Source organism: Oncorhynchus gorbuscha, linkage group LG11 (assembly GCF_021184085.1).
Source record: "Oncorhynchus gorbuscha isolate QuinsamMale2020 ecotype Even-year linkage group LG11, OgorEven_v1.0, whole genome shotgun sequence".
In the NCBI taxonomy this organism is placed as follows: Eukaryota; Metazoa; Chordata; class Actinopteri; order Salmoniformes; family Salmonidae; genus Oncorhynchus; species Oncorhynchus gorbuscha.
Window position 1 is genome coordinate 49,852,933 of NC_060183.1, and position 72,089 is coordinate 49,925,021.

Consider the following 72,089-nt stretch of genomic DNA (forward strand, 5'->3'; position numbering starts at 1 on the left):
ACGGCGTTTCAGATTATGTGGATTTATAAGACTTGTTTTACTCTGGATATAGATACTTTTGTACCTGTTTCATCCTGCATCTTCACAAGGTTCTTTGCTGTTGTTCTGGGATTGATTTGCACTTTTCGCACCAAGGTACATTCATCTATAGGAGACAGAACGCTTCTCCTTTCTGAGCGGTATGATGGCTGTACAGATGAACCTGGTACCTTCAGATGTTTGGAAATTGCTTCCAAGGATGAACCAGACTTGTGGAGGTCTATAATTTTTTTGGCTGATATCTTTAGATTTTTTCTCCATGATGTCAAGCTGAGGCATGGAGTTTGAAGGTAGGCCTTGAAATACATCCACAGGTTCACCTCTAACTGACTCAAAAACTTCTGAAGCCATGACATTTTCTGGAATTTTCCAAGCTGTTTAAATTGCACAATCAACTTAGTGTATGTAAACTTCTGACCCACTGGAATTGTAATACAGTGAAATAATCTGTCTGTAAACAATTGTTGGAAAAATGACTTGTGTCATGCACACAGTAGATGTCCTAATCGACTTGCGAAAACTAGTTTGTTAACAAGAAATGTGTGGCGTGGTTGTAAAAACGAGTTTTAATGCCTCCAACCTAAGTGTATGTAAACTTCCAACTTCAACTGTATATTAGCTACAATGTAGCTTAAAGTGTTTTAAAGTATAGTCTGTAGTTTTTAGCTTCAGTGCCTATAGCGTGAATAAATGTGATTCAGACACCTGAATGACGGAGACTATTGACTGTAGTAGTCTCTATCACATTTCAGCATTAGGACCCTAATCCAATTACCATTACATTCTATTATGTCTGGTAAGGTGGTGTAACCAGCTGTTTCTATCTCCCAGGTTTATGAAGGAAGGGCCTATAAGGACAGTTGCACAGTGCCAATCGAGACATGACACTTTGCAAGAGCAACAATTCACAAATTGGAATAATTCTAACTCAGTTGTTTTAGTTGCTCGGCTACAGTCCTGGCATCAACATACATCACTATACTTTTACAACCGCCTCCTATTCATGTTTAAATCTAATTTGTATATGTCACATGCGCCGACTATAACAGGTGTAGGTAGACCTTACAGTGAAATGCTTACTTACAAGCCCTTAACCAACAACGCAGTTAAGAAATGTTCCTTTAAAAAAAAACTTTTGTTAATTTAGTAAATATCAACACAATACAGTAACATAGGGATGCACAAATATGTTTCTATTTTAAATCCTATCTAACCATGAAGGACCGTTTTAACCTGGTTTAGAAAGAAGGAGGGTAAATGTTATCTCAGAGAATGACACACTCCAGGGTCAGTCATATATAGGTCGTTGATTATTTTTGGAGGGGTGTAAACCCATAGGGTTCTATCTCTTTGTGTAAACCCCTGCACTACTAGAATATTCTATCGTAGCTATTTGAAAAGAGAAGAAAGACCAACCTGCCAAGGTTGGGAGTTTCCCTATAGTGAAGCATTGCACTTAAAGTCTTATGCTGTACAGCCTCCGGTTACATGATTGAATCATGTTCGACTAAATAGGTTTGACAGCACCACGTCAGTTCTAAACTCACTTTTCCTCCTATACTGTCTGCTCACTCTGTTATTGAGTTTTGATGGTCCTCTGATGGGGACTGCGTTGAACTGAATAGAAAAAAGAAAATTCCCCATATTCTCTGAAAAAACAAAGATTTTTTGGGTTAATATTTCAATCATGACTCACAATGATCTGGAACAATCTCCTTGCGGCAGCACATTTGGCCTCTAAACATTCCGGACACTGTTTGGCAGTGTGAGCTGATTTGATGAAGAGTACACTGTGAAAGAACCCTGATAGGTATCGTTGTCTCAGCTGTCTTGGACAAAATACAGATACAATATAACTGCACTTGGAAGGAGAGGCTGTGGGCATATCAGTAATTGTAATGCAACAGTCCAGCTTGAACAAAAAAGGGAATTAAAGAAGATCAATCTGGAGACACTGAAATATTTTTATAACCTTTGAAAATCTCCAATTTAAAACAACTTGGATAATAGCCAGCTCTCTTTTGTGCTCTCTAAATCTTAATTTATTTGCATGGTATACAACAGATGAAAGCCTTGAATTGCCCTTTGATGAATTAATGTTTTGGGGTTGTTTGATAAAACAGATCATTGAATTACATTTTTATTTTATTAATCATCTTTTGAACAGAGCGAGAGTGTGGATGTGCTTTTCATTATGTTGGTTTGAATCCTGAGCAGTCAACCTTTCAGGAAATTCCATCTACAGTGTGACAGTGACAAGGTCACAAGGATCACAGATGGCAAGGACACTGAAGAATGAAAGGCATTGTAAAGGATCATACTTGAGTTGATGCTCTGTATAAGAAAAGGACAATGGAAGCAAGCATATCACTCACTCACAACAATCTTGGCTCAACCATAAGGCAATGCAACAATGCAACAAGGGGATAGGAGACTGTGACACCCTGTCTCTGGTATGGTGCTGGGGCATTTGTTCATTAGGGTGCATGAAAAGCAGCCAAGGCTATTCTCCTAAATCCAGCCAAATGAATGCTAATGGAAAATGCTATTGCATTGTGGATGAACTGCTAATGATTTGTTCCATTGCACCATCCCAGCCGATCAGTGTAAAGGAAACTAGTCACTTAAAGGGTATTAATGTCAAAAGCTGTTAGTATTTGGTCCCATATTCCTTGCCCGCAATGACCACATCATGCTTGTGACTCTACAAACTCATTGGATGCATTTGCAGTTTGTTTTGTGTTATGTTTTGCCCAATAGTAAGTGAATAAGTAATTTATTTTTAAGTGATTAGATAAGATGTTTATGAACAATGTATAAATGAATCCTGATAATGCCATGATTTAAAATGAATCATGAATAATGATGACAAAGGTTAGAGGCTACACCAAAACATGCTAACTAACCTCTTTCCAATAACAGGGGGAGCTTAGCATTTGTATGATCTTTGTGCCTCTGTAAATTCACTCATCATTATTCATGATTATGCATAATCATGGTAGCATCCACACAAATGTAGGAGTGTTCAGAATCATCCTCTATTCTTACTTATGACAAAAGTGACTCCAAAATACGACAATATTTTTCAACATTCAGTTCCTTTTGGGCTAAAGATAATCCAAAACAAACCTCAAATGCATCCAACAAAATGCATCTCAAATCTAAAATGATGGAATATAGAGCCAGATTAAAAAATGTTGCTTCACTGTCCAAACACTCCCCTCCATATGTAGAAAGGGCAATCTTAGTGAAGTGATGTGCTCAGAAACGGAGGGCTTTTAAAGCTGAGTGTTCAGGCACAAGGACGACAATTTATGATATTCATTTGAATTCCTTCTCTGTTCAAATGTGCAGTACTGCAATTGAATGTGTCTAAATATAATTTCCAATCAATTTGGAAGATGCCTGAACTTCAATTTGAACTATTTGGTATTTATTAGGATCCCCCATTAGCAGCTTCAAAAGCAGCAGCTACTCTTCCTGAGGTCCACATGAATCATGATATAATCCACAGTACAGAACATATTAGTCAAGGACTGAAATACATACATTTTAAAACATCACACAGCCTACATGTCAGCATATACACACAATATCTAGGTCTAATAAATTGTGTATATATATTTATATATATATGGCTGTGTCTCTCCAGGCCCCTTTGTGCAGTAAAGTGTTATTTTATCTATTTAAAAAAAACTGGTTTTATTGCTAGCTTGAGTTACCAGGGGTGGCAGAGAGTTCCATGTAGAGTTTCCCAGCCTCTGTTCTGGACCTGGGGACTGTGAAGAGTCCTTTGGTTGCATGTCTTGTGCTGTACTGATGAGTATCCCGAACTGTGTGTCAACAGATAGTTCTATAGGCTTCCATTAAATCTCCAGATTGTATCATGTTGTTTTGAGTTGATGATATTGATCCATGAGAGCAGTGAGTGAGGGCTGTGAAAGCCTCCACATCCCATTTACATGACGTTCTCAACCTTTCTGGGAGGTTATTGGCTATAAGTGTATCCTGGCGGAAACTTTTTTTTTAGAACTGGTCCCGGCCAATCAAGAAGGTAGATTTAGTAGCCTAAGTTATCTAGCTCCTCGATGCTTTCGATTGACTAGCAAGGCGTGTTAGTGTGGGTGTGATTAGTGCATAGCACTTGCTCCATGGTTATTTATTCTGGCTGTAACTGTGCTGTGCGTACGGCTGCATTTTCAAGGGCGCGTTCCTCTTGGCGGAGCTGCACTGTCGCTCTCCACACGTGCAAGTGTCAAGAAAAATATTTCAGCACTGGAGCTGTCCACTTCAGCGTTTTGACGGACTCTTGTCACTCTTATCACGGATAGGTAATTCGTGTCACATTTGCAGTATATATTTGTGAAATCCAGGCTATTTTGAGTAGGCTAAACGCGTACTTTTCATTCAATCGAAGCCTTGCAATGCTGGGTAGCTGTTCGTGAGACACAAGGAAAAAAAGTCCCAAATCGCGGTGGAGAGTTGTCCGATTTTATCTCAGGTAAATTCCATTTATTTTCAATATGACATACAGACCAAAAGCAAAATTGTTGCATAACACATTTCAGAGTTGCATTTAATTTAATGCATGACGAAAAGGCTTCTCGGTGATTTGCAGGAGCTAGGCTATAGCATTTTCTTCATCTGCCAATGATTGATGGCCGTGTTTTTAAACTAAACATTCATAGGCTGGATATAGTGACCTGGTGTCAGCAAGGCCTTCGCAACGCTATGTGTGTGCTATAGGGGTGAAACCACAGATGTCCTATTCAATTACTAGAGTGGCTATGGCCCCAATTTAAAAAATGATATGAAAATGGCAGCCATTGTGGTCAGGGAGAAATCCAAACCAGTCTAATTTGAATTAATGGTAGTTGTGGCATAGGTGATGCAATTCTTGCTTTTTCTTATGCAGGAACTTGAAAGTAAGGCATCTGATGTATATCAGAGATTGTGTAATATACTGTCAACCTAAAATATTGTCATATGGTTATAAATACATTAAACTGGTTTTATACCAATATAAATAGCCTCTAAAATATATGTAAACAGACCATAAATGTTTGTTTTCTAGGAAAACTGAGTGTTATGATAAAATATCAGTACTTGTTGCATTAAGTCCTATCATCAACTGATTTCAGCTACTGTATGGCTGTTGATTGACTGCATTGTTTGTATGGAAAGTTGGCATACTGACAGTTAATTTGAAAAATATTTGGAATCATTCCACTTATACTAGCTGGAATACAGCACGTTTCGCAGCCGATTTAGGTCGGCACTCAGCTGGGGGGTAGATCCTAGCCACGTTTGATCATTTTGTGCATCATAACCTCTCTTTGGGCAGTGTAGGATGGCTCACTTCAATTAATGGTGGCAGGAAAAGGAGTTAGTCGTGTGGGAGGGGGGAAATAACATCCTGCTATTCCTCAAGACCAAAGGCTGAATCATGTCCCACTATGTAGGCTACCTGCAACAGAGCAGAACAGAGCAAAAGAGTTCAATACTACCCCAGGTAGTATGTCCCATCCTGTGGTAATCCTGGGGTCAACACAGGTCCTGTACCTAGGGAGTTCTGGATCCCTGGACTGAGTCATGCTCAACAGCCTGCGACAGATCCCTGCAGCTTGTGCATGTTCCTCTGCCGTTCTCACAGTGACCATTGTCCTCTTCTCTCAGCCTCAGTGTATTGACTGGCACAGCCGTTCTGCTTGCCTGGCAGCCTGTCAATGCCAACTTAGGAGCTGCTCTCTAAGGATGCATTTAGATTTAAATTCCTCTACTTCCAGGCGCCTCTGTCTGTGCACCATGGACAGCACACAAACAGAATTCGTTTTTGGGACCAACCAAACAGTTGTCAGCCCGCTGGGTGTCTTTGTTGGGTTCTAGGACAGAGAAGAGAAGAGGTGTTCTCGGTGTACCAGAGATGAGGAGTCCCAGCAGGGCAAGGAGATTTGGTCTCAGTCATTCTCTACATGCACAGAGAACTATGGCAGTGTGCCTCACACAGATGTGATTATACAGCTTCTGCGTGATGGTCTGTGTTTCCAAAAAAAAATGTTGTCTCTGCCATTTTTGTGTATGCTTACCAGTGTGTGTGGTTGTTTGTGTACGTTTTGTAAACCATTCTGCTCATTGGCGAACTTGTTAGTGTAATTAGTTCCAGGTCTTTGCTCTGTGGGTCCGTGGATGAGATCTTTGGCTAAATAGGATTCATTCCCATGAACGCTTTGTGCCTCCCCCCCTCCCCCCCAATGATCCCAGCATGAAAAGGAGGACTGGTTGGGATTCTAATCAGCACATTCCCAGAATGGACCTGTGAAGAGAAACATGTCACAACTCTAGTCAGACCTAGAACCTCAAGCCTTACTGTGAAAATGGATTCATTGAACTAATCTTTTAAATCCACCAGTTTGTATAATGCAGGAAGGGGAAAAAAATCATGTAGGCGCTAAACTTGGATGACATTCCACAGTAGCTAGGTTTCCATCCAATTTGCGACAGATTTTCATGCAAATATTATATAAAATCTGCATGGGGGGGAAAAGATCTCATTTTTCCCAGCAGAGGTTTGTTTCCATCGACCTGACTTGTTGCAAATAAAAGGCTGTGTGTGACGACAGTGCACATAAAAACCACTCTTGATAAGTTCTCATGTACCAAAAAAAAAACAAATTCAATGTTTCCATTGGAAAATGCAATCTATTGATGGTTTTGTCACAAACTATTGCAATAAAGGGCAAACTTACCCAATCAGGTTTTTGCGCATGCTCTCAAGGCATAAGTTCACTCCCATCTCCAATTACTCAAGCTAATAGCAAAATGACCTTTATTAAATAACGGATTAAACAACATCTCATGGAATGGCAGGGACTGTGAGGACACACACACACAGAGACACATGATGTCATTGCATACAAATTATGACCCTAGATATTTATTTGTGAAGGAGCATCAAGCTCATCACCATACACTTTCACCACCCTGTGAAGTTCATTCTAACTTTCATCTGTAGCCTAATAAACTGCATGCTTTTTCAAATTGTAGTGGGCACACACTGGTTGAGTCAACTTTGTTTCCACACCATTTTAATGAAATTATGTTGAATTGATGTCTGTGCCTAGTGGGATGACCGCAACTTTGCCTTTACATGGTAGTTATTCTATCAAAAAATTGAGCAAGAAATCGTTTCCACTTCAATTTGTCGCATAAATAATTTTACTGGCACAAAAAGATCCCACTGTGTCAAACGAATAAATTGTCTTTCGACAATTATAAAACTGTACCGACCCTTCCTGTTTCCATCACAGATGTCATGATTTATTTTTGTCATACGGTATGACTTTAGGCACATAAAACGTGTTTAGAGACCTGTGCAGAAGAGGTGTCAGACTGAATACTAATGGAGAACCAAGGTGTCCTGATCTGCCCCTGATATACGGCTCACAGGATTCAACCCATTCTAATTCCAATCCACGATTCATTTCCTGTTTGGCATATGCTCTGTCTTTGCCAAAAATGTCTCTGCGGGACAAAACTAGATTCTATATAACACCCAAGAACTCCCATCAGAGCTACCTGGCAGTGCCAGACATGGTCTCGTTCTGATAGATCATGTCTGACCAGTGGAGTGTAGACAGCCTACATATAGGATTACTGGGAGTGAGCGCTAGATCAGAGGGATTTAAAGAGCACCATGGTGCTCTTATCTTCCTCCAAAATTATCAATATTTAACTACACCAAGACGGTGCAGTGAGCGTCATCCATCTTGTTCACCACCATTGGGTGCCTTGCTTCTACAGAGCGCAAACACAGTTTGAGGTCTTAGTTCAAATTAACAAGCTAATCAAACGGATTCAGAAGTTTCTGTAGAAAACAATCCACACTTGGATCCACACATTGAGTAAGTAGTAGTGTAAGACATCTAACAGTGTGTGTTGACCACTCATTCACAAAATTACATTCAGAGATGGTCACTGCATGTGAAAGTGCTCCTCTTTTAGCTTAAGCAAATTCACTATGCTGTTGCTCTGCCAAAAACACTGCACAATCGTTTTTCTTGCTTTATTACAGTAATACCCAGTTCTTCATAGGTATTACGGGTCTTGTTAAACAGAAAAATATGAAAGATACAAGTGCCAATAAAAGGGCCTAGAATGAAACCCATATCTCAAGACCTAGTGGAAGAATATTCCGGCTGTCGCAGTGCAGCTCATTCAGACTGGGATTCTCTCTCTGCCGTGCATGTATGTCAGGTCCGGCCCCAAGGAGTGGCCATGTTTTCCGCTCCATCCACCCCCACCCCCAAAAAGTATCCAGGGGCATTTAAATCATTCAGAGTGGTCTGACCCAGCTGCTCCTGTAGGAAACGAGTGAGAAGCCAGCCTGACAGAACCACAGCACTCATCCCCTACATATTTCTCTGGATTTAGCCTGAGTTGTAGTATGTGGGCCAAAAGATAAAGGTTGTTGCCATCTTAGACATATTGAGTCTTTATCCCCTTTTGTAAATAAATGTCGCTTTCACTGGAGTAAATTCTGGATCATAGGCTACACATTCTGAGTGTCTCATGAGGTAAGATTCGTGTAAAACATTCTTACTAAAACAGCAGCCAAGTGTGAGGGGAAGTATATTATTTTGTGACAGTTACTTGGCAAAAGCTTTGGTTTAGCAGACCTGCTAGACAACCAGTGGAATATTTCTCAATTCCCTTTATGGTACAAAGCACTGACCAACTTGTCAGCTTCAACTTGCCTCCACAAGAAAAATAAATAAGTTAAAACCCCCATTCAGTCTTTGTTATTTATTTAAGTAATCACTATGTCTAAACCACTGTTTAATAATTTATTTCCCTGAGCCTGTTTTGGCCCTTGAAATGCTCAGTGGTCGTGCAGGCATTAGGAAACAAATGGGATGATATTTACAGACATTGTCACGTCTACTCCAGCTCGCCCACTCTGGTGCTCATTGTTGCCAGTTTACTTATTATTACGCACACCTGCCACCATCGTTATGCACACCTGCGCCTCATCAGACTCACATGGACTCAATCACCTGCTTGATTACCTTCTCTATGTCACTCCCTTTGGTTCTTTCCTTAGGCATTATTGTTTCATGTCTGTATGCTACCCGTGTGTCTTGGTTTGGTCGATGTATTTATTAAATGATTCACCCCCTATACTTGCTTCCCGACTCCCAGTGAACATGTTACAGTATAACGCCTCACCAAAGGAGAGCATCGGGGAGTGTTTTGCGTTATTATTATTTTTGTTAGTGTAGGTAATGTCGGGTCCAGGTACCAGAGAAATCGGGGATGCCTCAGCTGGCTCATCAGGCTTCCATGCCTCAGCTGGCTCATCAGGTTTACAAGACCCGGTTTCGCCATCAAGCGTCCGTTCCCATGTCTACCGAGGATGCCTTCAGCTAGCTCAGGCTCCCATACCTCAGCTTGCGCGACAGGTTCTCCATGCCTCATCCGGTTTGTCAGGCCTCAGCAGAATCTATCGACTCGCTCCTGGTCTCCGGGATCGTACCCCGCGTTGACGGCTGGAGCTGTGCGTCAGGGACAGGGTACTGTCACGTATACTCCCTCTCTGGCGCTCAAGGTCGTCAGGCTGCTCATTATTATGTACACCTGTCACCATCGTTACGCGCCTCATCACTCACCTGGACTCAATCACCTGCCTGATTACCTTCCCTGTATCTGCTCCCTTTGGTTCTTTTCCTAGGCGTTATTGACTCTGTGTTTATGTCTGTACGCTGCGCATGTTTCTTATTTTGTCCATATTCGTCTATTTATTATTAAATTCACTCCCTGTACTTGCTTCCCGACTCCCAGTGTACACGTTACACACAGCCTTGATTGGCTGATAGGATGTTCTAGAGCCCAAGCCCTTACCCAGATGAACAGTCATTGGTCTATTATGATCAGATCACATTGTGACATCATGTGGGCCAAACATTCCATCCTTCCTGAAAAGGCTGAAATTCTGTTTTCTTTTTCTTCTCCAAACGGCTCACACAAAGGGCAATTTATGTAATCTTCACAATTTCAGTGTTATTTGGAAATATAATAAAAAAAACAACGGAAAATCATGTTTACAATTGCACTGCCCCTTTAACCTCAAAACGGTGAGGACTGCTACACTGCTCAGTCTCTCTATGAGCAGTTCCAGCTCCAGGGGAAGATGTTTAGTAATGAGAGGCGGATTATTTATTAGATCTATCAGGGAGTGCCAGGCCCTGTAGTCAGGATGGTAGTGTGTGTGTGCCAGGTCTGGTCAGCCAGCGATAGCCTCCCTGTGGTTTCCCTCAGATGCCCTGTGAGCTCTATAGACTCTTCCCACAACCGGGTGCCATGAGTCTTGCAGCAATATGTGAGCTCCAATTCCCAGATACAGTCAGACTTCCCATCATAGAAGATATCTGACATGAGCAAAGGAGATTATTATTATTTTGAACCTGCTCATGTTTTTATATGATCCTCTGCATGGTCTTTCCTCTCCTTATTCACAGTGCAAGCTCTTCACTTTCATATAACTTAGTTCTAGTGTCTGGAAACACCTTTTACACTAGCTAACATTTGAAATGATTTCCTCTTTCCATTGATATTTAATACTGCATTGTTGGGAAAGAGCTTGCAAGTAAGCATTTTCGCTGTACTGTTTTACACCTGTTATATCCTGTGCACGTGACAAATCATATGTTTCCTCAGTACATTTTGAGTAGATTCAACAAAGATGACCACCCTGGACCTTGCCATTACTCCTGATTTCAATACCATCTAATATGAGACAGCACACAGACAGACCACTCCGCAGACACATCCTGGCTCCTAAGTCTCATCACTGCGTCTCTGTATCACCCGTCCCCCATCACCTCAACACTCTGAGCTAAGGGAGGAAGGACACATCACTGGGTGAGGTTAATTACACCAGCATAATTATCGCCTCCTGTCACTTAGAGGACTTTGATGAGCTTGTGTTCACAATCTGTCTCTGTCTGTCTGAGCTGCTAGTTAGTGGAGGTCCACAGAAGGAGGCTGTATCAGTAAAGGGCTATGGGTGTGAGGAGAGAGTGTCCTCCAAATCCTGTCATTGAGCAGGAGGGAATAGTACACCAAAAGCCCTAAGAACTGAAGCCTAAAGCCCTTCAACTGGAGAATGACAGGAGAGGACAGAGTCACAGAAGGACAGAGTCACGGAAGGACTCCTGTTGTACTCTGGATGAATGGGATTGGATTTCAGATCACAACATGTGTCCTCTAAGTACCGTGTAATCAACTTGAATCCAACTGCCCCATTTTCAATAATGGACTTCATGGTCACTTATAAACCGAGCGGAATGAGCACAAGTAGTTAGTTACATGTGTTGTGTTTGTTGTCTGGAGATTACTGGGTTTTGTTCTACGATTCCCATCCATTTCATTTGTTGGTTTATGTTTACTGCTCCATTTCATCCCCCTGTGCACTTACTGGTTGAATCAACGTTGTTTCTACGTGTTTCTATTTCAATGAAATTATGTTTGAACCAAGTGGAATAGATGTTGAATTGACATCTGTGCCCAGTGGGATGTGATTGAGCTCAACCGCTTCTGCTCATCAATCTGGTGATGGATCATATGTCACTAGGCCTGAGAATGGAACTATTAAGAGCAAGGCATGTAATGCAAGCACACAAACACCACACAAAGTTGTTCAGTATATCAGTTTTATAGTAACTCTTGATAAAATGGCAAGTCTAATTAACCATATCGCTCAACCGATATTTATGCCATGCACCCAGTAATGAACACCTCTCTCATCCCCCCCCCCCTCTCTATCTATAGTAATGGGAGTGCTCATGTCTAAGAAGCAGCAGGTGCAGAAATGCACCTCGGTCGTCTCTGCCTTTCAGCAGGGCATGAAGGAACGCCCTCCAACCACAACAAACCAGGGGGAAAGATCTGGAGAGGGGATGGCTGAATCCTTGCCACTACCAAATCCAAAGGAGGAGGGGGAGCACGGGGAGGCAGACGGCAAAGTGGGACCCTCGGGGACCTCCCAGCAAGCTGCTGCTCCAGGTCCGGCTCCCACCAGGGACGAGTGTAAGGTCAACCAGGAGGCCTGGAATAGGTTACGGGATGGGAAGGGGGTGGAACCTGAGGATCTGGACAAGACCGGCCATCAGCTCATCCCACCTGCATTTGTACGTCCCAAGAGAGATGCCAATGATGACCAGCCTGTTGAAATAGCACTGGGACAGAGAGAGCAGGTAGGGTATTCTACAATAAAGGGTTTACTTTGACTAAATCCACACTTTGTTCTTTAAATCCCCGGATCTTGGAATTTTAAAGATGAGTGTGAGATTTTAAAGGAATTACCATGGCAACCGTATTATCTCCCATGCATTCCAGTTGAGTTGATGTTCTGACTGAAAAGAGACCTAAACAACTGTTAAGTATGGTGAGTCTTATCATTTTCTACCATAGGTGAAATAAGCATTTATAGATGAGGAAGGAAGCATTTTGTTGGACGGTGTATACCATGTCTATCCCGTGCATATGACTATGATTAAACACACCAGCTATTTCCACGCCATTATATAATTTTTGTCTAAGTGCTCTTCATAGAGCGCGCGTGCTGTGGTGTGGGCGGGTACTCGGGCTGTCTCAGAGAGGAGTCCTTGGCCCTGCCTCACCATAACTAACTAATTGGGATCCTGATGTGGTCAGGGATGGGGGCGGGGTTCAGGAGTGTACCAGATGACCAATCAGCCGGTTGGGGCTATTGGGAAGAGCACATTGTTATAATAGGAGTCTTAGAGAGGATTGTTATGCTTTCTATCACTAATGGTGCTCATCAGATATACCAAATTGAATAGAGAGTGGACTACTTGCAGCAATTAACAATGATATGCTACAATAATACGAGCTCCAGGGTCAGACTGGAGAGGAAAAGATAAAACATTAACATCTGACTGAAACGGATGGCCATAGCAGCAACAAAATGAATGGCATATATTACTATAGCACTTACAGATCAGACCTAAATTACACTGTTTATATTTGGAGCTGTAGGATACTTGGCATAAGAGTAAAAAAAAAATGAGTCATCAATGAATTACAAAACAAATCTGCTATAATTGTGATATTGGAAAGCAGTTTCAGCCTCCTTCCTGGTTGGGTAGAACCAATAGTCATTTCTCCTTTCCGATCAGCCTCTTCAGAATAATAAGAATCCTCCCACATAATGAGAAGACAAGCTAGTTGGAAACTACTGTTGAGTTGCATCTGTTTCATAATGTGATGAGTGTAGACCACACTGTCTGTGGGATATAATTAATAGGTTTGAGTATTGAGCACGGAGGAGGTATGGTTCCTTCTGGCTATGGTCACCTGTCAAGGACCAGGTTTGACAAGGTCAGTCCAGAGGACCATGATAGGATAAAATCTATGGTAAAAAGGTAAGTACACAGACAGTGAATTGAATCTAACTTATTATTCTAATAATAATAACTTACTGTGCTTTAGTCAAACTTCCCACTATAATCATTGTCACTGTGTTGACAGTCAAGTGTGTACCTCCTGTAAATACAGTCCTGAGGGACAGACCTGAAATCAGAGGAGACTAAACCCGATACTGCTAGAATGTCACTCCAAATGTATTAAATTACTACGAAAGAAATCATTGCTGTCTAAGCTTTGAATCCAAACATAAATAAAAATATTTGACTATGTGACATAATCAGCAGACAATGGCATAATTATTTGTATTCACTGTTTAATCAAGCCAATACCCAGTCAAGACTTTAACTTCAAGGAGTGGACCGCTAGACTTCATCATGGTGCCATCAGATTCAAAGCTGCTCTGTCTGAGAGTCTGTGTGTGAGTGAATTTCACAGACCTATGGATGCATCTTTCACCTAGTTTATTTGAAATAGAACTCGCAGTCCTCCTACGTAGGCATCAAACCCCAATGAGTTTTATGATTTGAGTATGCCCTTTAACCTAGTGACCTTAATTGTCTTTTCCTCCAGCCGGTCAATGATGAGATGTGTGAGGTGTGTGAGGTGTGGACGGCCAACGACCTGTTCCCCTGCAGGACCTGCACACGAGTCTTCCATGACGGCTGTCTGAGGGAGTTGGGCTACCTGCGCACCGAACTCCTGCAGGAGATGAGGGAGACAGCACACACTTCGACAGGCTGGAGCTGCTACTACTGCGTGAGTCACTCAATCTGAACCTCCCATTGGCTATTCACATGGACCAACCACGCTCCACAAAGTTGTTTTACATTTTTTGTATCTCTATTTTTTTTAACCTTGAGTCATACCTGCTACTGTTAAAAAATAAGAAGAAAATAGTTTTATTGTCACATAAACCGGATTGGTGATGTGACATGTTGTTTTACAGGGCAGCCATAGCAGTACAAATTTAGGTTAAGTGCCTTGCTCAAGGGCACAAACATATTTTTCACCTTTTCAGCTCGTTGTATTTGAACCAGCAACCTTTCGGTTACTGGCCCAACGCTCTGACCACTAACAGCACACACTTTATGAACCTGAACACACCATGTACCCAAATACTATGCAGCACAATTCTGCCAATTGACTTTTTCCTATCTGGCCCAAGATCAGTGTTTTTTATATTTTTTAAAATTTTATTTCACCTTTATTTAACCAGGTAGGCTAGTTGAGGACAAGTTCTCATTTGCAACTGAGACTTGGCCAAGATAAAGCATAGCAGTTTGACATGCACAACAACACAGTTACACATGGAATAAACAAAACATACAGTCAATAATACAGTAGAAAAAAAGAAAAACAAGTCTATATACAGTGAGTGCAAATGAGGTAAGATAAGGGAGTTAAGGCAATAAATTAAAAGTAATTACAATATAGCAATTAAACACTGGAATGGTAGATGTGCAGAAGATGACTGTGCAAGTAGAGATACTGGGGTGCAAAGGAGCAAGATAAATAAATGAATACAGTATGGTGACGAGGTAGTTGGATGGGCTGTTTACAGATTGGCTATGTGCAGTGATCTGTGAGCTGCTCTAACAGCTGGTGCTTAAAACTAGTGAGGGAGATATGAGTCTCCAGCTTCAGTGATTTTTGCAGTTCGTTCCAGTCATTGGCAGCAGAGAACTGGAAGGAAAGGCGGCCAAAGGATGAATTGGCTTTGGGGGTGACCAGTGAGATATACCTGCTGGAGCGCGTGCTATGAGTGGGTGCTGCTATAGTGACCAGTGAGCTGAGATAAGGCGGGGCTTTACCTAGCAGAGACTTATAGATGACCTGGAGAAAGTGGGTTTGGCAACGAGAGTGAAGCGAGGGCCAGCCAACGAGAGCGTACAGGTCGCAGTGATGGGTAGTATATGGGGCTTTGGTGACAAAACGGATGGCACTGTGATAGACTGCATCCAATTTGTTGAGTAGAGTGTTGGAGGCTATTTTGTAAATGACATTACTAAAGTCGAGGATCGGTAGGATGGTCAGTTTTACAAGGGTATGCTTGGCAGCATGAGTGAAGGATGCTTTGTTGCGAAGTAGGAAGCCAATTCTAGATTTAATTTTGGATTGGAGATGCTTAATGTGAGTCTGGAAGGAGAGTTTACAGTCTAACCAGACACCTAGGTATTTATATTTATCCACATATTCTAAGTCAGAGCCGTCCAGAATAGTGATGCTGGATGGGCGGGCAGGTGCGGGCAGTGATCGTTTGAAGAGCAGGCATTTAGTTTGGGGGAGAAGGAGAAAGTGAAGAGATGAAGAGTGATAGTAGAAAAGGGTGACAGTGAGAAAAAGACACCTTTTAATCTCAGAAGATTTCAGCTCTACACTCAATGTGCTATCTAGAAGCTAAAAGTGGTTTTTGGCTGTCCTCATAGGAGAACCCTTTGAAGAACCCTTTTTGGTTCCAGGTAGAACCTTTTCCACAAAGGGTTCTACATGGAACCCCAAAGAGTGGAACCAATGGGGACAGCCAAAGAACCTCCGTCAACGCTGCAGAAACAAATACTATTTATTTTATCGCCTAGTACAGTCATCCAAAATGTCTAGCTGTGTCCCCATTTGACATTTTAATTTCACAGCTTTGGTGTTGTGCCATTATCACCTCTCTTCTCATCCACAGGCTTGGGGCTTTGACTGAAGTGGTTAGAGCTCATGCTGCTGTCACTTCTGACTAGACTTTTCCACTGTCAAGGGGACCAGAAAGTCACAGCAACATTGTCCCTACATTTTATTATTATTGCTTAAGGGTCTTTGTAACATAAAAGGAATTACTTTTAATATGTTATAATTTGATTCGGTGCACAAATCCCCAAAGTGCTCATGATATAATAACCTATTTAAATTTGTTTGGAAAAAAATGTGTTACTCGGGAGATGACAATATCATCAGAAATATCTAGGGCAGGTCATCCAATTTATTACTGTTGTTGTACTATATATACAAAAGTAGGTGGACACACCTTCAAATTAGTGGATTCAGCCACACTCATTTATGACGTGTATACAATTGAGCACACAGCCATGCAATCTCCATAGACACACATTGGTAGTAGAATGGCCATACTTGTAATGTCCGGGATGTAGTGGAGGAAGGAGTCAGACGCAGGAGACAGAGAGTTCAGAGTAGGCACGTCTTTAATACACCGACCAGGTGAAAAAGCAGACGCCACTCAACACAAATACCCCAAACCACAGGGGAACTAAACTGTATCCAAAAAACAGCTCATGTACAAGAAACAGCCGTGACATACATGCGTGCATGACAAGTACACATAGAACAATCCCGCACAAAGAGCAGGCGGGCCGGCTGGCTAATAAAGCCCAACTAATATCCAAATTAACAACCGGTGTAACCAATAAACAGACAAGGAGGGGGAGGAAAAAAATCAGTGGCAGCTAGTAGGCCGGTGACTACGAGCGCCACCCGAACGGGAAGGGGAGCTACCTTCGGTAGGATTCTTCAGTACTGAAGAGCTCTGTGAATTTCAATGTGGCACAGTCATAGGATGTCACCTTTTGAAAAAAGTAAGTTTGTCAAATTTCTTCCTGCTAGAGCTGCCCCGGTCAACAGTAAGTGCTGTTCTTGTGAAGTGGAAACATCTAGGAGCAACAACAGCTCAGCCACGAAGTGGTAGGCCATACAATCTCACAGAATGGGACTGCTGAGTGCTGAAGCGTTTAAAAATCATCTGTCCTCGGTTGCAACACTCACTACCGAGTTCCAAACTGCCTCTGGATCAACATCCACACAATAACTGTTTGTTGGGAGCTTCATGACATGTGTTTCTATGGCCGAGCAGCAGCACACAAGCCTAAGATCAGCATGCCAAGCGTCGGCTGGAGTGGTCATTGGACTCTGGAGCAGGGGAAACCACGTTCTGGAGTGATGAATCACACTTCACCATCTGGCAGTCCGACGGACGAATCTGGGTATGGTGGATGCCAGGAGAGTGCTACCTGCCCGAATGCATAGTGCCAACTATAAAATTTGGTGGAGGAGGAATAATGGTCTGGGGCTGTTTGTCATGATTCGTGCTTGGTCTCTTTGTTCCAGTGAAGGGAAATCTTAATGCTACAGCATTCAATGACATTCTAGACTATTCTGCTCTTCCAACTTGGTGGCAACAGTTTGGGGAAGGCCATTCCTGTTTCAGCATGATAATGCCCACATGCGCAAAGCTAGGTCCATACAGAAATGGTTTGTCGAGATTGGCGTGGAAGAATATTACTGGCCTGCACAAAGCCCTGACCTCAACCCCATCGAACACCTTTGGGATGAATTGCCTAATCGTCCAACATCAGTGCCGACCTCCCTAATGCTCTTGTGGCTGAATGGAAGCAAGTCCCTGCAGCAATGTTCAAACATCTAGTGGGAAGCCTTCCCAGAAGAATGGAGGCTGTTATAGCAGCAAAGGGGGCACCAACTCCATATTAATGCCCATGATTTTGCAATAAGATGTTCAATGAGCAGGTGTCCACATACTTTTTCTCGCATAGTGTATGTTTACTATAGCTCCCTGAGGATTTCAAATGGGATTATTTTCACCATTAACTGATCTTGAGCAATAGTTTAACAAACCTGCCAGAGAATACACATACATACAGTAGCCAAGAAAGTGGGTTGTGGTGTTTTAATTATACACCAAGTTCAACACATCCCACTATGTACAGATACAGAACAGATTTTGCTCTTTCAAACATGAAGTCAGCAGTCTCCCAGTGCTGAGGTGATTTGATCATGGTGGATATTGAGTGAGAGTGAGTATGGAAGACTGCCAGGCCCAGGAAATTCCGTCCCCATGCAGACTAATCAATGCGCTCACAAGTATGGGATTATTTGTTGACTCGTATTGAATGCAGTGTGTTTACACAATCCTCAGAAATACTAAAGTACTAATGTTACCCAGCAGGCTGTCTTTAGCAGCCCCCAGATTTGATTCACCACCTCTTCATCCCCTGCTCTTCTGACGTTTTCCTGTTCGGACACCCCCTGTTATGATATCTGTCAGGCAGAGTTTGGACTACTTAGCATACGTGTCATAAATAAACTCTCTAAAGCAGGTCTTCCCAAACTGAGGTACGTGCAATGCCGTCGGGGTATGACAAATACAATTTTTGGCCTTTCACATTTTCAAACAGTACATTTTTAATATTTTCCAACATGGCTGTACATTTGGGTGATGTTTTTTTTCTTGCCTGAGTAGCCTCGTTTCACTGCCATAAATAAAATTTAACCATCTAGTGTTAAGCGAAATTACAACCAAATGTCAAATACAGGTAGCCTAGTCATTTAATTAACATCCAAACACATTAACCATTACTCTCTAGTGGGAATTACACTAAAAGTCTGTATGTAGCCAAATGTAGCTGCTGCTCATTCCGTTTGCTCAAATTGATAAATGGTTCAAATAAAATAAGGCCCACGTATGTGTCTCTATGGACCAGCTCTACTGGTAGTACTGCTACTACCAGCAGTACTACATCTGCACCTGTCGACGACACAAGTTGTTCTGCTTCCACGAGCACATCCAATGCCAGCATCAGTAATTCTACATTTGTTGTTAGCCCAGCTAGCATGGACACTGACAGTTGTGAATCTGATGCAGCCGAAGAGCTACTGCACCCGTACCCAGGAAATCACCGAACAACAGACCATCAAAGGCACAAATAAGATGAGAACTACATTGATTTGGGGTTCACTTACATTGGGAGTAGTACCTTTCCTCAGCCATAGTGTGTTATGTGCAAAAGTACTATCTCACAACTCGATGAAACCTTCACTCTTGCACAGATATTTAGAAACAAAACATGCCAATTTGAAAAATAAGCCACATCAGTTTTTTGAGCGAGAATTAAGACGACTTTTGAGTAGTAAGACTTATTAAAGCAACAGATACCATTATTAAGAAGGGGCTAGAAGAATCTTATATGGTGAGCTATCGAGTGGCTAGGACAGGCAAGCACCATACTATTGTGGAGGTCTTAATTCTTCCTGCTGCTGCAGATATGGCTGGGGATAAAAAGGCCTAGGCCTTCATCAAACACTGGTTCATGACACATCAGTGACATGGCAGGAGATGTTTTGAAACAATTACTGCTTCGCATACAAGCCAATGAATTCTACGCGTTACAGCTGGATGAGTCAACAGACGTGGCGTGCCTGACACAGCTACTGGTATATGTCCTTTATGTTTATAGGGGGTCAATTAAGGAAGACATCCTCTTCTGCAAACCACTGTAAACCAGGAAAACAGGAGAGGATATTTTTAAAGTACTGGACAGCTTTGTGACATCAAATTAACTTTAGTGGTCAAGATGTGTTGGCTTTTGCTCCATCTGTATAGATACCATGACAGGGAGACATAGTGGAGTGGTAACGCACATTCAAGCAGTTGCTCCCGACACCACTTGGGTACACTGCAGCATCCACAGAGAGGCTCTTGCTGCCAAAGGAATGCCTGACAGCTTGAAAGACATTTTGGACACTACAGTGAAAATGGTTAACTTTGTTCAAACAAGGCCTCTAAATTGTGTGCTGTTTATCAAGGGGCAAAGTAGGGGGGGGGGGCAAAGTATTGACACTTTTTAAAAACATTTTTACTGACCATAATTTTCACTTGTCTGACCACTTCCATGATGATGAGATGACAGGCCTATCTGGGTGATACATTTTTAAAAAGATTTAAAATTCTCACTGCATGATCTGAATCTAGTATTACAGGGACTCTCCGCAACTGTATTCAATGTGCGGGACAAAACTGAGGCTGATTTAAGAAGTTGTAGCTCTTCTCTGTCTGCATTAACAAGGACAACACACAGGTCTTTCCAGCATTGTAGGATTTTTTTGTGTGCAAATTAACTCAAGCTTACGGACAATATAAAATGTGATATAGCGAAGCACCTGAGTGAGTTGGGTACGCAATTACGCAGGTACTTTCCCGAAACGGGTGACACAAACTGGATTCGTTATCCCTTTCATGCCATACCTCCAGTCCACTTACAGATATCTGAACAATTGCAACAAGCAGTTCTGTGAAAATTGCATTTCTGGATTGGGCTGCGTTCTGCATTGGCAAATCGTGCTGTTAAGACACTGATGCCCTTTGCAACCACGTACATATGAGTGGATTCTTGGCCCTCACTTGCATGAAAACTAAATACAGGCAGACTGTGTGGGAAATGATTTAAGAATGAGACTCTCTCTAATACAACCCAACATTGCAGTTATGTCCATCCTTTCATGCACACCCTTCTCATTAACCTGTTATTCAGAATTTATGATGAACAAATATGGTTTTATATGTAAGATGGTCCTATAAGAGCTCTTTGTCACAAACTGCCTCGTGTGAAGTGACACTCATTCTTATGTTTAATACAATGATGGCAAAAAAACATTTGAGAGTGCGCTGACCCTGGTGCTAGAGGGGGTACAGCTGACCCTGGTGCTAGAGGGGGTACAGCTGACCCTGGTGCTAGAGGGGGTACAGATGACCCTGGTGCTAGAGGGGGTACAGATGACCCTGGTGCTAGAGGGGGTACAGCTGACCCTGGTGCTAGAGGGGGTACAGCTGACCCTGGTGCTAGAGGGGGTACAGCTGACCCTGGTGCTAGAGGGGGTACAGCTGACCCTGGTGCTAGAGGGGGTACAGATGACCCTGGTGCTAGAGGGGTACAGCTGACCCTGGTGCTAGAGGGGGTACAGCTGACCCTGGTGCTAGAGGGGGTACAGATGACCCTGGTGCTAGAGGGGGTACAGATGACCCTGGTGCTAGAGGGGGTACGCAGCTGGAGGTTGAATGTTTGAAGGAACCACTGCACTACTCCCATCTTTCCTGAAGCTACTGTTTATTTGATTCCTTAAAGGGGCTAGTGAAAGCCCAAAGAGCACTGGACTCCATATCCTGTTTTCAAGCTCCATAGTAGTGCGTAAAGCTTTAATCTAAATATATTTTGGTGGGTGACGCTACTGGAAATCAAATTGGTTTGATATTCATGTGATCTCATAACCCTGGGTGACCCAGAGATTTCACCCATCATGGCCAATTATCCAACCCAATTATTACCTTCTGTCCTCCAACTGCCTCCTCTCAACCTGCTCATCAGGGTTGAGGGTCTCCGCATCCACCACACACCTGCAGATAATTAACTTAATTTAAGTTTTAATGTGTTCGACCTGAACTGCTCCCTCTTTTTAGCGTGAACAGCATGGTAGACAGAATCAGGTAGACATATGGTGCACATTCAGACTCATCACCTTTCTGGAGTGTAGTAAAATGGCTGCTAGGCTTATATTTTCCTATTACCGTGGTTGTTAATTTCAGGACAGGTTCTAAGAAGCAATACTATAAAACCATCTAGCAGCCATTTTACAACAGCGCATGCACTTGACATACTTGATAATAATAGCTTCAGAGAAACTGCATAATAAGCACACCAAGGCTTTCTGGAACATGTATGACACATGCTGAACTTAATGCATTCAGACACACTGCATATTAATCCATAAGGGCACACAACATATAATCTACTACAGAACACTTCAAATAATTATGATACACGCCACTACAGCGCATGCAGTGGGTCACACTTTTTGCTAGGGCTGGGCGGTATCCAGATTTTCATATCGTCATACCGTCCTTCTCTCATCCTGGAATGTATGGTATTACTGGCTTAGTATACAATGGGGCACCAAAAACAACTCACAAAATCCCATTGGGTGTCTATTACCAAATTTGCAGAAGTAATAGAGAATTTCCATGCTAGCTAAATATTCTAACGAGCGCAAGCAAATATGAGTGAATTGCAAAGGTCAAAGTTTTATACATATAGGTAGGAGCTACCGAATTTAGAGCAGCATGTGTACATGCCCTGCCTGCTATGCTCGGAGAAGAGGGGGGGGGGCAGAGGCACAAGAACAGACAGGAGAAAAAATGCAAGGAAATCATAGCAGCTGTACAGACTTCTCAAACACAGCAGAAAGCGAACACTATATGATGCCCCATCTCCTCATTAATTCAACCACTTGCTTAGTTAACTAGCAAGTTAAACTTAGGGGAAGCGTTAACACAAAATTATGATATTTGTTTTTCACAATGAAAAAAGATAAAACCCGTAAGGAATGGATCGAAATTTACAGAATAAGTACCTGGAGTAAAATTGGAGGGTGAAGGGTCATGCTTTTTCAATTTCAATCAAGAGGAGGGTTTTAGTAAAAAAAAAAAAATCTAGTCCATGGGAGGGTCATGTAATTGTTTGATTACACTTTTAGAATGAGCTTTGTTTTAATTACTATCTTGGGTATAGGGGAGGGTCAACTTTTAGGGAGGGTTTAGGTCATATATATATATATTTTGGTCAAGGGAGGGACATTTTCATTTCAGAGATGTCCAATTTTCTCCATGTAACCCTTATTATAGTTTTCAATCCCTAAGATATCTTGCTGCATTTTGTAAACACAAATGCTTCTTATTTAAACTTTTACTTGGCATCAGACACATTTTTGCTCCAGTTACCTACTTTTTGTGGTGTAGCCTACTTTTCTCTGGTGAAATGCAAGATGAACTTTAAAACAAAACATTAGGAAATGTAGCTGGCTACATTATTTCTATGTTAAACATTAGAAATATGATGGCCATGTGTCGTTTTTGCCAAAAAAGACCTTGCACAAGTTGACTGGAGGTATTTACTTAAATAAGCAATAATAAATAAAAATGTATTGATGGTATTGAAAAAAACATCCTGAGGCTATTTCCAAATACCTCAGTATACGGTATCCCGCCCAAGCTAACTTTGTGCTGCTTTCCAGTACCTTCTACTTGACTTGACTTCAGATGCCAGTTTGTATCAGATCTCTCCCCATTTAACCGTGACCTTTCCCTCCCACAGGACAATGTGAACCTGCTTCTGACTGAAGAGGAGATGTACAGCCTAATGGAAACCTTCAAGCAGTGCAAGATCATCCCTGGTCAGTCATACTGCTGCAGCTCTAGAGAACAATACATTTCATAGCTGACAGATCTCCATAAGCCGGGACAAGTATGTTTTATTTGGTACAGCACAGTTGACAGATTAATAGATCAGTACATGCATACAGGACTGTTCTTATGTGATTATTATTATTTGACCATGCTGGTCATTTATGTACATTTGAACATATTGGCCATGTTCTGTTATAATCTCCACCCGGCACAGCCAGAAGAGGACTGGCCACCCCTCATAGCCTGGTTCCCTCTAGGTTTCTTCCTAGGTTTTGGCCTTTCTAGGGAGTTTTTCCTAGCCACTGTGCTTCTACACCTGCATTGCTTGCTTTTTGGGGTTGTAGGCTGGGTTTCTGTACAGCACTTTGAGATATCAGCTGATGTAAGAAGGGCTATATAAATAAATTTGATTTGATTCTCATACAGCTCTTCAAGTATCTCTGAAACAAACAATGAGTGCATTGAGTACAGAAAGGTGACAAAAGCTCTCTGTTTTTGTAATGCGCACATGCCTATAACTAAAACATTTCTCTATACAGGAATCTGTACCTGTTGATGTACAGTGGCGAGAACAAGTACTTGATACACTGCCGATTTTGCAGGTTTTCCTACTTACAAAGCGTGTAGAGGTCTGTACTTTTTAAAATATTAGATACACTTCAACTGTGGAAGACGGAATCTAAAACAAAAATCCAGAAAATCACATTGTATGATTTTTAAGTAATTAATTTGCATTTTATTGCATGACATAAGTATTTGATCACCTACCAACCAGTAAGAATTCCAGCTCTCACAGACATGTTAGTTTTTCTTTAAGAAGCCCTCCTGTTCTCCACTCATTACCTGTATTAACTGCACCTGTTTGAACTCATTACCTGTATAAAAGACACCTGTCCACACACTCAATCAACAGACTCACACCTCTCCACAATGGCCAAGACCAGGGAGCTGTGTAAGGACATCAGGGATAAAAGTGTAGACCTGCACAAGGCTGGGATGGGCTACAGGACAACAGGCAAGCAGCTTGGTGAGAAGGCAACAACTGTTGGCACAAATATTAGAAAATGGAAGAAGTTCAAGATGACGGTCAATCACCCTCCGTCTGGGGCTCCATGCAAGATCTCACCTCGTGGGGCATCAATGATCATGAGAAAGGTGAGGGATCAGCCCAGAACTACTCGGCAGGACCTGGTCAATGAACTGAAGAGAGCTGGGACCACAATCTCAAAGAAAACCATTAGTAACACACTACGCCGTCATGGATTAAAATCCTGCAGCACACGCAAGGTCCCCCTGCTCAAGCCAGCGCATGTCTAGGCCCGTCTGAAGTTTGCAAATGACCATCTGGATGATCAGGAGGAGGAATGGGAGAAGGTCATGTGGTCTGATGAGACAAAAATAGAGCTTTTTGGTGTAAACTCCACTCGCCGTGTTTGGAGGAAGAAGAAGGATGAGTACAACCCCAAGAACACCATCCCAACCGTGAAGCATGGAGGTGGAAACATCATTCTTTGGGGATGCTTTTCTGCAAAGGGGACAGGACGACTGCACCGTATTCAGGAGAGGATGGATGGGGCCATGTATCGCGAGATCTTGGCCAACAACTTCCTTCCCTCAGTAAGAGCATTGAAGATGGGTCGTGGCTGGGTCTTCCAGCATGACCATGACACGAAACACACAGCCAGGGCAGCTAAGGAGTGGCATCTCAAGGTGTGGCCTAGCCCGTCTCCAGACCTGAACCCAATAGAAAATCTTTTGGAGGGAGCTGAAAGTCCGTATTGCCCAGCAACAGCCCCGAAACCTGAAGGATCTGGAGAAGGTCTGTATGGAGGAGTGGGCCAAAATCCCTGCTGCAGTGTGTGTAAACCTGGTCAAGAACTACAGGAAACGTATGATCTCTGTAATTGCAAACAAAGGTTTCTGTACAGGGGACTCTCGGGTGGCGCAGTGGTTAAGGGCGCTGTACTGCAGCGCTAGCTGTGCCATCAGAGACTCTGGGTTCGCGCCCAGGCTCTGTCGTAACCGGTCGTGACCTGGAGGTCTGTGGGGCGACGCACAATATCCCTAGCGTCGTCCGGGTTAGGGACACATTGGTGCGGCTGGCTTCCGGTTTGGATGCGCGCTGTGTTGAGAAGCAGTGCGGCTTGGTTGGGTTGTGTATCGGAGGACGCATGACGTTCAACCTTTGTCTCTCCCGAGTTGTAGCGATGAGGCGAGATAAGATGCTACTAAAACAATTGGAAACCACGAAATTGGGGAGAAAAAGGGGTAAAATCCCCCCCCCCCAAAAAGGTTTCTTTACCAAATATTAAGTTTTGCTTTTCTGATGTATCAAATACTCATGCAATAAAATGCAAATTAATTACTTAAAAATCATACAGTGTGATTTTTCTGGATTTTTTTTATTTTTAGATTCCATCTCTCACAGTTGAAGTGTACCTATGATAAAAATGACAGAGCTCTACATGCTTTGTAAGTAGGAAAAGCTGCAAAATCAGCAGTGTATCAAATACATGTTCTCCCCACTGTATGTATTTGTTAGCAATTATCTGTTTACAGGTAGCTATAAAACTGCACACTATTACAGCCTTTTGTTTCCTACTTTGTGAAGGGAAATCAACAAGAGGCATTTCACCTTCGTAAAATGAATCATAAACTAATTGTATTTTGGATCACTGCTTGTGGAGATTCATTTTCTTTCATTTGCTCTTGCTGTGTAGAGTCGTGCCTGGTGTCAGATGAGCTGCTGCAGTACCGCCACTTTGTGTCCAAGCAACTGTTTGAGAAGGACCTGTCTGATGAGCAGGAAGAGGAGGTACTGGCTCAGTTCGCTGCCCTGGACTCAGAGAAGAGGGGCCAGATTGAGTGGTCTGACTTCCTATACCATGAGTCCCTGGGAGTGCTCAGGAAGTTCCGCACAGAGGTACCAAAACCCATCAAACACACACACTCACATACTCCAGATTCCCATGTTCCAGTGTTCATTTGGTCAACAGAAATAGTGACTCAAACACCTATTTTTCAGTGGCAATTGACAATACCATAACTGTCTAAATTGACCCAGAAACTATAACTAAAAAAAACATTATTTTAATTTCAGATGTCTAAAACGAGACGAGACAAAATCATATCTAAGTGGACTGGAAAATAGTTTTTGAGAGATTGAGAGCTTTTCAGTGATAAGCACAATAAATATTAGAAGCGCAGTGCAGTTCTGTTCAGTAACGGGATGTACATGCCACACCTGGCACACAGCCTGCATCAGCTGGTGAGCTGCAGGGGAGAAAGTGGTGTGTGGCGGCATACAGGCTCTGGCTCTGCTCCAGGGAGTGTGGGCATACAGGCTCCGCTCCAGGGAGTGTGGGCATACAGGCTCCACTCCGGCTCCACTCCAGGGAGTGTGGGCAGACAGGCTCTGCTCCAGGGAGTCTGGACAGACAGGCTCCGCTCCGGCTCTGCTCCAGGGAGTGTGGGCAGACAGAATCCGCTCCAGGGAGTGTGGACAGACAGGCTCCGCTCCGGCTCTGCTCCAGGGAGTGTGGGCAGACAGGCTCTGCTCCAGGGAGTGTGGACAGACAGGCTCTGTTCCGGCTCTGCTCCAGGGAGTGTGGGCAGACAGGCTCCGCTCCGGCTCTGCTACAGGGAGTGTGGGCAGACAGGCTCCGCTCCAGGGAGTGTGGACAGACAGGCTCCGCTCTGGCTCTGCTCCAGGGAGTGTGGGCATACAGGCTCCGCTCCAGCTCTGCTCCAGGGAGTGTGGGCAGACAGGCTCCGCTCCGGCTCTGCTCCAGGGAGTGTGGGCATACAGGCTCCGCTCCAGGGAGTGTGGACAGACAGGCTCCGCTCTGGCTCTGCTCCAGGGAGTGTGGGCATACAGGCTCCGCTCCGGCTCTGCTCCAGGGAGTGTGGGCATACAGGCTACGCTCCAGGGAGTGTGGGCATACAGGCTCCGCTCCAGGGAGTGTGGGCATACAGGCTCCGCTCCAGGGAGTGTGGGCATACAGGCTCCGCTCCAGGGAGTGTGGGCATACAGGCTCCGCTCCAGGGAGTGTGGGCATACAGGCTCCGCTCCAGGGAGTGTGGGCATACAGGCTCCGCTCCAGGGAGTGTGGGCATACAGGGCTCCAGGGATACAGGCTCCGCTCCAGGGAGTGTGGGCATACAGGCTCCGCTCCAGGGAGTGTGGGCATACAGGCTCCGCTCCAGGGAGTGTGGGCATACAGGCTCCGCTCCAGGGAGTGTGGGCATACAGGCTCCGCTCCAGGGAGTGTGGGCATACAGGCTCCGCTCCAGGGAGTGTGGGCATACAGGCTCCGCTCCAGGGAGTGTGGGAGGCTGCTCCAGGGAGTGTGGGCATACAGGCTCCGCTCCAGGGAGTGTGGGCATACAGGCTCCGCTCCAGGGAGTGTGGGCATACAGGCTCCGCTCCAGGGAGTGTGGGCATACAGGCTCCGCTCCAGGGAGTGTGGGCATACAGGCTCCGCTCCAGGGAGTGTGGGCATACAGGCTCCGCTCCAGGGAGTGTGGGCATACAGGCTCCGCTCCAGGGAGTGTGGGCATACAGGCTCCGCTCCAGGGAGTGTGGGCATACAGGCTCCGCTCCAGGGAGTGTGGGCATACAGGCTCCGCTCCGGCTCCCTGTAGCACTGTCTTAGGCATCTCACAGTACGGACATTGCAATTTATTGCCCTGGCCACATCTGCAGTCCTCATGCCCCCTTGCAGCATGCATAAGGCACCTCCACGCAGTTGAGCAGGGACCCTGGGCATCTTTCTTTTGGTGTTTTTCAGAGTCTGTAGAAAGGCCCCCTCAGTGTCCAAAGTTTTCATACCTGTGATCTTAATTACCTATAGTCTGTAAGCTGTTAGAGTCTTAACGACCGTTCCACAGGTGCATTTTCTTTAATTGTTTTGATTCATTGAACAAGCATGTGAAACAGTGTTTAAACCCTTTACAATGAAGATCTGTGAAGTTATTTAGATTTTTACGACTTATCTTTTGAAGAGGGTCCTTAAAAAAGGAAATGTATTTTTTTGCTGAGTTTATGTTTGTCATATTTCTGCTGTTGGGTAGGATGTTATGTTATTTTATGCATTAAAATATGTTGGTAGGACAAGGCTATGTATGTTTGTGTACATGGTCACTGATTATGTTAACTATAGGTTAATGAGGCAATAAAAATGTGATTAAAATGAAAGGGCATTTAATTGACTAAAATGACCCACTGTTTTCATGAGACTGGACTAAATCTAAAAAAAGAGAGCCAAAATTAACACTGCCTTGTTCCCAGAACTCATTGGTGCGTCTGTTGAGCGCTAAGGAGAGAGACCACGTGCGGTCAGTGTTCGTGGGTTTGGACCTGGATAAAGATGGTGTGGTCACGGGAGCAGAGACCCGCTGGGCCCAGCAGTCCTGGTTTCAGAAGTTCAGCAAAGAGTCCCAGTCCTGCAACGTGAGGTGAGCATAACGCTGGTGAGACTGAGCTCATGGAGATGAGGTTGAATAGTTCATTCAATGTCTGTCACAGACTCGCAGTCAGGCGCTCCTACTCAATGTGACCCATTTCTATCCGCCTCATACTCTACAACAGGGAACATCAACTAAATTCAGCTGTGGGATGATAATAATTACAAATATTTTGTAGACTGCAAATTGACTGCAAGAAGCCCAAACGGATATAATTTTGTACTAAAACATAATACTTTAAAACCTTGCTTAAATTTGTATACAATCTCTATTATGCGTGGGAATACGTGGGAACAGATTTCCGAAGCTCCCTTGGAGCTGATTTTACTGGTGTTTTCAGTCTTTTATGTCCAACAATAAAACATTTAAATCTATGAAAATTGCAGGCCGCCAGTTGGGGAACCCTGCTCTACAAACGAAGAACTAATATTAGTTTTTTTCATGGTGTGAGATGCTGCAAATTGACTGTGCCTGTGAGAGCTGTGAACTAAAGCTGACTGCTGGGGTTTCATCTGAATTTTCTCACATTGCTGTAGATGCCTCAACTTTTAATCATATTTCAGTGCCAACAGCACAGTCTGCATTGCTGACAAATGCCCATCCTGTCTTTGAAGAACACTCAGTGGGCTCCATTTTGTTGTTGCTTGGCTGTGGTTGCCATTTCACTTTGCAAGAATGTTCGAGCCACATTAAACTCCACCGGTTCAGTTTTGGTTAGATGCAACAGGTTGTCAGTTGCTATTGACTGGGGTAACAGAGGTACAGGTGCTTGTTGTGATGTTACCATTGTGCTGCTGGTGATAGGCTCTGGCTCTTCTCCATCTCAGTGGTCGGGCCTGCCGCAGGCTCATCAGTGAGCTTGGGATCGCTCTCGACATGGTCCTCTTTAAAATTGTGCTCTTGGCAGTGCCCAGCCATTTTTGGATGTCTATGCTGATAAACGCTTAGCCAACCACCTGTAATTATTCAGCCTGTCGCTACCAAAACGTAACAAAGCTAGTATCTACTAGCTAGGTTATTATTAGCTGTCTGCAAAAATGAACAACTTTTTTTTCCCCCTGTGAGGAAAGAAACCCCACCCTGGGATCCGATGAGCTTCCTTAACAAGGTAATGGTGGTACCTTATGACATAACCAGGCCCGGCTTTGCTACCTTGTAGAGCTGGCCCTGTTCAGGGCTGCTCTGGGCTGGATGAAATAATTTACCTAAGCTAGCTTTATTTCTATAACTCACCTTTCTTCATCTCAGTGTTGGTCTCACTGTGATCTAGACCTTCTCTCTGATACCAATTAATTCACAATAAGTGTGTGCATGCATACACTACCCTGTGTTACCCTCCTTCATTGTTATATGTCATGTAATGCCATTCCATCCTTCACAGACTCTTTGGATTGTGTTCTCCTGTGAATTGTGGGTAAGTGACACAGCATGGCATGGGTTCGACGTATCTTTCTTCTCTTCGGCACATCCAAGTCCTCAATCCACAAGTCATCTCACACAACCTATTCCCTTTTGACATTCCACCCATCATTTCACTCCCCCACCCACCAAGGCCAGGATAAAGTCCACCTGAGGAATAATGAAATCACAGATCAAACAATACAGGTGGTAGCTATAAAGTTGAAAGAACAATTGAGATGTCTAGCCCATACTCCAAGAGTCCTTCCCATGATGATTCCCTGTTGGTTAGATAAGATCGATTCAGTCCTCTCATTAGAAAGATCAAAAGATAGGCTTTTGTTTTTCTGTGAGAAGCTCTAGTAGGCTTCACTCGTCAGCTTTGAGGACACAGTTGTTGACGTGAGAGGGTCTACGCCCACAACTGAGAATGCATTCTAATTCACCTCTTAGGTCAGAAGCTGCTGTTTTCTTTTTAAAAATCTTTTAAAAAAAATTTAACATTTTTTTTACAGCTTTTGCATAGAGCTTACTTATTTATAGTATATGATAGACATCATTTTAAGCCGGAGAATGTATAATGTAAACATAATATTAAGCCAGAGAGTGCGAGAAGATTGAGGATGTAACCAAGTGTTCAAGTATTAAGCTTTCATAGAGGTTCACAAAGCAGACCTTAAACCTTTCTCTATCTTTAATAATTCATGAGTTTGGCTGTGGCCTGGAAGAGAGCCGTTTGGTCTCAGTAACCCACTGAGACATTTTCAGTGGGAATGTGGTTTCGCACTATATTTGCACCTGACCTCTTCACAGCTGAAACAAAATACTTTTTGAAAGAAAAGGGTGTCTTGTCCTTGGCAGACATGTTGGAAACTCAATGCCACCAATTGTAGTGTGTAGTGATACAATATTTCTGTCGTGTGTGTTTCCTGAGGCAGTATTAGCCACGTTGGCCCCATATCTGAGAGCAGTCCAGCCAGCTCCAGCAGTGAGAGAAGCAGTCAGAAAGATGACAACAGGTATGTACTAAATATAATTGTGTGTTTGCAGTAAGCAAGGCTCAGTTTAGGGAGTTGGCTTCCTAACCTCTCTGTTCCCATCACCAGACCAGTAAGCTGGGAAGACTTCCTGAGGGAGAGTGCCATCTACATCCTGGCTGCACGGCCCAACAGCTTGGCCATGCACATCCGCCTACCACTATAGCCCACGAGACCTCACCCTGCCTGGGAGAGCATATACCATGGCACTATAGGGGACAAACCTGAGCAAATAGAGGAATACTGCACCACTAAGAGACTAGACAGAACAAGCCATCAACAGATCTCCTGCTTCACACCACCGATCAACAACCCACTGACAACCACCGATCAACGCCCCACTGACAACCACCGATCAACGCCCCACTGACAACCACCGATCAACGACCCACTGACACCACCGATCAACGACCCACTGACACCACCGATCAACGACCCACTGACACCACCGACCCCACTGACACCACCGATCAACGACCCACTGACACCACCGATCAACGACCCACTGACACCACCGACCCCACTGACACCACCGATCAGCGACCCACTGACACCACCGATCAACGACCCACTGACACCACCGATCAACGACCCACCGATCAACGACCCACTGACACCACCGATCAACGACCCACTGACACCACCGATCAACGACCCACTGACACCACCGATCAACGACCCACTGACACCACCGATCAACGACCCACTGACACCACCGATCAACGACCCACTGACACCACCGATCAACGACCCACTGACACCACCGACCCCACTGACACCACCGATCAACGACCCACGGACACCACCGACCCCACTGACACCACCGATCAACGACCCACTGACACCACCGACCCCACTGACACCACCGATCAACGACCCACGGACACCACCGACCCCACTGACACCACCGATCAACGACCCACTGACACCACCGATCAACGACCCACTGACACCACCGACCCCACTGATCAACGACCCACTGACACCACCGACCCCACTGACACCACCAATCAACGACCCACTGACACCACCGATCAACGACCCACTGACACCACCGATCAACGACCCACTGACACCACCGACCCCACTGACACCACCGATCAACGACCCACTGACACCACCGATCAACGACCCACTGACACCACCGATCAACGACCCACTGACACCACCGATCAACGACCTACAAGTACTTACTGACAGTAAAATGACAACACAAGCTGACAACTCACTTGTTATAGACACTCATGAAACACTAAGGATAAAAAGGCAATGGGCCATTTTCACACACAGGCCAACAATTCAGTGGTGCTTTGAAGGCTCGGGGTATCACGGGAGGCTCACTTTCCCTTAAATCAGTGCTTCCCAACTCTTGATTTCTCCCAACGGCACACATTTTTGTTGTTGCCCCGGACAAATTAAATCAGATGTTTTTGTCAAGGGCTTCATGATTAGTTGACAAGTAAAATCAGGTGTGTTTGTCTGGGGCCACAACACAAATATGTACATTTTGGTGTACTTGAGGACCGGAGTTGGGGAAACTAAATGATTACTTGATACATTCCATTTGTCATGTTACTGTCTAAGACTGTGATCAATCTTGAATTGGATAGAAATGACATTGATAGCATACGACTATCACATAACCTGCTGTTGGTTCAAGCATCTTATGTGGATCATCTTCTGTAATTGTTGAAAGTAAAATAGTATCTCTGTCATTGAGGGAGATTTTGAAGCCCCTTCAAATCTTGGTTGATGAACGGATAGACGTCTGTGTTAAGACTGACAGTGCAACTGCTTCCTAATCAGCACATGTACCAAACAGGAATAAAAGCTATGTGCATACGTAATATTATATATCGAGACATATGCCATATAAGTATAATGACATATATTATTATGCATTTAAAACACTATTTATTCTACCCTCCATTTTTACACTCACTTGTTTAAGATCCATTTGTTATCTTTAAGCGAAGACTATGATGAAGGTTGTGAATTTGTTGTTGTATTGGACACTAAATCCAGTAGCTGGGCCTGTTCATTCACCTATAAGTATATTTGCTCCTGTACTGTAGTAGCCTTCTACAACCACTGCACATGACAAAGTGGAATACTCTGCTGCTGCCATTCTAATATTTTATTTGAACACTGAAATTTAGAATTGTACAGCTTTTGAGGGTTATTTCTTGGTCTTGAAATCATGCATTTAAAAGGGATCTCCGTAGGATGAGTGAGGTTGGAGCCCACACATTCGGCCTTCATGATACTTGCAGTAGCATTGCTTCAGACTCGACTTGTACATTAACTGTGAAATGTATTTGCTTTATGGAGTGGCATTACAGTTTGGGTTAGTTAGGGGAACATGTTGATACATTTTCCCAGGTGCGACAGTATATCATGTTTATGCTCATGTAATGAAGGTCTAATGTCTGGTACTTGAATGCTAAGATGGTAAAGGCTGGGGAATATGTGACAGTGCTGAAATAAATGCATGGCATTAACCCTCCTAATGGGCTCTATGTATTACGTGTTTCTTTGCTAAGTGTCCAATGCTCAGGGAACAAAACGTTAGTGTCTTTACTAGATTCCATTTGCTCTATCAAGAGAAATGTAAACGTGTAAAACTGTAAATAAATGCCAAGAGTACTATATAGACACTAACCATTGTGTCCTAAGCAGCTCACTGAAGTGTTGTTGAGTGGAGTGGCTCATTGAAACCCCTCAGGTGTTCATGTGGCGCCAGTATGCGTGGAAAGGCACAGAGTGATCCACATTATTCCTGGCTTGGTGGTTTTCTAAGAAGTGGTGGGAGTAAAATGGTTACTGCGAGTGGCTACTGCCACCAACACCACTGCACACTATCCCTGGGAGTTTGTCAAGACTGCAAGACTGTTCTTCTGAAAAATAAAGATTGGATCCATCTCTAAATGGAGTTTTAAGCTTGGGTATATTATCTTAGATGAGCGTTTATAACGCTTTCAGAACAGATTAAGTGATGATATTCTGTTTATTGGCCGTTCCGAAGAAACTCAACTAATCTATGTGAGAATGTTGTTCATTGACTACAGCTCACCATAGTGCCTTCCAAGCTCATCACTAAATTAAGGACCCTGGGATTAAATGGCTCCCTCTGCAACTGGATCCTGGACTTCCAGGCGGGCTGCCCCCAAGTGGTAAGGGTAGGCAACACAAACACCACGCTGACCCTCAACACTGGGGCCCCTCAGGGGTGCATGCTTAGTCCCCTCTTGTACCCCCTGTTCACCAACGACTCCATGACTCCAACAACACCGTTAAGTTTGGCGACACAACACAACGGCAGTAGGCCTGACCACCGATGACAATGAGACCTTACAGGGAGAGGGTCAGAGACCCAACAACATCGACAGGGCTGTAGTGGAGCAGGTTGAGAGATTCAAGTTCATCTGTGGCCATATCACTAAGGAATAATCATGCTCCATACAGACCAACACAGTCGTGAAGAGGGCATGACAATGCCTCTTCCCCCTCAGGAGGCTGAAAAGATTCAGCATGGGCCCTCAGATCCTCAAAACGTTGTAAAGCTGCACCATTGAGAGCATCTTGACTGGCATTACCGCTTGGTATGGCAACTTGCATCACTGTGGCCGAGCTCACTGCCATCCAGGACAGGACCTCTATACCAAGCGGTGTCAGAGCAGGGCCATAATAATTGTCAGACTCCAGCCACCCAATTCATACTGTTCTCTCTGCTACCGCACGGCAAGCGGTACCGATGTACCAAGTCTGGAACCAACAGGACCCTGAACAGCTTCTACCCCCAAGCCATAAGACTGCTAAATAGTTAGCCCGGGGAACTATTTTGCACAAACTATTTTTACTCATCACGCTGCTGTTATTGTTTATCTATCCTGTTGGTTAGTCACTTTATCCCTACCTATATGTACATACAGTTGAAGTCAGAAGTTTACCTACACTTAGGTTGGAGTATTAAAACTCATTTTCAACCACTCCACAAATGTCTTGTTAACAAACTATAGTTTTGGCAAGTAGGTTAGGACATCTACTTTGTGCATAACACAAGTATTTTTTCCAACAATTGTTTACAGATTATTTGACTTATAATTCACTGTATCACAATTCAAGTGGGTCAGAGGTTTACATACACTAAGATGACCCTGCCTTTAAATCGCTTGGAAAATTCTAGAAAATTATGTAATGGCTTTAGAAGCTTCTGATAGGCTAATTGACATCATTTGAGTCAATTGGAGGTGTACTTGTGGATGTATTTCAAGGCCTACCTTAAAACTCAGTGCCTCTTTGCATGACATCATGGGAAAATCAAAAGAAATCTGCCAAGACCTCAGAAAAAAATTGTAGACCTCCACAAGTCTGGTTCATCCTTGGGAGCAATTTCCAAACGCATGAAGGTACCACGTTCATCTGTACAAACAATAGTTTGCAAGTATAAACACCATGGGACCACGCAGCCGTCATACCGCTCAGGAAGGAGACGCGTTCTGTCTCCTAGAGATGAACGTACTTGGGTGTGAAAAGTGCAAATCAATCCCAGAACTACAGCAAATGACCTTGTGAAGATGCTGGAGGAAACAGGTACAAAAGTATCTATATCCACAGTAAAACGAGTCCTATATCGACATAACCTGAAAGGCAGCTCAGCAAGGAAGAAGCCACTGCTCCAAAACCTCCATAAAAAAGCCAGACTACAGTTTGCAACTGCACATGGGAACAAAGATTGTACTTTTTGGAGAAATGTCCCCTGGTCTGATGAAACAAAAATTGAACTGTTTGGCCATAATGACCATTGTTATGTTTGGAGAAAAAAGGGGGAGGATTGCAAGCCGAAGAACACCATCCCAACCGTGAAGCACGGGGGGCATCATGTTGTGGGTGTGCTTTGCTGCAGGAGGGACTGGTGCACTTCACAAAATAGATGGCTTCATGAGGCAGGAAGACGTCTGAAGACATCAGTCAGGAAGTTAAAGCTTGGTCGCAAATTGGGTCTTCTAAATGGACAATGACCCCACGCGTACTTCCAAAGTTGTGGCAAAATGACTTAAGGATAACAAAGTCAAGGTATTGGAGTGGCCATCACAAAGCCCTGACCTCAATCCTATGGAAAATTTGTGGGCAGAACTAAAAAAGCGTGTGCAAGCAAGGAGGCCTTGAAACCTGACTCAGTTACACCATCTCTGTCAGGAGGAATGGGCCAAAATTAACCCAACTTCTTGTGGGAAGCTTGTGGAAGGCTACCCGAAATGTTTAATAATATATATAATAATAATATTAAAGGCAATGCTACCAAATACTAATTGAGTGTATGTAAACTTCTGACCCACTGGGAATGTGATGAAAGAAATTAAAGCTGAAATAGAGTGATTTATCTACTATTATTCTTACATTTCACATTCTTAAAATAAGGCTGTGATCCTAACTGACCTAATACAGGGAATTTTTACTAGGATTAAATGTCAGGAATTGTGAAAAACTGAGTTTAAATGTATTTGGCTAAGGTGTATGTAAACTTCAGACTTCAACTGTATCCACCTTAATTACCTCATACCTCTGCACATCGACTTGGTACTGGTACCCTGTGCATATAGCCACGTTATTGTTACTCATTATGCATTCCTCATGTTATTATTTTTCTATTATTTCAAAAAATAGATATCTATATCTTGGCATTGTTGGGAAAGGCTGGTAAGTAAGCATTTCCACAATTTTTTACAAAGTGTGACAAATACAATTTCATTTGAAGTTGAATTTGATTTAGCCTTTGTCTCAAAAATAACTCACAGCACTGCTATTCTTTACAACAGCAATGATCCACTCAGGGACAGCAGGGTCAGGGCCCATTCAAGCGAGAGTGTGTTTATGCAGAGTCTCTTGTGTGACTGAATGAAGGTCAGTGTAAATCAATGTGAAGGGTAACAAACGTCCCACTGAGCTCAGAGGAAGGACTGCTGACTGGCCTGGCCTCTAGGGGCATGCTGTGCCATGTGATTGACAGCCAGGGCACCACAGGGATGCTGGACCATCAACACCATCCTGCTCCCAGCTAGAAAGCAAAGCTCATTATTTGAATAAAAGGCATTCGGGTGAAGGAAGATTGAATTCTAAACATGGGGCCATAATATAATGATTATGTTTTTCGATAGCTTGGTAATAATTAGCCTCCTACTGTCTGTGGGCATCACAACCCAGCAGCCCTTTGAACAGCACTTTGATCTGAGACCTCATTATGAGCCACAGCAAAGGGCACAGGCTCCCTGTGCGGTAGCAAGCAAAACTAGATGTTTGTGAGGATGCCTTATGTATGTGTACCTGACCTATGCATGAGAGAGAGAGAGAGAAAGAGAGTGTGTACGTGTCTATGTCTTGATAAGTGCGTTTATTTATTTCACCTTTATTTAACCAGGTAGGCCAGTTGAGAACAAGTTCTCATTTACAACTGTGACCTGGCCAAGATAAAGCAAAGCAGTGGGACAAAAACAACAACACAGAGTTACACAAACAAAGGTACAGTCAATAACACAAAAGACAAATCTATGTACAGTGTATGAAAATGTAGAAGAGTAGGCAATAGGCCCTAGAGGTGAAAATAAATACAATTTAGCATTAATACTGGAGTGATAGATGTGCAGATGATGATGTGCAAGTAGAGATACTGGGGTGCAAAAGAGCAAGAGGGTGTGCTATTTCCAGATCGGCTATGTACAGGTACAGTGATTGGTAAGCTGCTCAGACAGCTGATGCTTAAAGTTCGAGAGGGAGATATAAGACTCCAGCTCCAGAGATATGTGTAACTATGTATAATGAGTGTGTCTGTTTATGAGTGGATGAGCGTGTGTATCACAGGTGGCTGATGGCACCTTAATTGGGGATGATGGGCTCATAGTAATGACTGGAACGGGAATACTATGGACTGGTATCAAATGCATCTAACATGGTTTCTATGCGCTTGATACCATTCCATTCTCTCCATTTCAGGCATCATTATGAGACATCCTCCCCCCACTAGCCTTCTGTTTGTGTATTATTATGGAGGGAGGCTGGAAAGGGAGTAATTGGTACAGGCATATAGGACATGCAGAAGGTGAGGATAAAACAGGGACAGAATCATCTGCAGTCTCCTCTGTAGCTCTCCTCACACTCAGACGGACTGAAGATAGGGAGCCACCAGACAGTGCAGCCAGGGCCAGCCAGCCACCCAGGGCTATTTCACAAGCTGCTGAGAACTGTAGGGTGTTGGAAAAAACATATGAGAAGTTTCTAAGCAAGTGACCATTCTTGTTTGTTTGACTGTCCGTCATCATGATTGTAAAGTAGACTTGAAAGACCTCCGTGAAAAACACAAGGACTAGTAGTTTGATTTTCAGCACAGTGATTATACATTATGTGACTGTAGATATATACAAGGAAAATGTTTGAAATAATGTCTAAATAATGCTTAAATAATGAGTGTTTAGCTAGGATGGTTATAACTTTTATGTCCTAGAAATCTAGCTTTCCCTGCTGGACTGAGCCTTGATAGCCCATTAAAGGTCGACACTTCCACCAGGTGGTAAGAAAGGGAAACTGCATGCGCTCTCTGACCGTTAAGAAAGAAAAGAGGCGGGGCCCTCTGGAATGATGAGGAAGGTTGTGTTGTCAACAACAGAACGTGGGAAAATTGTCAAATAAAAGACGAGCATTTTAGTGGTGTAAACTGACCTCAATTCTAAGGTATGGTTTTCAATATTCATATTTCCTTCTCAGTTTGTGGTTCTTGTCAACGTTAAATCAGATATAGCGACAGAGCTCGCTAGCTGTTTACTTTAGCTCGCTAGCTAGTAACTATAGCATCCTATGATCCATCGGTTGCAGCAGCTCGAAAAGAGCTTGCGTGCTGTGTAGGAAATCGGGCATCTATTATCTGTTCCGGTAAAACATTTAATATCCGACCATGTGGAAAAGTTTTACCCCAGGGACGCACACACAAATTATTTGACATAGATACTAAACATTGCTTGGTAACGTAAAGCGAACGTTAGCTAATGTTTTTAGCTAGCTACGTTAACACAGCACCCTAACCAGGGATACTAAACTGTCCGGTGTTTCCAGATGTTTAGTATGAAATATAACCAATTAATTACAATACGAGTTAAATCATTTTCCTTCCAAAAAACAAATTGCAATTATGTAGCGTATCTGGGCCCTGTTGCGGATGTATTTTCGTTGTTTAAAATAGTAGAATATAAAGAGTGTTTTAAATAATCTCAAAACAATTTATCCATTCACCTGCAAGTAACGTTAAGCGTTATAAAAAGCGTCATTCCCGTATTGTTTACTGCGTTTCCCGGAATTGGAAGTTGACCCATTGATCAAAAAAACGTCAACCTGTTTTAAAGGTGATCTATGCAGAAACAAACAGGAAACGGCCAAGCGAGGCTCCACTTGATAGAAAAGCTGTCTCCCTCAAGCAGTTGGTGTTTTTTCGCCCACCAAGCAAGGAGTTTTTGTATAGAGATCAATGAGATTGTTGAATTTGATCAACAACAAAAAACAAATGGTTTATTCGTAATTTATATAGGAGTTGTCACCACAAGGCTATGCATAGAATGGGGCTGTTTGGGGGGGGGGGGTCGCTCTGCCATTTCCTGTTGCTAAATTTCTAATAATTTGCCTGATTTTGGTGTATGTGACAAAACAAGCATAGAGAATGTAGAGAATCATTGTACCATCTAAACTACTGTGAAATATATTTTCAATAACTGAAAATATAGTATTTAGAACGTGAAGCATAGACATAGGACGTATCTACCACTTCTTAGAAAGTGAATTTGGTAGGGTTGCCTAAAAAGTTAGATATTGCAGCTTAAAGTAACTGTCCAGTGAAAACATTGTAACACTACAAAATGTGGAAAAAGTCAAGGGGTGTGAATATTTTTTTGAAGGCACTGTAGCAAGCTATCATTATGGATTAAATCAATTTTAATTCAATCATCTTTGATAGCACCCCTTTTTATTTGAACGAAACCTTTCCAATATTAGAAATGCTCAGAAAGCTATTTTTTAGGGGGACCTGAATGCCAAAACGTTCAAGGGATAAAGCTGCCCAGTTGACCTATTTTGCATACCCCACCATACATACATACATACATACATACATACATACATACATACATACATACATGTCTTAAATCACTGCAAAAATCACATTTGAGATTTATGTAATTTAAAAGCTTACAAACGGGCTTGTAAAACTATTTAATATATATGTGTGTGTGTATATATTAGAGGTCGACCGATTAATCGGAATGGCCGATTTAATTAGGGCCGATTTCAACAATCGAAAATCAACAATCATAACAATCGGAAATCGGTATTTTGGGGCGCCGATTTAACAAAAATCGATATATATTTGTATATTTTATATATACACCTTTATTTAACTAGGCAAGTCAGTTAAGAACACATTCTTATTTTCAATGACGGCCTAGGAATGGTGGGTTAACTGCCTTGTTCAGGGGCAGAATGACAGATTTTCACCTTGTCAGCTCGGAGGATTCAATCTTGCAACCTTACAGTTAACTAGTCCAACGCTCTAACCACCCGCCTCTCATTGCACTCCACGAGGAGCCTGCCTGTTACGCGAATGCAGTAGAATTCAAGGTAAGTTGCTAGCTAGCATTAAACTTATCTTATAAAAAACAATCAATCATAATCACTAGTTATAACTACACATGGTTGATGATATTACTTGTTTATCTAGCGTGTCCTGCGTTGCATATAATCGATGCAACGCTGGGGGATGATTTAACAAAAGCACATCTGGGGAAAAAAAACAATTGTTGGATGACTGTACCTAACCATAAACACCAATGTCTTTCTTAAAATCAATACACAGAAGTATATATTTTTAGACCTGCATATTTAGCTAAAACAAATCCAGGTTTGCAGGCAATATTAACCAGGTGAAATTGTGTCATTTCTCTTGCGTTCATTGCACGCAGAGTCAGGGTATATGCAACAGTTTGGGCAGCCTGGCTCATTGCAAACTAATTTGCCAAAATTTTACATAATTATGACATAACGTTGAAGGTTGTGCATTGTAACAAGAATATTTAGACTTAGGAATGCCACCTGTATTTCTCGAAAATAATAAACGTGTTTTCGAAATTATAGTTTCCGGATTCGACCATATTAATGACCGAAGGCTCATATTTCTGTGTGTTATGTTATAATTAAGTCTATGATTTGATAGAGCAGTCTGATTGAGCGATGGTAGGCAGCAGCAGGCTCGTAAGCATTCATTCAAACAGCACTTTTGTGCATTTTGCCAGCACCTCTTTGCAAGCACAGCGCTGTTTCTGACTTCAAGCCTATCAGCCTAATGGCTGGTGTAGCCGATGTGAAATGGCTAGCTAGTTAGCTGGGTGTGCGCTAATAGCGTTTCAAACGCTTTTTTAAATGGCACATATTGCACTTTTACTTCTCCAACACTTTGTTTTTGCATTATTTAAAACAAATTTAACAGGTTTCATTATTTATTTGAGGCTAAATCTATTTTTCTTGGTATTATATTAAGTTAAAATAAGTGTTCATTCAGTATTGTTGTAATTGCAATTATTACAACTTTAAAAAACGGACGATTAAATCGGTGTCAGCTTTTTTTTGGTCCCCAATAATCGGTATCGGTGTTGAAAAATCATAATCGGTCGACCTCTAATAGACAGTGGGGCAAAAAAGTATTTAGTCAGCCACCAATTGTGCAAGTTCTCCCACTTAAAAAGATGAGAGAGGCCTGTAATTTTCATCATAGGTACACTTCAACTATGACAGACAAAGTGAGAAAAAAAAATCCAGAAAATCACATTGTAGGATTTTTAATGAATTTATTTGCAAATTATGGTGGAAAATAAGTATTTGGTCAATAACAAAAGTTTCTCAATACTTTGTTATATACCCTTTGTTGGCAATGACAGAGGTCAAATGTTTTCTGTAAGTCTTCACAAGGTTTTCACACACTGATGCTGGTATTTTGTCCCATTCCTCCATGCAGATCTCCTCTAGAGCAGTGATGTTTTGGGGCTGTTGCTGGGCAACACAGACTTTCAACTCCCTCCAAATATTTAGCCTTTGTTCTTGTGGAATTCCTTTTGAGGTTGTGGAGTTACATGTTTTCCTGAAGAACTTCACTTTTTACTTCATTAAATACACCGTCTCAAGTACTGCTGTGTCTGCCTCATCTTCTGGGTTCTGCCGACTATTCGTGGCTTAGTTGGTTTAGTGACTGTTTCTCACTCCTGAGACCCGGGTTCGTAACCGGGTCCTGACAATAATGACAAAGCAAAAACAGGTTTTTAGAAATGTTTGCAATTTTATTAAATGTAAAAAAACAGATACCTTGTTTACATAAGTATTCAGACCCTTTGCTATGAGACTTGAAATTGAGCTCAGGTCCATCCCGTTTCCATTGATCATCCTTGAGATGTTTCTACAATTTGATTGAATTCCACCTGTGGTAAAATTCAATTAATTGGACATGATTTGGAAAGGTACACACCTGTCTATATAAGGTCCCACAATTGACAGTGCATGTCAGAGCAAAAACCAAGCCATGAGGTCGAAGTAATTGTCCGTAAAGCTCAGAGACAGGATTGTGCCGAGTCACATATATTTGGGGAAGGGTACCATCATTATTAAATGGAAGAAGTTTGGAACCACCAAGACACTTCCTAGAGCTGGCCGCTTGGCCAAACAGCAATCGGGGGAGAAAGGCCTTGGTCATGAAGGTGACCAAGAACCCAATGGTCACTCTGACATTGAATCATAGAAATATAGATCATTTAAGTTGACATTCGCCGGCACCTTTATCTCCTGAATGTTTTGGCATTCATGTCCAAAAATAATCTTTCTGACCACTTCTTCCATGGGAAAACATGTATGCATTTACCCTACGCATAGTCTTTGGATGTGCCCACGCTCTCTGTCCATGATGTCCCTTATTGATTTTAGTTTATTTTACTGTTCCATTAGTTTAAGCATATTTTCCAACCTTTGTCCACAGTGATTTTGGCTTATTGACACAGAGGGGACGATGGGGAACACTAACACCGGTATGGGTACGGGACACAGGCGGGACAGCCGTGTCAAGGAGGGCGACAGGCCTAAAATCCTCATGGACAGTCCAGAGGATGCTGATATGTTCCATGGAGAGGACATCAAGGTCAGTTTTACAGGAGAGAACCTCTGTAATTATGTAGGGTGTCCAACCACTCTGCCCCAGAGAAAACGTGCTTTGGTGATAAAATGTAACTTCCTTATGTTTATAAAATACATTTTTACCAAGACTAATATGATTATTCATGTTCTGAATTGTTCGAGTAGGGTCGTTCTCTATCATATCATTAACATTCTATCCAAAAATACAGATTTCATAACCTAATACATCCGATAATAAGCACCGAGCTCTGTTGACAGTGGTGCAGGTTTCTCGTAATAACTGTTGAGGATTTTACATTTTGTGGTCATCAACTTCAAAGTTATTTCAGTGGGTCTTAAAAAGCTAATTGAGCATGACATGAGCTGAATTAAATGTAAAGGGCTTTGAAAATAAAAAGCTGGGTATGAGCTCAGTGCTCTGTTGACATTTCACAGAGATACGGTTGTTTTTGTGAGAAATATTCTAAAAAGAACGTGCATCTTAAAATAAAATACTACATATCATGTATGTACCTCTATTGTTTTGTGTCCTGTGGATTGTCAGGTAGACAGTAGCCTTAATTCTTGCACAAAATCCCGCCTAGCTGACTTGATGCCATTTTTCCAGATTTATTACCACTTGTTTTCTCTGTCTTCCATTTAGTCACCCTGTAGGATGCCAAACTAATTCTGTCTAATTCTGTCTGTCCTTCAAGTAAAAACTTAAATAACTTTTGAATGGATTATGATTGAGACATTAGTTTTGGACCATTGGTTTTCTTAGAGGATTGTCTACAGTATTAACGTAGTATTTTATTTATCCCTTGGTCAAAACACACACAGAGAGACTCATCGCTCCCTCTTCCCTTGTCTCCTAGGCTCCACTAGAGAAAGAGGAGTACCTTGCATGGCGGCAGGACCTGGAGGCTGATAAAGGGCCCACACTGGACCGCCCCACTGTGTTCCGCTGGACTGGAAGCGGAAAGGAGGTCTTTCTGTCCGGTTCCTTCAACAACTGGTCCAACAAGATTCCCCTAACCAGGAGGTGGGTTAGCAGCCATGAGAAGGGCATCATACTTATAACATTATCGTTGACCTGCCTTTGGTGCAATTCACACAGTGTTGTGAGTGAGTATACACTGAATGTACAAAACATTAGGAACACCTGCTCTTTCCATGACATCGACTGACCAGGTGAAAGCTATGATCCCTTATTGATGTCACCTGTAAAATCCACTTCAATCACTGTAGATGAAGACCGGTTATAGAAGGGTTTTTAAGGCTTGAGACAATTGAGACATGGATTGTGTATGTGTGCCATTCAGAGGGGGAATGGGCATGACAAAAGATTTAAGTGCCTTTGAACAGGGTATGTTAGTAGGTGCAAGGCGCACTGGTTTTATTCGGTCAAGAACTGGAACACTGCTGGGTTTTTCATGCTCAACAGTTTCCTGTGTTTATCAAGAATGGTCCACCACCCAAAGGACATCCAGTCAACTTGACAGAACTGTGGGATGCATTGGAGTCAACATGGGCCAGTATCCCTGTGGAACACTTTCGACACCTTGTAAAATGGGGTGTAACTCAATATTAGGAAGGTGTTCTTAATGTTTTATACACTCAGTGTATACTGTATGTATGCCCTTACTGTTTATTTTAATTTTATTTTAGGGGGGTAGATCACCTTTAAAATTACAGATAGATTGTGGTCGGGTGATTGTGGAGGCCAGTTCATCGTATGCAGCACTCCATCACTCTCCTTCTTGGTCAAATAGCTCTTACACAGCCTGGAGGTGTGCTGGAATATTGTCCTGTTGAAAAACGAAAGATAGTCCCACTAAGCGCAAACCAGATGGTATGGTGTATCGCTGCAGAATTATGTGGTAGCCATGCTGGTTAAGTGTGCCTTGAATTCTAAATAAATCATGACAGTGTCACCAGCAAAGCACCCCCACACCATCACACCTCCTCCATGCTTCACGGTGGGAACCACACATGCAGAGATCATCCATTCACCTACCGTAATTGCTGGACTATTAAGCGCACCTGAATATAAACCGCACCCACTGAATTATAAAAAAATATGTATTTTGTACATAAACAAGCTGCACATGTCTATAAGCCACAGGTGCCTACCGGTACATTGAAACAAATTAACTTTACACAGCCTTTAAACGAAACACGGCTTGTAACAAAAATAAATAGGCTTTAACGAAACACGGCTTGTAACAAAAATTAAAACAGTAGCCTACCAAGAAAGTCATTGGTCACTATCTTCCTCCTCCTGTGCACTGAAACCACTGAAGTCATCTCCTTCGGTGTCAGAGTTGAATAGCCTCAGAAGTGCTTCATCCGATGTTGGATCGTTTTCATTGTCGCTCTCGTCACTTTCATCCGGAGGCAAATACCCCGCTGAGCTCATGCTGCCCCTTCAACAGCAGTCCAGCCTTTCGAAACCCGTTGATGATAGTGGATTTTTTGACAATGCTCCACGCTGTCAGGACCCACTGGCAGACTTAATCATAATGCTCTTCGCCTACGGCCCGTTTTAGTGAAGGATTTCTCCCCACTTGTCATCCAAGCCTCCCACTGAATAAGGAGCGCCACCTTAAATGCACGATTTACACTGATGGCTGCAAATACTTTGGGCCATCTGCTTTTCTTCCTTCTGAAAGCTTTTGTTGTCTTTCTGCACTGAGTCAGTTCCTCACGCTGCTGTTTCCAACGTCTTATCATCGGCCTGCTCGCCTCCCTACCACTGAGGAAGTACAGTTCCCGCTCAGCCCAGTCAAAACTGTTCGCTGCTCTGGCCCCCCAATGGTGGAACAAACTCCCTCACGACGCCAGGACAGCGGAGTCAATCACCACCTTCCGGAGACACCTGAAACCCCACCTCTTTAAGGAATACCTAGGATAGGATAAAGTAATCCTTCTCACCCCCCCCCCCTTAAAAGATTTAGATGCACTATTGTAAAGTGGCTGTTCCACTGGATGTCATAAGGTGAATGCACCAATTTGTAAGTCGCTCTGGATAAGAGCGTCTGCTAAATGACTTAAATGTAATGTTAAATTACTCATTAAGACCAAGCTCCCATGCAGCAGCTCTATTTCCTTTTCCAACAGCCAGATTTATCGCCTTCAACTTGAAAGCTGCATCATATGCATTTCTCTGTGTCTTTGCCATGATGAGGGTGACAAAATTACTACCGTAATCAGAATGATGGGAAGTTTGAGCGCGCTCGATTTACGTCACTTTGTGACGGTGCTCAGTTTTTTGGCGGCATGAATCTTGTGAAAGCGGGAAAAATCCATAAATTAGCCGCGTCATTGTATAAACCGCGAGGTTCAAAGTGTGGGAGTAAAGTAGCGGCTTATAGTCCGGAAATTACGGTACTCTGCGACTCATAAAGAGACAGCGGTTGGAACCAGAAATCTCAAATCAGACCAAAGGACAGATTTCCACCGGTCTAATGTCCATTGCTCGTATTTCTTGGCCCAAGAAATTATCTTCTTATTGGTGTCCTTTTAATAGTGGTTTCTTAGCAGTGTCGTGTCTTTACTATCATTAAATGAAGACTTTAAGTTTTTATTAAAGATTCCCTGTAATTATTATTACGCGATTAAACTGATTAATCATGTAACTGTAATTATCAAGGAAGTCGGGGCACCAAGGAAAATATTCAGATTACAAAGTTATAATTTTCCTAATATAACTTTTTAGATATTTTAATATCTGATCAATAGTCTTCTGATTAATTAATTATTTATTTTACCTCACGTTAGTCTCATTCCAAACGTCGGAATTTGTTGGTTATCTGCACGAACCCAGTCTTCACTATGAGTCATCCATACATCAATTGTCTTAAATCATTTATTTATTAACTAACTAAACAATCACAGAAATGCATAAACAAACAAACAAAGTAAATATGGTTACAAGAAATGATAGGGGAATGTACGAAAGGGAAGTGGGGGTCGACTGAGAAGACAACACACAGTTGATCATTGAAATGCTAATCCTTTGCACATGAACGCTCACTCATTCGGGAACAATTGCAATCAATATATATATTTACGCTCAGGGTGTCGTCGGGATCTCTGCTGAAAAGTTCGTTTCTGTTGGAGAGTTTCCGTCCTCTCTCGCTCTCTCTCTCTCTCTGTGTGTCTTGGTTAGAGGGGATAGTTCAGAGTGACATTCACTCATATTATTGTAGAATGGATGTTTTGGCGGTTGTCGTTCTTCGCGTTCAATGATACCAAATTCCTAGATGTAAACCTCATATCTGAGGCTATTATATAAACAGCATTATGGTAATGTGGCCGCACCGTCTCTCATGAGTTTTTCAAACTTGTAACAAACGGACCAGTTCGTAGCTGGATTCTTCACCAATCTTTTATACCTTCTCCGGAACATAAATGTTGTTTGGACCTCAAGTTCTGTGAGGTGGAAGCAATTCCTTTGTTCTCTATAAAACTTCACTCTGTCTCTATACTGTGTGGCCATGCGGCAGGATCTTCCTGGAATTTACGACCTCTGACCACAGCAGCCTAGTTGTAGGAGGCAGGGAGAGGGGGATGGGGCTTGCTGTACCCAAAGAGGGCAACATCATGACAGCAGCAATTAGACCATGAAGGCCTGATTCACGTTGTCTCCTCTGAACAGTTGATATTGAGATGTGTCTGTTACTTGAACTCTGTGAAGCATTTATTACCTCTGCGGCAGAGGTAACTCTGGGTCTCCCATTCCTGTGGTAGTCCTCATGAGAGCCAGTTTCATTATAGCGCTTGATGGTTTTTGCGACTCAACCTGCAGGAACTTTAAAAGTTCTTTGAATTTTCCAGATTGAATGACCATGTCTAAAAGTAATGATGGACTGTTGTTTCTCTTTACTCATTTGAGCTGTTCTTTCCATAATATGGACTTGCTCTTTTACCAAATAGGGCTATCTTCTGTATACCACCCCTAACCTGTCACAACACAACTGATTGGTGCAAATATTTCACAAATTAACTTTAACAAGGCACACCTGTTAATTGAAATGCATTTCAGGTGACCACCTGAAATGGTTGAGAGAATGCCAAGAGTGTGCAAAGCGGTCATCAAGGCAAAGGGTGGCTACTTTTTAAGAATCGGTTTCAGAGAAAGGCCCCAAAAAATTGCCAGACTCCAGCCACCCTAGTCATAGACTGTTCTCTCTGCTACCGCACGGCAAGTGGTACTGGACCGCCAAGTCTTGGTCCAAAGGACTTCTTAACAGCTCCTACCCCCAAGCCATATGACTCCTGAACTCCACCCACACCCCCATTGTTATGCTGCTGCTACTCTCTGTTTATTATCCATGCATATTCACTTTACCTCTACCTAAATGTATATATTACCTCAACTACCTGGACTAACCGTTGCCCCTCACATTGACTCGGTACCGATACCCCCTGTATGTAGACTCGCTGCTGTTATCTTATTGTTGGTCCTTAATTATATTATTTTTCTCATGTATTTTATACATTTACTTCAGTTTATTTCAGTAAATACTTTAACATTTTTTTCCTTAACTGCATTTTTGGTTAAGGGCTTGTAAGTAAGCATTTCACTGTAAGGTGTAATGTTACAAATACAATTTGATTTGAATTCTTCAGCCATACCTGAGACCAAAAACAAGCTACATATGGACAGTACCAAAACATATGATCTGATGGCACTCCAATTTGCTTACCGCCCAAATAGGTCCACAGACGATGCAATCTCAACCACACTGCACACTGCCCTAACCCATCTGGACAAGAGGAATACCTATGTGAGAATGCTGTTCATCGACTACAGCTCGGCATTCAACACCATAGTACCCTCTCGACCCCGCCCTGTGCAACTGGGTACTGGACTTCCTGACGGGCCGCCCCCAGGTGGTGAGGGTAGGCAACAACATCTCCACCCCGCTGATCCTCAACATTGGGGCCCCACAAAGGTGCGTTCTGAGCCCTCCTGTACTCCCTGTTCACCCACGACTGCGTGGCCACGCAGGCTTCCAACTCAATCATCAAGTTTGCGGACGACAAAACAACCTCAGGAGGCTGAAGAAATTCGTCTTGTCACCAAAAGCACTCACAAACTTCTACAGATGCACAATTGAGAGCATCCTGGCGGGCTGTATCACCGCCTGGTACGGCAACTGCTCCGCCCACAACCGTAAGGCTCTCCAGAGGGTAGTGAGGTCTGCACAACGCATCTCCGGGGCCAAACTACCTGCCCTCCAGGACACCTACACCACCCGATGTTACAGGAAGGCCATAAAGATCATCAAGGACAACAACCACCCGAGCCACTGCCTGTTCACCCCGCTATCATCCAGAAGGCGAGGTCAGTACAGGTGCATCAAAGCTGGGATCGAGAGACTGAAAAACAGCTTCTATCTCAAGGCCATCAGACTGTTAAACAGCCACCACTAACATTGAGTGGCTGCTGCCAACACACTGACACTGACACTGATTCAACTCCAGCCACTTTAATAATGGGAATTGATGGGAAATGATGTAAAATATATCACTAGCCACTTTAAACAATGCTACCTTATATAATGTTACATACCCTACATTATTCATCTCATATGCATACGTATATACTGTACTCTATATCATCTACTGCATCCTTATGTAATACATGTATCACTAGCCACTTTAACTATGCCACTTTAACTATGCTACTTTGTTTACATACTCATCTCATATGTATATACTGTACTCGATACCATCTACTGTATCTTGCCTATGCTGCTCTGTACCATCACTCATTCATATATCTTTATGTACATATTTTTTATCCCCTTACACTGTGTATAAGACAGTAGTTTTGGAATTGTTAGTTAGATTACTTGTTGGTTATTACTGCATTGTCGGAACTAGAAGCACAAGCATTTCGCTACACTCGCATTAACATCTGCTAACCATGTGTATGTGACAAATAACATTTGATTTGATGATTCTGTCTATTCGCGGCAAAATCTTCAGAGCTGGGATGGTTGTATCCCCCATATATGTAACATTATATATGTTGCAAGAGTTTTGTCAAATCATTTAAATTGAATAACTCTTAGGTTTTGAATCCGGCATCCTTTTGTGTATCAGTTCATGAACTATGTGCCATGGAATCAGTGCGTCAAATCTCTTCCTAACTATTTTGCCATCTATACAACACAGCTGTCAATTCTTTGGTCCTTTAATGAAACTGGTATACATTTTATTTATCACAGTTTTCTTTAACCTATTATGGTTTTAATTCAGGGCCGACAAACAAGTTCCTTACTTTCTCCCCCTTTCACTTTCCTCCTCCATTTTTGTGGTAATGCTGCAATCAGTTGGTTGTAATTTTGGACAGAGCAGACGTTTCCATTTTAAAAAATTATGAATTAATATATTTGAGTTTAACTATAATATTTGTTGTAGTATTTGTTCTGTCTTTTCTGGCGGATTAAACTGAAATTGCAACCAACCTTCTATGGCTTGTTCTAAAAATAGTGATATTTTGGAAATGATTTCATTTTCAAACAAGTGAGAGGTTGTAATCTGAATCAAGGGAAAAAGGCCACTCTTGAACACTGGCTGAGCCATTCTTACCTATCTGATAGAGAACCAGCTTTTGTATGAATGAAGACCTTTAGTGAGAGGTATAATGCTTGACTATTTAATCATTTCTGCTCCCGAATTCATAACGCTTAATATTAGTTTGTTCTCTATTTCAGTCAGAACAACTTTGTGGCAATTGTGGATCTGCCTGAAGGGGAGCATCAGTATAAGTTCTATGTGGACGGCACGTGGACCCACGACCCAGCTGAGGTGAGCAGCGTGTTTTGGGGACCAGAACGACCTCTGTTTTACATGTTGTAATGGCTTTATAGGAACAACTGTCTCCTCAGCTATTTACACAGGCATATGGGAGTGAATGACTGGAACAGATTTGATGTTTATGAGTTCTCTGTTTGATTGCTGGTTTTGTGGTCCTCCAGCCTGTTGTAACCAACCAGCTAGGCACAGTCAACAATATCATCCAAGTGAAGAAGACTGACTTTGAGGTGTTTGATGCACTTATGGTGGACTCACAGAAATGCTCGGATATGTCAGGTCAGTGTCAAGGTCAGTATCCATAACGTGTTCATCCATTCAAGTTATGCTACTGTATTGGAAAATGTCTCCATGGTGTTAGAAAGTTAGATTTCAACTTGCAATAGCAAAATATTAACTAGACAAATCTTGGTGTTCACTCTCCCATTGTATTTATTAACTTGCCCCTCCTCCCATCTGTTTGTGAGTTAGACCTGTCTAGCTCTCCTCCCGGACCGTACCATCAGGACCCTTACATACCCAAGCAGGAAGAAAAGTTCAAGTCTCCGCCCATTCTCCCACCTCACTTGCTACAGGTCATCCTAAACAAGGACACAGGAATCTCTGTGAGTACAAGACGCTAACAACTGAATCTAAACCCTCATGGGAATATCAATGATGAAGACATGAGAGCTATTCATGTAATTGACAGTAATGTGTATGCACTGGAGTAAGATGTCTTCTCTCTCCCTCTTCAGTGTGACCCTGCATTGCTCCCAGAACCCAATCATGTCATGCTCAATCACCTCTACGCCTTGTCCATCAAGGTAAGACCACAGGGAGATCAGAAAGATTAAATCAAAGCCATGGAGCCTTAGTAGATTGATTCAACGTCTGCAAGAGGTAACAGAAGGACTCCCAGAAGAGTTGCTTTTGGAGAGGTGAAGGTAAATGTCAAGTATGTGCTAATGGAGTTGTATATTTCTCTCTCTCTCCTCTTAGGATGGTGTGATGGTGCTTAGTGCGACTCATCGCTACAAGAAGAAGTATGTCACCAGCCTGCTGTATAAGCCGATCTGACCAGAGGTCTATGGCATCTCTGCCTTTGCACCACAGACACCACAGCTTCTCACAGCACAGCCTCCAGCATTACACTTGTACATATCTCAGTTTAGAATTATTTCTATCACCCCAATCTTCCTCAGTCTGCCTTTCCTCTTGTTCAATGACTGCCATCCCATTTGCTAATCACCAACCTTGCTTTGTTATAGACATAGAGGAGTACTAGGTAGCAGAATAGTTACGCATAGGAAGGATAGAGACGTTTTAGGGGTGGTGGTGAATTCTGACTGATAATACGTAAGGGTTGTGTTGTGACCTGTGCTTGATGACAGGAGGTCCCTTTATCAGACAAGAACAGGAAATAGTATAACAGGAAGTAGTAGGTAAGATGCAGTATCATGGAAAACCATACAGTGTTTGATTTTGGACAGATGCCCCAGTGTTCTGTACAGTAGTAATAATCATGGATTTTGCCAGTGGAGTTTTTTTCCTGCCTTTTTATTGTGATTTTCTCTTCAGCCTCTGTTACTTGCCATTTGGCCAGTGTGCCTGGCCTTTGTATCATTATGCTTCACCAGCTATATCCGTTTGCGTATCAGTGCACATGTTTTATTTAAATAGTAGTAAGTTAAGTAATCATTAGATAGTGCTGTGTATATTTTCTAAATGACTATATATGGTCTAAAACACCTCCCTTACATGTGAATCCAAGGGACCAACTCAGTGCGGTGACAGACAAGCAGAGTTGGAGATGGATTAATGAGGCTTGAAGCTCCTTTGACATCCTTGTTAATGTAACCCCCTTGGACCATGTTGTGTACATTTTTCTTCTTTGTTTCCAGATTTCTATCCCAATAAAGATAATTGATTTTATAGCATTCTTATTGTGTGGTATCTCTGAAATAAAGGGTCTACCAGTATGTATAGGAATACAACTCTTGTAGATGGGCGTAGCCCCTTGACTATCAATTTGAGTGTCACATATGGGAGATCTAATCTAAATGTATTCCTCCCCTTTGTTTGATCTGATTTCCACAGTATTCGTTAAAACCAAAATATTGTGAATCTATTGAAGTGTTATACTAGTATCTTTCATGTTCAAGTAATAGGTAACATGTTGTTGAGGCATGGCCCTATTAATCCCAGGGGAAGGAGCCAGATGGCATTCTAAAAGTGTGAAGATAGCAATATGTCAGTGGGGATAAATGATCTTCCCCAATGCAATATGAACATTTGTTTCCTGGACATGTTTTGGGGTGAAAAGGGTGGCCTAGTGGTTAGAGCGTTGGACTAGTAACCGGAAGGTTGCAAGTTCAAATCCCCGAGCTGACAAGGTACAAATCTGTCGTTCTCCCCCTGAACAGGCAGTTATCCCACTGTTCCTAGGCCGTCATTGAAATAAGAATTTGTTCTTAACTGACTTGCCTAGTAAAATAAAGGTAAAATATAAAACAAATTGCAGGAGTACACACAGCCCTAATTTCTAGACACATATTTCTCACCATGTCTTTCCCCATACAACCACAACATATCTGTTTAATCTAGATGAGTATAAATGTGTGATGTATTGTTGCATAAACTTAAAAAAAAAAACAGCATTTGGACAACTAGTAATGTGACTCTTTTTGGTTTGCCCTGAGCTCAATTGCATTGAAATTTGTCATATGTTTCCAAAACACCCAATTGGTGGAAATTCAACAGTGTTACCTTGTCTTCTTATCTAGTAGTGTGTCTGTTCGAGGTGTCATGCCATGTTATCTCAAAGCTATTCTGGGAACACATCCGCCTGAGTCTGGGACACTATAAATTCACTAAAACTACTGTACTGTATCTCGTACATTACTTTTCGAATAAATGTATATCAATCAAATCAAATTTGATTGGTCGCATACACATATTTAGCAGATGTTATTGCGGGTGTAGCACAGAAAAATCTAACAATACACAGAAATCTAAAAAGTAAAATAATGGAATTAAGACATATTAAGATGAGCAATGTCGGAGTCCAGAGTGTGTGTGTATACCGTTGAAGTCAGAGGTTGGAGTCATTCTTTAGATTAGTGGAGTATCTGGAGCATCAGCATTTGTGGGTTTGATTAATGGCTCAAAATGGCCAAAAACAAAGAACTTTCTTCTGAAACTCACCCGTCTATTCTTGTTCTGTGAAATGAAGGCTATTCCATGTGAGAAATTGCCAAGAAACTGAAGATAACGTACAACGCTGGGTTCTACTCCCTTCACAGAACAGCGCAAACTGGCCCTAACCAGAATAGAAAGATGAGTGGGAGGCCCCGGTGCACAACAGAGCAGGAGGACAAGTACATTAGAGTGTCTAGTTTGAGAAACAGACGCCTCACAAGTCCTCACCTGGCAGCTTCATTAAATAGTACTCGCAAAACAAAACAGTCTCAATGTCAACAGTGAAGAGGTGACTCTGGGATGCTAGCCTTCTAGGCAGAGTTGCAAAGAAAACATTAAGATGGGCAAAAGAACACAGACACTGGACACAGGAACTATTCACTGTTGACATTGAAACTGGTGTTTTGTAGATTTCCATCAGTCTAATGACCATTGCTTGTGTTTCTTGGCCCAAGAAAGTCTATTATTCTCATTTGTGTCCTTTAGTAGTGGTTTCTTTTCAGCAATTTGACCATGGAGGCGTGATTCACACAGTCTCCTCTAAACAGTTGATGTTAAGATGTGTCTGTTACTTGAACTCTGTGAATAATTTATTTGGGCTGCAATCTGAGGTGCAGTTAACTCTAATTAATGTATCCTCTGCAGCAGAGGTAACTCTGGGTCTTCCTTTCCTGTGGCGGTTCTCATGAGAGCCAATTTCATCATAGCGCTTGATGGTTTTTGCGACTGCACTTGAAGAAAATTTCAAAGTTCTTTAAATTTTCCGGATTGACTGACCTTCATATCTTAAAGTAATGATGGACTGTAATTTCTCTTAGCTTATTTGAGACAAGACAAGCTCAGTTGTGTCTGTCTGGACTGGACTGTATGTTCTCCTGCGATCTCAGGTGCGGCTGGAAGTAAGGCACTTAACCCCAATCGCTCTGCATAAGAGCGTCTGCTGAATGACTAAAATCTCAATCTCAGACATGAACATATGTGTCTGGAAAGAGGGGCTGCATGTTCTCCTGTAAACAGTATCTGCCACAATGTCTACTACTGGTTTGTCTTGGAAAGCGCCTCAAGGTCGCTGAGTTACAAGTAATATAAGTAGACCCTATTTCAGAGATTTACTGTAGGTCCAGAACTTCACTTCTCATTGGCTGACAACATGAACACCCTTCAAGCAGTTTTCCTTGTGGCTCTGGGCCTCTCTGTTGGTGACTAGCAACTTCACACGATCTAATTATAATCGGGAACGTTTACCTGCAACAGTTTCAATTGCATTTTGTCATGCATAAGTCTCGATCATTATCATCATCCTCGTTAGCATTATCCAATATTTGTGAATATGTTAAATGTATTCAATGGATGAAGAAAACAAGTAAAGGGTTCAAATCTTAATATTTATATTAATCTGATCTGACCCATCCTTTATCATCTTTCTTACAGCCCAGGCAACCAAGCTTAACAACAGGGCCCTGTGGCAGTTCAGAGACATGATCCCCTGCACCATGCCTGATAGTTGGCCCATCTTGGACTACACTGACTACCGATGCTACTGTGGCAAGTGAGGCTCTGGTCCCCTGTGGACGATCTGGACAGGTCAGGGGTTAAGGGTCAAGGGACAAGGGTTGGGAATATGGCGATAGGGTTAAAACCATTCCAGTCCACACACATTCTATCCCAACCACTAATGAATCTGTGTTGACTTGACATCAATGAAGGTTTTGCTTTAAAGTGTTGTTTCTTTGTTACTAATTGCTGCCACCAAGGTACTGACGAAAGTGTTGCCAGTGTGTGTTATTATGATATTGTCTCAGAGTTAGTGTGTCCTGTGGTATCATCCAACGGGTGCTGTGAGGTCCATGGCAAGTGCTACAGCACAACGATGCCATGCAACACAATGAATGATGTGGGGCCATCATTGACAATACTTACACCGAGTCCTATGCCCATGACTGTGACCAGAGCCTCAGAAAGGTCCTTGATGCTCCAAAGAGTCCCCTCACCTCTCACCTTATTCACGACAATGATTAGCAATGTACTGCATTATTTATAGTACTGCGCATGGTATTCATCAAACTCTTTACCTTGCTCTTTCCATGTTACTCTCTTTCTCTACCCTCCTTATTGTTCTTTCTCTCACATTCTCAGGCAACAATGACGGTTGTGAGAGGTTCATCTGCGAGTGTGACAGGAAATAAGGCCTACAGAGGACCCTGCTCCTGCTGGATATCACACAACATAGTTCAGATAGCTCCTTCACAGTGGTGTAAATTACTTAAGTGAAAATACTTTAAAGTAATACTAAAGAAGTTTTTTTCAGGTATCTATACTTTACTATTTATATTTTTGCCAACTTTTACTTCACTACATTCCTAAAAAAAAATGTACTTTTTACTCCATACATTTTCCCTGACACCCAAAAGTGCTTGTTACATAATGACAGGAAAATGGTCCATTTCAGACACTTATCAAGAGAACATCCATGGTCATCCCTACTGCCTCTGATCTGGCGGACTCACTAAACACAAATGCTTGATTTTTAAATTATGTCTGAGTGTTGGAGGGTGCCCCTGGCTATCTGTAAAAAAATAAAAAATAAATACAGGTTTGCTTTATATAAGGAATTTGAAATGGTTTATACTTTTACTTTTGATACCTACAGTAAGTACATTTGAGCAATTCCATTTACTTTTGATACTTAAGTATATTTAAAACCAAATACTTTTAGACTTTTACTCAAGTATTATTTTACTTAGTGACTTTCACTAGAGTCATTTTCTGGTATCTTTACTTTTACTCAAGTATGACAATTTAGTACTTTTTCCACCACTGCTCCTTCAGTGCTCCAGGTAGCTCTTTGTTCAATTGCTTTCCCCCACTAAAACCACCTTATTTTTTCAAGTCATTACTTTTAATTGAATCTATTTGGTTGTCAGCTTTTGATGTTACCTGTTGTGTACTATATCTGGTTGTGACCTACCAGCCAGAAACTCGCTCCTACCAGCCTGTAACTCGCTCCTACCAGCCTGTAACTCGCTCCTACCAGCCAGTAACTCGCGACCTACCAGCCAGTAACTCGCTCCTACCAGCCAGTAACTCGCTCCTACCAGCCAGTAACTCGCTCCTACCAGCCAGTAACTCGCTCCTACCAGCCTGTAACTCGCTCCTACCAGCCAGTAACTCGCTCCTACCAGCCAGTAACTCGCTCCTACCAGCCAGTAACTCGCGACCTACCAGCCAGTAACTCGCTCCTACCAGCCAGTAACTCGCTCCTACCAGCCAGTAACTCGCTCCTACCAGCCAGTAACTCGCTCCTACCAGCCAGTAACTCGCTCCTACCAGCCAGTAACTCGCTCCTACCAGACAGTAACTCGCTCCTACCAGACAGTAACTCGCTCCTACCAGACAGTAACTCGCTCCTACCAGACAGTAACTCGCTCCTACCAGACAGTAACTCGCTCCTACCAGCCAGTAACTCGCTCCTACCAGCCAGTAACTCGCTCCTACCAGCCAGTAACTCGCTCCTACCAGCCAGTAACTCGCTCCTACCAGCCAGTAACTCGCTCCTACCAGCCAGTAACTCGCTCCTACCAGCCAGTAACTCGCTCCTACCAGCCAGTAACTCGCTCCTACCAGCCAGTAACTCGCTCCTACCAGCCAGTAACTCGCTCCTACCAGCCAGTAACTCGCTCCTACCAGCCAGTAACTCGCTCCTACCAGCCAGTAACTCGCTCCTACCAGCCAGTAACTCGCTCCTACCAGCCAGTAACTCGCTCCTACCAGCCAGTAACTCGCTCCTACCAGCCAGTAACTCGCTCCTACCAGCCTAACCAGCCAGCCAGTAACTCGCTCCTACCAGCCAGTAACTCGCTCCTACCAGCCAGTAACTCGCTCCTACCAGCCAGTAACTCGCTCCTACCAGCCTGTAACTCGCTCCTACCAGCCAGTAACTCGCTCCTACCAGCCAGTAACTCGCTCCTACCAGCCAGTAACTCGCTCCTACCAGCCAGTAACTCGCTCCTACCAGCCAGTAACTCGCTCCTACCAGCCAGTAACTCGCTCCTACCAGCCAGTAACTCGCTCCTACCAGCCAGTAACTCGCTCCTACCAGCCAGTAACTCGCTCCTACCAGCCAGTAACTCGCTCCTACCAGCCAGTAACTCGCTCCTACCAGCCAGTAACTCGCTCCTACCAGCCAGTAACTCGCTCCTACCAGCCAGTAACTCGCTCCTACCAGCCAGTAACTCGCTCCTACCAGCCAGTAACTCGCTCCTACCAGCCAGTAACACACTTCGTTCTACTCTACTCTTGGATTTATTTATATTTGAGATTGTGTGGATGATAAACTAAGTAACAGATGAAACTTAATAAAGATTGAGAAACTCGCACTAGTGTCACTGTCTCTCTATTTGGAGAACTGTCCACTATGGAAGTAAAGAAAGAGGGAGCCAAAGAGATTATATTTCAAACAGGGCCCAAATATTGTACCATGCAGGCCAAACCCCCAGTAGAGGGAACCAATGTTTTCATATGTCCTAGTGACAAGTCCTCCACTTTGAGAGGAACATGCACAACATATTTTAACACCTGCCAAACTGTGGAACGCAATGTTACCAGTTCTCTGTTTGTCTGCTCAGGCCCATCTCAGGTGTGCTGCTGACAAAAGAGCTCACAGACAAAAGAGTGTTCCCCCTCTTCCTCTTGTCATGGTGAAGAGCGGCAGCAATAAGCGACAAAAACACTTCACACAGCAACATAAACCCTCTGTTTAGCGAGTGGTTCCTAAATGTTAGAAGCATTCAGGTGGGACAACACTAGACTCAACAGGGGAGCTTTCAGAATGGCACTGTGAAGCAGACTGGTGGGCGGCAAATTACTGGCCTGCATTTTAGAAAAAGACCACCGACTGACATTTCATTGGGAGAGCTTTACACATGTCCAGACATTTTAACTTGGCATAGTTATTGGGTAATATGTAGTGTTTCTGTTCTTTGGAACAGCATGTGCCGTTTCATTGTGAGGTTGGAACTTGGAACATTCCACAACATGTAGGCCTACCTGTACCAGCCTGCCAGAACAGCCTGGTCTCAGACGTCAGACGTAACACAGTAAATGTAAACCCAGGACTCTCAAATTAGTATGATACCTGTATGTTATGTTTGGTTACATAAGACAGATGGTTACCTTAAGGCAAAATCTAGTGGGGTGATTGGTCGAGGTGGATGGGTTGGAAAATACAACACAAGTTCGAATCTCATCACAGACAACTGGGCCAATTGTGTACCCCCTCATGGTTCTCTCCAACACAGCCCGGGTCTGTAGTGATGCCACTGCGATGCAGTGCCTTAGACCGCTGTGTCACTCGGGAGGCCCACAGACAACTTTACAATTTTGGCAACTTTTCAACTACTTACTACTTTTAGTTACTTTGCATTTAGCTAACTCTTGCCCTAACCAGTTAACCTAACTCCTAAACTTAACCCCTAGCCAAGCTAACATTTGCCAGCTAGCTAGAATTTGTAACATATCATAGATTTTGCAAATTCCTAACATATAGTACGTTCCGCAAATTTGTAACATATCATACGAAATGGCTGATGGATATCCACAAATGAATACATACAATACGAAACATATATCATACTAAATGGAGTGTCTCAGATATACATACAGAATAATATGAAATGCTCCAAGTCCATGCTAGTCAGAACATACAATAGCGGACACATGTTGCCTTTTGAGTTGTATTTGGAAATAGAGAACTATCATGTTTATGTTTTGTGGGGAGGGGTCATGACACATGGCATCACCTTTCATGATGACCATACAATGTGAGATCCACACACTAGTTTCAGGCTGACCTATCTACCTGGAACAATTCACAACATCTTAAGTCCAAGGACATTATAGTCCTGGGGGGGTAAGAGAGAACAAATGAAAGCAGACTCACATCACTCTCTATTCCGAACACATGGTGACTCCACCCTAGCATGTAAACAAACACAGGCTCCAATGCTGCCATGGTAACAAACCACTTGCTGTGTTTCTACCGCCCAAGTGAGCTGATGTTCACGTTGCCGGAGGCTCTACAGCACTACCCAACAGTACTGCAGATAGTTGGGCGTGTCAGTCAAGGTGGCTCATGTTGAGGCATGCCATTGTATCACTCCTACACCCAGAACATCCATTGACATAGGCTGTTTGGAATGCATGATGTGGCAGATAGGAAGACACCCAGGGAACTCTGAGCCTTGTTGATGTAGAGCGCAATAACAAGCTTTTAGATAGTGTTCGGTAGTGGAAGCATGAGCAAACTACACACCTGACTTATATACTAATGTGGACACAACTCAAAAGCATAATTAGTTAGGATGTTGACAACTGTGCCATACAGATTGCAAAATAGTTGGGAAGAGATTGATGTACAGATTCCATGGTACAGGGTGTATGAGTTGATATAAACAACGCAAGATTCAAGACTGATTTTCAGCTAAAATTATATAGAATCCTTGCCACCAACAAAATTTTGAATATTTGGGGCATAAAATCATCGAAGCTCTGCAGATTTTTTGTGAGGATACAGAATCAATAGACCATTTATTTTGGTATTGCCCTCAGTTAGCCTGTTTCTGGTCTCAGGTTCAGGAATGGCTGAAAATGCATATCATTGATCTAAAATTGATCCTAGAAATAGTACTGTTAGGAGATCTGGGAGACCGGGTCAGTCAATTACTAATATACTAATACTCTTAGTAAAAGTATTTATCTTCAACACTCAAGCTGTAGATTATATTCAATTAGATTGAAATTGTACGTTAAACATCATAGCATAGTTGAAAGATATGTGAAACACAAAGTGGGTGTCCCAGCAGAAATAGATGGGCTGAGGGAAGCTGAGGGTTGGGATGGGCTGAGGGAAGGGATGGGCTGAGGGTTGGGAAGCTGAGGGTTGGGATGGGCTGAGGGAAGCTGAGGCTTGGTATGTGGAATTGGAGACAAGTGGGAGTGGAGTTGCTGTGAGATCAAGGGGAAAAAAAAGTCTGAAAACATTAAAGTACATTTGAATGAAGTGGCAGTGTTTTTACAACTAATGCCGGTTTGCCTGAGGCTGATGCCATGCAGGTGTTTGTACACATGCATAGACACTCATTCTAATATTCACATACAAGAACACACATATGTAATAGTGCCAGACATGCACACAAACATATACGGTTGGCATTGCTGTTATGATTCCAGTTGTCCTTGAGGTCATTTGTTTTAAATTGTTTGTCAATCCTTTTTAGTTCAGGGTTCTTGGGGGTGGGGAATGGAATTAATTGTATTTTTTTCTGGGAGGAGTCTGAAATGATTGAAGGACAGCTATTGGGGAACATCTTGGAGGGTTTGGATTTCACAAGATTGTGATCAAGAAAAAGGATATTATCACCATCACGCACACAAGGATGACTCTGTTGCAGAAAGACTGATACATGTTTGATAGTGTATTGATGCCGTATGGTTTGTCCTTCATGTTCTAATACTTTAATGTTCCCCCCTTTAAAACTTAAGCTTGATTAGTTTTAAAACGCTGCCATTAAAAAAAAAAAAAAAAAAACAAAAAAACACTTTGGACAAAAATCCTGCTCTACTGCGTTCCATTCATGTGACAGAAAGAATGCGCAAGATTCTGTCCACATTTGTCAAAGTAGGCTCATTTGAGTTGCTCATTTTGGTATACGTGCTTATTGTAGGGGTTAGCTTAGAGGTCTTCTGATAACTAGTATAGGAAACTGGAGGGTGGTATGTTGTCTGTTTAGCTATCCATAAAGTCAGAATTTATTTACTTCACCTTTATTTAACCAGGCAGGCCAGTTGAGAACAAGTTCTCATTTACAACTGCGACCTGGCCAAGATAACGCAAAGCGACAAAAACGATTACAAACAAACGTACAGTCAATAACACTAGAACATCTGTGTGCAAATTAAGTAAAGAGGAGGCAATAAAAAAATCAGCCGTAGTGGCAAAGTAATTACAATTTGATATGTGCAAGTACTAGAATGAGAACTTAATATTATTATCAAATGTTTAATAAAAACTCAAAGCACATATTACATTTGTTCAAAGGCCAGTCAGGGTGGCTGAAGTTGGAGTCTGCATGGCAGTTATAAAGAACATCCAGCCTCAGTGGGAGGGCATTGAGTTTGTACAATTAGTCCATCATATACACCTAGAAACAAAAACCTCTGGACGTTTCCCAGAAGCTTAGATCCACTAAAATAACTTATTATGATCTTGGTGCTGGGAAACTCACCCACTGAAATGGGTAAAAAAAAAAGTAACACAGGACTATATTCTGTAAGAAATACAATGGTGCAAATCAATTTCACATTAGTTGGGGCCCAGATGAGCCGTGGACGTTAAGGGCCACTACAAAGGAACACATTGTAGTCCTCCTAACCTCTCCCATCAGATGGAGTCATTCCATTTTAACAGTCAATTCAATGAGTCACTTCCTCGATCAAGATTAAAATCATTGCACATTTTCTAAGCAACAGATTGCCCAGCTGGCAGTTGAGACAGCTACTTAGATCCACACCTGAATCAGAAATGGCAAGGCTGGCTTGCTTCCTGACCAAACTAGGGAGAGTTCACTCTACCAGAAAGTGACAGTTATCCAGTCACCCTGAACTCTGGCTGATGAAGGCTTCTGAGGGGTGGGAGAGTTCAGGGTAAAGAGGGCTCTTCAGGCTGGTTCCCCCACTCCTTGGCCATGAGGGGGGACGTTGGCGGGAGCAGGGAGTGGTGATGCGGCGCAGTACCGGGGCTTTACTATACCCAGCACCCTCAGGCTCTACACACACACAGTAGTTCTGTCCCCCGTTGTTGTCCCAACGCAGCGCGGCCCCGCTGCCTGGCCGGAACAACACACAGAACTCCAGACGCTCGCTGGGATCCAGATTTTGGGGGAGGGGGACATCAAAGGCAAACATGTCAGTCTCAGTGGCCCCATAGCGCTGCTGCAGGTAGGAACAGGGGATGTCCTGGTGGCTTTGCCACGAGTCAAAGGTTACTCGCACGTACACAGTCTTCTCAAAGCTGACATTGCAGACACGCACGGTGCCACTCAGTGATCGCTCAGTCACACTGCAGCTCTCCAGCTGCACCAGGACCTCCTGCAGGCGGGCTTGGAAGGTCTTGAAGTCTGCCATGGGTTGGGGGAAGGCCAGACTTAATCTCAAGAGCTGCTGCTTCCCACCGGCAGGACCCGGCCACAGGCCCTGCGGTCTGATAGGAGGGGAGGAGGTAGAGGGGGAAGAAGAATCAGCCCTCTGGGTCGTGGAAAAGGAGTTGTCTGGGATATATAGTCGCACTGCAGTGAGAGACAGCCCCTTAGTATCAGCAAACACTACACACTTCTTAGGGCTGGCACTGCTCCTGCGCACACAGCTCTTAGTCTCAGACCGCTCTGGGGAGGAGGAGGATGAAGATGAGGAGTGCGGCGCAGCAGTGTGAAGGCTGGCTCTGGGAGACCGGTAGTCTCTGGTGTGAAGGTGAGGTCTCAGGACCTTCAGAGGGGACACACCCTGTAGACGACAGAGGGGCAGGCTCTGGCTCAGGCACAGTCTCATGGCGAGGTCCACTGGCATGGCAGACTGCTGGGGTATGGAGTGGCCGACAAACGCATGAAGCACTCTGAAGATGGACGGAGACAATTATGTTGAGAAATATATAACATCTACAAATGTGTTGGTGAGATCCAATGGATTAGTGAACACTTACTGTGTACAGTTCATTCTCAGACTGGACGTTGTATGGAGTAGAGCTAAAAGTTGTTCTAGCAAAGACCAGAATGATCTGTGAACAAGAAAAACACCAAATGTAATACTCAATGTATAATGATACTGTTAAAACCCTAATGTCATGAACAGACAGAAATAACCGGAATGAGCATCTGACACACTTACACATGACATTTTTTTGAGTTTGAGGCGATAAAAACCCAAACTACACTATGGAAGTTCAGGATGTAGCATACATTTTAGGAAGCCGTTTTGATTAGTAATAACTTACTTTAAAAATAGGCATGTGTAAAGTTAGTGTAACACCAGTGAAGGTAACACTATAAGCACCAGTGACTGTGACAAATCTGCAGACAAGATGCATAGCTAAAATGGCACCCATAGTAGCTTGAACCACAATTCTTAAAATGTAAATAATAATTCACTTAATCATATGATTTGATCAATTAAAATGTCCTTTCCCCTGACTATAAAACCACTGACACATCTTAAGGCCTTGCATGAAATGACCAAATTTCTAGAACGCACACCTACCATGTGCTTAAAAAAATGAAATAAAAACAAGGGCCCTGCCTCCAATGAACATTTGACCCAGGAAAAAGTTGAAAGGATGTTGATTTTATTTTTATATTAAAAAAGGGTATGCGAACATCATTGATATGGAATTGAGGCAGATATTCCCTGAAATTATTTTACATTAGTAATAGTTAAGTAGTCAACTAAATAAAGCTAATTACTTCTGTATGACATTTAAAGAGAAACATTTTTTTTTTTAAACACAAAGTATGTCTCTAGTCTAGACCTCAACTCATGACCCCAGAGATTAGCCAATTTAATGCTACTGATCCTGTTCTACAACATAAATACAATTGGTTTGTAATTTAACTTAAAACTTCAATTTAAACAAAAAAAAACATTGTCAGTTAAACACTTGTGGGACAGGAAAGCCACTTTTCGTAGAACGACCCAGTTAACGAGCTATAAAAACTAGACACATGGACAAACACATTTCATTCGAAGTAGCCCTAATTTGTGAAAAAAAAGAAGCGTAGGTTACTTACGGAATATTCACGCCAAAATCACTCTAATAAAGTCCATCTGTAATTGGCTTGAAGAACAGAATAAACACACTGAATACCTTCGGAATATCACCTCCCAGTTGTTTCCATTCTAAACGTTGTTACAGTATAAACCCTTTCGACGGCTCATGTGAATGTTCTCTCAAGACATCCAAGGGCTATTTAATGAGATACTACTCGTGAGTCGCGCCCCCAGCAGTTGAGTCTTCACGTGAACCGCGTGGTTTAACCAATCAAATGTCTCCTGTCTCCTCCTTCGTCAAACGGAGCTTCCTGTATGAATGAAGTGTGGCATGATCAAATTAATCTAATTGTAGCAGACTGGTCTAATAGACTAGACGTAACATAATAGGCTAAATGTAAATCCGAGACAATCAAATTAAATATGTTATGTTTGGTATGGTTACATAACGTACATTACGTGTAACATACATATTGAATCTAATGAAGGACAACTGCAGCATTTGAGCTATTTAGACATGTTGCAACTACTTACTACTTTTCGCTACTTACTTAGTGTGTTAGCTAACCCTTCCCCTAACTCTAAAATTAACCCTAATGTTAGACACCTAGTTAACGTTAGTCACAACAAATTGTAATTTGTAACATATTATATGAAATGGATGATGAACATCAACAAATATATACATACCAATTGGATAACATACATATTTACATTTACTATGTTATGTACTATCCATGAGCCCAGGTTGCAGCTAGCAGGCAAAAATAAATGTCAGAAACAAGATCCCCTACATACCAGGGCATTCTTATTCTTTGGGGTTTAACGGCAGTTGGCATCCAACATGTTGCATTACCACCCCCAACTGGACTATAATTTAAACTTTGTCATACAAAACGGAAAAAAGTCACACACAATAAAACTTTTAAAAAAAATAATACAAATAAAAAAATACAGTTCCAACTAACCCTACACTCATGAAAAATCCACTACCCCATTCCACTACTTTGAACCTATATATATTTTTTCTTCCCACCTTTATTTAACCAGATAGGCTAGTTGAGAACAAGTTCTCATTTACAACTGCGACTTGGCCAAGATAAAGCATAGCAGTGTGAACAGACAACAACACAGAGTTACACATGGAGTAAACAATAAACAAGTCAATAACACAGTAGAAAAAAAGAGTCTATATCCATTGTGTGCTAAAGGCATGAGGAGGTAGGCGAATAATTACAATTTAGCAGATTAACACTGGAGTGATAAATGATCAGATGAACATGTGCAAGTAGAGATACTGGTGTGCAAAAGAGCAGAAAAGTAAATAAATAAAAACAGTATGGGGATGAGGTAGGTAAATTGGGTGGGCTATTTACAGATGGACTATGTACAGCTCAGATAGCAGATGTTTAAAGTTGGTGAGGGAAATAAAAGTCTCCAACTTCAGCGATTTTAGCAATTTGTTCCAGTCACAGGCAGCAGAGAACTGGAAGGAAAGGCGGCCAAATGAGGTGTTGGCTTTATGGATGATCACCTGCTGGAGCGCGTGCTACGGGTGGGTGTTGCCATCGTGAGCAGTGAACTGAGATAAGGCGGAGCTTTACCTAGCATGGACTTGTAGATGACCTGGAGCAAGTGGGTCTGGTGACGAATATGTAGCGAGGGCCAGCCGACTAGAGCATACAGGTCGCAGTGGTGGGTGGTATAAGGTGCTTTAGTAACAAAACGGATGGCACTGTGATAAACTGCATCTAGTTTGCTGAGTATTGGAAGCTATTTTGTAGATGACATCGCCAAAGTCGAGGATCGGTAGGATAGTCAGTTTTACTAGGGTAAGTTTGGCGGCGTGAGTGAAGGAGGCTTTGTTGCGAAATAGAAAGCCGACTCTAGATTTGATTTTGGATTGGAGATGTTTGATATGAGTCTGGAAGGAGAGTTTACAGTCTATCCAGACACCTAGGTACTTATAGATGTCTACATATTCTAGGTCAGAACCATCCAGGGTGGTGATGCTAGTCGGGCATGCGGGTGCAGGCAGCGAACGGTTGAAAAGCATGCATTTGGTTTTACTAGCGTTTAAGAGCTGTTGGGGGCCACAGAAGGAGTGTTGTAGGGCATTGAAGCTCGTTTGGAGGTTAGATAGCACAGTGTCCAAGGAAGGGCCAGAAGTATACAGAATGGTGTCGTCTGCGTAGAGGTGGATCAGGGAATCGCCAGCAGCAAGAGCAACATCATTGATATATACAGAGAAAAGAGTCGGCCCAAGAATTGAACCCTGTGGTACCCCCATAGAGCCTGTCAGAGGACCGGACAACCTGCCCTCCGATTTGACACACTGAACTTTGTCTGCAAAGTAGTTGGTGAACCAGGCAAGGCAGTCATTAGAAAAACCGAGGCTACTGAGTCTGCCGATAAGAATATGGTGGTTGACAGAGTCGAAAGCCTTGGCCAGGTCGATGAAGAAGGCTGCACTTTACTGTCTATCTGCTCCTGCACCATGCCAACGGCTTGAGAGGACCGGACACCAACACTCAACACACCCTGTAACTCTTCTGAAGTCAAATCTCGTATACCCAAATACTTCTCTGCAGCTGCCTACATCTATTTTCTATGATTAAGTTCCATTTCTGCGGCACAGTTGATAACCATTGCTATGAACGCTAAGAAGCCAACCTTACTGAAGCATATATCATTCGTTGGCCTAGCCCTCTGTGCTGGCACAGATCTGCTAGTCACAGGGATCCTCTCTGGATCCCTCACCCTTGACCCATCCTCCTCCACTTTCATCCCTGCCTCAGCATACTACACCTTCTGCACTACTCTGACACTGGCCACCTCAACCTGCCTCTCTTACACTGGACACTTCATAGGATGCCTCTTTTCCAACAAGTAAGTTAGTCAAATGTCTGCCTTGCTACAACTGTCCCGGTGAACTGTAAGTGCTGTTTTTGTGTAGTGGAAACATCTAGCAGCAACAATGGCTCAGCCGCAAAGTGGTAGGCCACACAAGCTCCTAGAACGGGACTGCCGAGTGCTGAAGTGCATAGCGTGTTAAATCTCTTGTGCTTGGTTGCAACACTCACTATCGAGTTCCAAACTGCTTCTGGAAGCAACATCAGCACAATAACTGTTTGTCGGGAACTTCATGAAAGGGTTTTCCATGGCCGAGCAGCCTAGGATTATCATGTGCAATGCCAATCTTCTGCTGTAGTGGTGTAAAGCTCGCTGCCATTGAACTCTGGAGCATTGGAAATGTGTTCTCTGGAGTGATGAATAACGCTTCACCAGATGCCAGAAGAACGCTACCTGCCCGAAAACATAGTGCCAACTGTAAAATTTGGTGGGGGAGGAACCATGGTCTGGGGCTGTTTTTCATGGTTCGGACTAGGCCTCTTAGTTCCAGTGAAGAGAAATCTTAACGCTACAGCATACAATGACATTCAAGATGATTTTGTGCTTCCAACCTCGTGGCCCTTCCCTGCTTCAGCATGACAATGCCCCCCGTGCACAAAGCAAGGTCCAGACAAAAATGGTTTGTCGAGATCGGGGTGGAAGAACATTACTGGCCTGCACAGCACCCTGACCTCAACCCCATCTAACACCTTTGGGATGAATTGGAACGCGACCGCAAGCCAGGCCTAATTACCCAGCATCAGTGCCCGACTTCACTAATGCTCTTGTAGCTGAATGGAAGCAAGTGCACTATTTGGGGTGTTTTTACTATCTCCCTACATAATTCTGATTGATGAGAGTGTGTTTCAGACATAACTATTCCACTATAGCTAATATTTTTTATCATATATTATAAATGTTAGTAGTATATTTTTCTTCTACTGTGTATATGTCATACATTACTGTTCCTTCATACTGCTGTGTAAACTCACCTCGGTTTCCGGAGCAAATAAACTGTCTTGAATAAAAGCCATATCTACTTATTTGCTATATTGACAGACTAATCTGTTTTACTAAAGCATGTTTATTTGCCAACAAATTAAAGTTTAAATGATACACCAGCTCCCTGTGTCACACTCTGACCATGATTTGCTTTGTTTGTTTCTATGTTCTGTTTGGTCAGGGTGTGATATGAGTGGGCATTCTATGTTGTATGTCTAGTTTGTCTATTTCTATGTGTTTTGGCCTGATATGGTTCTCAATCAGTGGGAGGTGTTTGTCGTTGTCTCTGATTGGAACCATATTTAGGTAGCCTGTTTTGTATTGTGGTTTGTGGGTTATTGTCTATGTGATGTTGCATGTTAGCGCTCATTTTCTATAGTAGTTGTTCCGGCTTTTCATTAAATCATGTATTCACACCACGTTGCGCTTTGGTCTCCTCAATACGACGATCGTGACACCCTGCATGATTTGTTTTAGAAGTAAGATTGAAGCTAGTTTATCCAAATACATTTCATGAATATCACAATGAATTGATCCAGAAGTTGAAGTCAACACTTTATTGGTTTCTGATGCAGCTGGAATCAGTTACTTCTCAGTACACTTGTAAAATAGATGATATAAAAACACCATAATATACATATGTACAACAGCTAGAAATATCTAATCGCCCAACATCAGAGCCCAACTTCACCAATGCTCTTGTAGCTGAATGGAAGAAAGTTCCCCCAGCAATGTTCCAACATCTAGTGGAAAGCCGTCCCAGAAGAGTGGAGGCTGTTATAGCAGCAAAGGGGTGGGGGGACCAACTCCATATTAATGCCCATGATTTTGGAAAGAGATGTTTCTGTACAGCACTTTGTGACATTGGCTGATGTGAAAAGGGTGATGTAAAAAGGGATTTACAAATCAATTTGATTGAAATTTGATTGATGTTCGACGAGCAGGTGTCCACATACATTTGGTCATGTCGTGTATCTTGTCAGTATATCCATCTTTGTCTAGTATGTTCCACATACCCAACAACCAGATGTTCCAGTTTTCAGGGAACATGGGCGCAGCTATATGGACACGCCTGGTTCCCAAATTGATGACGTATGTTGCACAACTGAGACTCGAGTGGAGATGAATGGATTCGGTTCAGTCAGTTGTCCTGATAAGCCATGCTCTTCCCAGCTAGCTGGCAACAACAGCAGCATGGCTCTGGTTAATTAAAGGGATACTTCACCGCTAGACATGATTTGGGGTGTTTTTAACTATCTCCCTACATAATTCTGATTGATGAGAGTGTGTTTCAGACATAACTATTCCACTATAGCTAATATTTTTTATCATATTATAAACGTTAGTTGTATATTTTTCTTCTACTGTATATATGTCATACATTACTGTTCCTTCATACTGCTGTGTAAACTCACCTCGGTTTCCGGAGCAAATAAACCGTCTTGAATACAAGGCATATCTACTTACAGTATTTGCTATATTGACAGACTAATCGGTTTTATTAAAGCATGTTTATTTGCCAACAAATTAAAGTTTAAATGATACACCAGCTCCCTGCATGACTTGTTTTAGAAGTAAGATTGAAGATAGTTTATCCAAATACATTTCATGAATATCACAATGAATTGATCCAGAAGTTGAAGTCAACACTTTACTGGTTTCTGATGCAGCTGGAATCAGTTAAACACCATAATATACATATGTACAACAGCTAGAAATATCTAATCGCTCAACATCAGAGCCCAACTTCACCAATGCTCTTGTAGCTGAATGGAAGAATGTGTCCTCAGCAATGTTCCAACGTCTAGTGGAGAGCGTTGATGGTTAGATGGTTGATGCACAGCTATTTTCAGGTCTCCCCAGAGATGTTTGATCAGGTTCAAGTCTGGGCTCTGGCTGGGCCACTCAAGAACATTCAAAGACTTGTCCAGAAGCCACCCCTGCATTGTATTGGCTGTGTGCTTAGGATCGTTGTCCTGTTGGAAGGTGAACCTTCTCCCCAGAGGTTCTGAGCAGGTTTTGATCAGATCTCGCTGTACTTTGCTCCGTTCATCTTTCCCTCGATCCTGACTAGTCTCTCAGTCACTTCCACTGAAAAACATCCCCACAACATGATGCTGCCATCACCGTACTTCACCAAAGGGATGGTGCCAGGTTTCCTCCAGACATTCAGGCCAAAGAGTTTCATCTTGGTTTCATCAGACCAGAGAATCTTGTTTCTCATGGTCTGAGAGTCTTTCGGTGCCTTTTGACAATCTCCAAATAGGCTGTCATGTGCCTTTTACTGAGGAGTGACTTCCGTCTGGCCCCTCTACCATAAAGGCCTGATTGGTGGAGTGCTGCAGAGATGGTTGTCCTTCTGGAAGGTTCTCCCATCTCCACAGAAGAACTCCAGAGCTTCTTGGTCACCTCCCTTCTCCCAAGGCTCTTCTCCCCCAATTGCTCAGTTTGGCCGGGCGGCCAGCTCTAAGAAGTATTGGTAGTTCCTAACTTCTTCTGTTTAAGAATGATTGAGGCCATTGTGTCCTAGGGGACTTTCAATGCTGCAGGCATTTTATGGTACCCTTCTCCAGATCTGTGCCTCGACAGTATCCTGTCTTTGAGCTCTACGGACAATTCCTTTGACCTCATGGCTCTTGGTTTTTACTTTGACATGCACTGTCAACTGTGAAACCTTATATAGACAGGTGTGTGCCTTCCAAATCATGTCCAATCAATTGAATTTACCACAGGTGGACTTCAATCAAGTTGTAGAAACCTCTCAAGTATGA

General features: G+C 42.8%; 3 protein-coding genes across 5 annotated transcripts; 2 read left to right on the forward strand and 1 right to left on the reverse strand.

Annotated features, from left to right (window-relative positions):
* Positions 1–4,165: 4,165 nt before the first annotated feature.
* Positions 4,166–31,777, forward strand: LOC124047859 (PHD finger protein 24-like). Of its 2 annotated transcripts, XM_046368183.1 has the most exons (9): positions 4,166–4,540; positions 11,866–12,290; positions 14,056–14,241; positions 23,421–23,499; positions 26,233–26,435; positions 28,803–28,969; positions 30,360–30,392; positions 31,315–31,395; positions 31,483–31,777. In XM_046368183.1, exons 2-9 carry the CDS (start codon positions 11,868–11,870, stop codon positions 31,577–31,579), a joined length of 1,269 nt encoding a protein of 422 aa, XP_046224139.1. In that variant the 5' UTR covers positions 4,166–4,540; positions 11,866–11,867; the 3' UTR covers positions 31,580–31,777. The 2 variants fall into 2 exon arrangements, with proteins under 2 accessions (XP_046224139.1, XP_046224140.1); XM_046368184.1 differs by lacking the exon at positions 30,360–30,392.
* A 7,228-nt stretch (positions 31,778–39,005) lies between these two features.
* On the forward strand, positions 39,006–53,346 carry prkab1a (protein kinase, AMP-activated, beta 1 non-catalytic subunit, a). Of its 2 annotated transcripts, none has more exons than XM_046370025.1 (8): positions 39,006–39,138; positions 43,466–43,624; positions 44,478–44,644; positions 51,333–51,426; positions 51,597–51,723; positions 51,904–52,037; positions 52,170–52,238; positions 52,414–53,346. In XM_046370025.1, exons 2-8 carry the CDS (start codon positions 43,496–43,498, stop codon positions 52,489–52,491), a joined length of 798 nt encoding a protein of 265 aa, XP_046225981.1. In that variant the 5' UTR covers positions 39,006–39,138; positions 43,466–43,495; the 3' UTR covers positions 52,492–53,346. The 2 variants fall into 2 exon arrangements, with proteins under 2 accessions (XP_046225981.1, XP_046225982.1); XM_046370026.1 differs by having other exon boundaries at positions 51,597–51,711.
* A 9,306-nt stretch (positions 53,347–62,652) lies between these two features.
* On the reverse strand, positions 62,653–65,605 carry LOC124047861 (protein phosphatase 1 regulatory subunit 3C-B-like). Its single transcript, XM_046368185.1, has 3 exons — positions 65,445–65,605; positions 64,364–64,438; positions 62,653–64,276 (listed from the first exon to the last, which is right to left on the reverse strand). Exons 2-3 carry the CDS (start codon positions 64,375–64,377, stop codon positions 63,262–63,264), a joined length of 1,029 nt encoding a protein of 342 aa, XP_046224141.1. The 5' UTR covers positions 64,378–64,438; positions 65,445–65,605; the 3' UTR covers positions 62,653–63,261.
* Positions 65,606–72,089: the final 6,484 nt, after the last annotated feature.

Coding starts and splice junctions, on each gene's coding strand:
- LOC124047859 (XM_046368183.1), top strand. CDS start 11,868: ATGGGAGTGCTCATGTCTAAGAAGCAGCAGGTGCAGAAATGCACCTCG. Junction 12,291..14,055: donor CACTGGGACAGAGAGAGCAG/GTAGGGTATTCT, acceptor CTTTTCCTCCAG/CCGGTCAATGATGAGATGTG. Junction 30,393..31,314: donor TGTTCTCCTGTGAATTGTGG/GTAAGTGACACA, acceptor TTCCTGAGGCAG/TATTAGCCACGTTGGCCCCA.
- prkab1a (XM_046370025.1), top strand. CDS start 43,496: ATGGGGAACACTAACACCGGTATGGGTACGGGACACAGGCGGGACAGC. Junction 43,625..44,477: donor TCCATGGAGAGGACATCAAG/GTCAGTTTTACA, acceptor CTTGTCTCCTAG/GCTCCACTAGAGAAAGAGGA. Junction 52,239..52,413: donor TCTACGCCTTGTCCATCAAG/GTAAGACCACAG, acceptor CTCTCCTCTTAG/GATGGTGTGATGGTGCTTAG.